Here is a 72,089-nt window from a genome sequence, read left to right on the forward strand (position 1 = left end):
TTTTTGCTGGCAGAGAGTTGCCGGAGGCCATCACAGCCAAAAACGGAGCTCACGAGGGCTGCCCATGGCTCTCCCGAGCTCCGTTTTCACTGGCAGAGGGTTGCCGGAGGCCATTGCAGCAGAAAATGGCGCTCGTGGGCTCATTTTCTCTGGTTGAACTCCATTTTTGCTGGCAGAGGGTTGCAGGAGGCCATCACAGCCGAAAACAGAGCTCACGAGGGCTGCCCATGGCTCTCCCGAGCTCCGTTTTCACTGGCAGAGGGTTGCCGGAGGCCATTGCAGCAGAAAATGGCGCTCGTGGGCTCATTTTCTCTGGTTGAACTCCATTTTTGCTGGCAGAGAGTTGCCGGAGGCCTGTTGTATCTTGCCCGCTTTCACCGCAGCCGGGGCCTCAGCTTCCGAACGCTGAGGAATGTCCTAGTATGCCTCCCGGCCCCAGCCCTGGCTCCATGCCCAGACAGGCTGAGGAGGAAGAAGTACCTCCAGCCCCCAGCTCTGGCTCCATGCCCAGGCAAACGGAGCAACTAGACTCCTCCCCCTCCCCCACAGCATGTGAGCCTGAGGAAGGTCAATTACCAACAGCTGCAGACTGGAGTGACCCTCACTTCAGAAGAATTGATAGGTGGCGGCGACAGAAGGAAGGGAGGGGCAGGCCTGGATAAGTGCTGAGTCATGGAGCCACACCCCACGGCCTATATAAAGGATCTGCTTTCTGGCATTCTTTGAGTCAGGCAAAGTCTAACATATCTTGCTGAAGTCACTTTCTGGTCTCCTGCCTGCCTTGAGAACTTTGCTAGGACTTTGGCAGAGCTGCAGAGGCACGCCTGATTCGGATTTCCCTGACCTGGTCGTCAGCGGAGGAGTGGGACACGACAAGGCCATCGCAGCTGAAAATGGAGCTTGTGAGCTCATTTTTGCAGGTAGAGTGCTCAGGCTACCACAGGCGCCCCTGACATGAGTGACATTGAGCTGGCCACGCCCCCTGGCCACACCTCCCCAGGTGCCCTGAGGTCAAACACAACCCTGAGGCGCCCCTCAACGAAATCAAGTTTGACACCCCTGCTCTACACAATCTTGGTATCCTTGGCGCTTATTCACCTACCCAAGTCCTGTATGATTTAATGTGGGCCACCTGCCGTTCTTGTAATCATGTTTTATCTCACCGAATGGAGCGTGGCGTATTCTCCCCCACCCCCGTCCAGCGTCCCACACCTGTAAGTTAAAACTTTTGATCGCAAATAAAATCGGCCGAGAGAAGCCTCCGTTTTGCATTCCTCGGGAGCTGGTGTTCAATAAGTACTAAGTTTTGATCGATTGATCCCGTGTCATATTTGACTAAAGAGATGGGAAAGTTGCTAGTGTGGCTTTGTGCGATCTGGAAGAAGAATGCACTATTGATTTTTAGAAGTTGGATGAGCTGTCAGTATATAGTGCATTGTTGATTTTGACTTTTATAGCCAACATGTTTCCTTTAATTGGATCATTTGTAAAAGAAAGGGGGGCACCTGTTCGCCACTGACAATGATTGATCACAATCATTTCGTGTTTGTCAATATTTGATAAACCTGCGCTTGCCCAACAACATGGACGAAAACAGCATTGTTATGCATTTTATTTGCTCGCTGGCCGCCCTTCCCCTTCCACATGACCCCCCTGATTGCTATCCTCTTTGATTTCCCAAGCTTGGAACATGGTAAATAGTGGATTGTTAGTTGCTGCTCAATAAACAGCAAGGCCGTTGCATTTGGGTGTGAGTTGACATGCTGCTGTTGTGGTTGGCTCCTCCTCCTCCTCCTTCTCAAAAAATAAAACAGAATAACAGAGTTGGAAGGGATCTTGAAGGTCTTCCAATCCAACCCCTTGCTTAGGCAGGAAACCCTACACCACTTCAGACAAATGGTTATCCAACATCTTCTTAAAAACTTCCAGTGTTGGAGCATTCACAACTTCTGCAGGCAAGTTGTTCCACTGGTTAATTGTTCTAACTGTCAGGAAATTTCTCCTTAGTTCTAGGTTGCTTCTCTCCTTGATTCGTTTCCACCCATTGCTTCTTGTCCTGCCTTCAGGTGCTTTGGAGAATAGCTTGACTCCCACTTCTTTGTGGCAACCCCTGAGATATTGGAACACTGCTATCATGTCTCCCCTAGTCCTTCTTTTCATTAAACTAGACATACCCAGTTCCTGCAACCGTTCTTCATATGTTTTAGCCTCCAGTCCCCTAATCATCTTTGTTGCTCTTCTCTGCACTCTTTCTAGAGTCTCCACATATTTTTTACATTGTGGTGACCAAAACTGGTTGCAGTACTCCAAGTGTAGGCTTACCAAGGCCATTATAAATAATCCTCCTCCTCCTCCTCCTCCTCCTCCTCCTCCTCCTCCTCCTCCTCCTTTTTAGAGAGAAATTTAGGAGAAATTTCCTGATCACGAGAACAATTAACCAGTGGAATGACTTGCCTCCAGAAGTTGTGGGTGCTCCATCACTGGAGGTTTTCAAGAAGAGCCTGGACAACCATTTGTCTGATATGGCATAGAGTTTCCTGCCTGAGCAGGAAGTTGGACTAGAAGACCTCCAAGGTCCCTTCCTTCTCTGTTATTCTGTTAGATAGAGGGCAAAACCCAACTTACTAATGGCTTTCTGAAAGTCACACAGCTCTAATTCACCTTTAGGCTGAAATCTCCCCCTCTTTCACCTTCAAATACAGATTAGGTATCAGATCAGGCACAGATTAGGTGAAGCTTGGCTCAATAGCAATGACGGCGAGAAGGATCTTGGAATCCTAGTGGACAATCACTTAAATAACAGCCAGCAGTGTGTGGCAGCAGTCAAAAAAAGCCAACACAACTGGCTTGCGCTTATGAGAGTTGCAGTGTCCCCAGGGTGATGTGATCCCTTTTTGAGACCTTCTGACAAGCCAAGTCAATGAGGAAGCCGGAATCACTCAACAACCATGTGACTAACTTAAGAACTGCAGCGATTCACTTAACAACTGTGGCAAGAACGGTCGTAAAATGAGACCAAACTCATGGAAGGACGGTCTTGCTTAACAATTAACATTTGAGGCTCGGTTGAAGTTGTTCATCTGGATTTCCCGGCTTAGGGACGGGTTACTTACAGGACCGCCTACTGCTACCGATTGCCTCCCACCGACCCATGTGCTCTCACAAAGAGGGACTTCTCAGGGTGCCATCCGCCAAGCAATGTTGGCTGGCGGCCCCAGGGGAAGGGCCTTCTCCGTGGGGGCTCCCCCCCTCTGGAATGAACTTCCCCCAGGACTCCGTCAACTGCCTGACCTTTGGACCTTCCACCGCGAGTTGAAGACATATCTATTTATTTGCGCAGGACTGGCATAGAAATTTTTAGTAGTTTTTAATATTTGTATTTAAATTTTATGGGGTTTTATGGTTTTAAATGGATTTTAATTTGGCCTTATATTTAATAAGTTTTTTAATTACTGTTTTATTGTGCACTTTTTACTGTTTTATCTGGCTGTGAACCGCCCTGAGTCCTTCGGGAGAAGGGTGGTATAAAAATTTAATAATAATAATAATAATAATAATAATAATAATAATAATAATAATAATAATAATAATAACAACAACAACAACAACAACAACAACAACAACAACAACAACAACAGTAGTAGTAGTAGTAGTAGTAGTAACATACGGGCCACGTACAAAATCATTTGCTTGATGCCAATGGCAATTCTTGCCCCCAAAGTCTTTTGCCTGGAAATCAAGGCATGCTCTTTTATTTTATTTTGCTTTTAAGAGGGAGGGGAAAAAAACCATGAAATTTGCTTTGATGCTTGGCTCACAGATGGCTGATAATGCCATCTGATACACTGAACCAGAGGTGGTTTCAGCCGGTTCGGACCGGTTCGACCAAACCAGTAGAGGAAATTGTGAGTGGGCCTGCCCCCGCCCACCCGCCCCAGCTATATGCCATCCTATTTAGGCACCCGGCCTCAAAATCATGCCTAAATAGGATGGCATATAGCCGGGGCGGGTGGGCGGGTGGATTGGTCTATCCATGATTTCCTCAACCGGTTTGCCTGAACTGGTCTGAACCAGCTGAATACCATCTCCAATACACTGAACCAGAGGTGGTATTCAGCTGGTTCAGACCGGTTCGGGCAAACCAGTATATTCTGCCCCCCTCAACTACCCCCCAGAAGACACACGAGCTGACTGTATTTGCCAGCAATTTATTCTTGCTACAGATATCAGCTCTGGCAACGAACCTGCGATTTCCTGCCAAGTCCTCCTTATCTCTTCAATGCTACTGCAGTCTGTTGCTGGAGCAACCCAGAGTTCAGAAGTAAACAGAAGTCTGAAAAGCCAATTCCTGTCTCGCAATAAAGCAGCCAAAGTTTCCAAAAATCAGTTTTTGTCCATCATGGTGCCCAAAGGCAGCTTGTGGGGTGTGGCTCCGTGACTCAGCACTCCCTGGGCCGGCCCCTTCCTTCCTTTTGCTGCACATGCTTCTCAGCTGGCTCTTGGAGCTCTGCCAGGGAGGAGGAGGAGGGGTTGGCGTAAAGAGGCCGTGTCAGCTCCTCCTCCTCCACCTGGCCTGCCTCTGGAATCAGGAGCGGAACCAGAGAGGAAGATTCTGCAGAAGGAAGCTGTCGTGTCCCACTCCTCCGCTGACGGCCGGGTCAGGGAAATCCGAATCAGGCTTGCCTCTGCAGTTCTGCCCAAAGTCCTAGCAAAGTCCTCAGAGCAGGCAGGAGACCAGAAAGTGACTTCAGCAAGATAAGTTCGACTTTGCCTGACTCAGAGACTGCCAGAAAGCAGATCCTTTATATAGGCCATGGGGTGTGGCTCCATGACTCAGCACTCATTAAGGCCTGCCCCTCCCTTCCTTCTGTTGCCTCCGCCTATCCAATCTTCTGATGCAAGGGTCACTCCAATCAGTTGTTGGAAGTAAACTTTCCTCAGGCTCACATGCTGTGGAGGAGGGGGAGGGGTCTAGCTGCTCCATTTGCCTGGGCATGGAGCCAGGGCTGGGGCCGGGGGATGCTCCCTCCTCTGCAGCCTGCTTGGGCATGGAGCCAGGGCTAGGACCGGGAGGTGCCCCCTCCTCTGTAGCTTGTCTGGGCATGGAGCCAGGACTGGGGCCAGGAGGCATACATTCCTCCGTGTTCGGGAGCAGATAAGCAGACCCCGGCTGCGGTGAGAGCGGACAAGACACAACAGAAGCCGTCGGCTCTTCCCCCTCACTCTCCGAGTCACTCTCTGCCAGGAAGCCTGGCTCGGGGCCTGCAGGCACAACACAGTAGAGGAAATCATTATTGGGCTCATCCACCCACTCACCCGCCCTGGCTATATGCCATTCTATTTAGGCACCCGGCCTCAAAATCATGCCTCAATAGGATGGCATATAGCCAGGGCGGGTGGGCGGGTGGATTGGCCCACCCATGATTTCCTCTACCAGTTTGCCCGAACTGGTCTGAACCGACTGAATACCATCTTTGATACACTGGACCAGAGGTGGTTTCAGCCGGTTCAGACCGGTTCGAGCAAACCAGTAGAGGAAATTGTGAGTGGACCTGCCCCCGCCCATCCGCCCCATCCTATTTAGGCACGTTTTTGAGGCCGGGTACATACGCAGAAGACACATATGTGAAGTGTGCATGCGCATGCGCACCAAACCAGTGGTAACCAAATATGAAACCCACCGCTGCACTGAACCCTTTGACATTTTTTAATCCCGAAAACAGATGCGTTTGAACAGCAAGCTGATTTTCCCTTCTCTCCGCCTTTTTTTTCTTCTCTTCTTCTTTCTACTTCTGTTAATTTGCTTTGCCAGTGGCAATCAGTGCCAGTTATGCTGAGATGTTGCTATGTATACCTGTGGGAAAATTTATAAAACAAATGACCTTCTCATTTACCTGTAAGGTAACACTGAATTGTCAGCCGTTCTGCTAAAAGGATTTGCGAACACAATTTTGAGAGATGCGGATTTAAAGTCCTGAAATAGCCAGCAATTCATACGATAAACAGCTGAATGCCGTCAGAAATTATCTTTCCGTGTTAGCCAATTGTTTTAGATATTTCCATCCCAATAGTAAGAGTTCACACTCTTTGGGTATTTTTAGTTCTTGCAAAGTGTGTGGGTTATAAATGCCAAAATTCCCAGATTCCGGAGAAGGGATAATGGAAGAATAAAGGCTAACCCTAAACCTCCCCATCCTTGTGGTCTATGACAATTTGCCACAGACAACTCACCACGGACAACTTGCCATGACCAATTCGCTGCAGGATAAGGATTAGACTAATATTAAAGAAACAGTGGAATAGAATCACTGAAGAAAGGAATGCAAAAGGGGGGAAGAAGATAAAGGAAAAGCGAATGGCAAAAATTACAATACTGTCTTTATACTTTTTAAATAATTAAATAAAATGGTTAAATTGTTCTGCAGTGAGTTGGATGTGGCATGTTGTCCCATTCCGCATCATTGAGTTTTGCAGGAAACTACCTGTTGTGCCTCGCCCGCCCCCCTCTCCGCAGCTGGGCCCCTCCCATCTCCTGTTATCTGAGCCAGAGACTGATAGTGAAGAAGAATGGCCTGGCATGCCTCCAACCCCCAGCCCTGGCACCATGCCCAGACAGACTGAGCAAATAAACCTCCCCCCCCCCACAGCGTGTGATCAAGAAGCCAGCCACGAGCTAGAATTGCCAGCAGCTGACAACACGTGGACAGATTCCCCGCTTCCGGAGAACGGAGAGGCAACGTCAGCAAAAGGAAGGGAGGGGCAGGCCTGGATAAGTGCTGAGTCATGGAGCCACACCCCATGGCCTATATAAAGGATCTGATTTCTGGCATTCCTTGAGTCAGGCAAAGTCTAATCTGGTTGCTGAAGTCACACCTTGGATTCCTGCCTGCCCTGAGAACTCTGACAGGAATTTGGCAAAGCTGCAGAGGCTTCATGGCCACGCTTGATTCAGACTTCCCAGACCTGGCCGTCAGAGGAGGAGTGGGACATGACACTATCTTTGCCTCAGATAGAAGGTCCCAACAGAGAGTGATGAGGACAATGGAGAAGATTATAGGAAACGAGCTTCCCATTATTTAGGATAACGCTTATAAGCACTATCTGCTTAGAGGGTGTGTCACCAATCACATTCGCCAACAGAGCAATTTCGCGGGTTGTAGAGATCACTCCCTTCTGGCCACTGTGGGTAATCCTGGGAGATGGCCTTGAGAAAGATATGTCTGGAATGTGCTCCTGTCTTTGGCTGCAGTACTGCTTTATCGGTTTCCCATCCACTTTGCCTATGGCAACTTGAGAGCAGGCCAGGGATGAGTTGACATTGTGTGAGAGGAAGAGAGTGAAGACAGCTCCTCCCTAATAGTTCACAGAGTATATTGTAGATGCAGATAATGGAGTGTTCAGTCTGGCAAGATTCAGTCTGTAGGCCTGAAACAACAGTTTCTAAGAGTTATCATGTATCATTTCTTGGTTTTGGGCCTAACACATGGTGACTGAAGAATTCTGGGAATTGAAGTTAAAGTGAAGTTTGAAGTGTGCAAAATAGTCAGCTCTTCTCTCAGAGGTACTTACCAGCCTGATATCCACTCCTGGCTTGTTGTGAAAAATCATCCAGAAGGGCGGGAAGAGAAATGAATGAAAGGTGGTGAAAGATAACATAAAAAAGAGAAAGCTATTTTTTGAAAGCCAAACCTAAATCCTAACTAATGTTATTGCAGGAGACATTTCATCTGTCATAGCAAAGTAGTCTTAACGCCAGCAAACATGCATAGCAGTGAATCCTGTTCTGCTACTAACATTAGCCCATTTACAATTTACTGATAGAAGAGAATATTTGTAGCTCAGGGTTGAACTGTGGGGTCTGAACTTGGTGGTTTTCTTGCAGATGTTTCATTACCCAACTAGTAATCTTTGGTGCTAGAAGAGAGTGGGGAGGAGGAGGAGGAGGAGGAGGAGGAAAAAGAGGAAGAGGAGCAGGAAGAGGAGGAGGAGGAGGAGGGGGGGAAGATGACTGTGGAGTCCTTGGGGGTCCTTGAGCTTGGTTGTTTTCTTGCAGATGTGTTATTACCCAACTATGTAACACCATCAATGTTAAAAGGGAGTGGGGTGCGTGGAGTGGAGAAGAAGTGGGGAGGGGAGGACTGTGAGGTTCTTAGTGCTCTCTAAGTTTGATTGTTTTCTTGCAGATATTTTATTACCCAAATTACTCGTCAGTTGTTAGCTTGTTTGTCTGCCTTGGTAGTTCCCTGATTGGGGTATTGTTTGCTTCTTGATTGTTGGTCTAGTGTTAATCTTGGCATTAATTTCTGCTCATCATCATCATCATCGAAAGGTCGGCAGCTCAGCGGTTCGAATCCCTAGTGCTGCCATGTAACGGGGTGAGCTCCCATGACTCGTCCCAGCTTCTGCCAACCTAGCAGTTTCGAAAGCACGTAAAAATGCAAGTAGAAAAAATAGGGACCACCTTTGGTGGGAAGGTAACAGTGTTCCGTGCGCCTTTGGCGTTGAGTCATGCCGGCCACATGACCACGGAGACGTCTTCGGACAGCGCTGGCTCTTCGGCTTTGAAATGGAGATGAGCACTGCCCCCTAGAGTCGGCAACGACTAGCACGTATATGCGAGGGGAACCTTTACCTTTACCTTTTTAGCTGTTGATTGCTGGTGAGGAGGTGTTTGTTTCCTGTTTGGCTTTTTGATTGTCTGTTCTGAATAGTATGAAGATGTTGTTTATCTCTATGTTTCCGTTGATGGCCAATTTGTCTGAGTGCCAGGCTCAGAATGCCAGCTTGCAGGGTCCAGGAGAAAAACCTTTTCTGCTCTAACTCCTGCCTACTGGAACATGGGATCCCTTGAGACAAAATCACCCCCACCCTCCAGGTTCTCCTGAAAAGGTTTCAAGATCAGGTTGGCAATTGGCCGGGGTACCCAATGGGTTTTTTTTCAAGTTAGAGATGGTTAGTGAACGAGAAAGAAGATCTGAACTCCACCTTGTTGTATTCTTGTTCCTAACTTATCTCTTCTCATGCACCCTCCAAGCTGGAATTCTGAGCGTGGCGCTTGGACAAATTGGCCATCAACGGGAACATAGAGATAAACAACATCTACATACTATTCAAAAAGCCAAAAAGGAAAAAAAACACCTCCGCACCAGCAATCCACAGCCAGAGGAGCAGAAATTAACATAAAAATTAACAGTAGACCAGGGGTCTGCAACCTTAAACACTCAAAGAGCCACAAAACTTGGGTGGACATGGCCAACTCCATATCATTCACTCACAGCCAGTCACATGACCCCCTAGCCATGCCTACCCAGCCGATCATTTAGGCAGAGAACCGGTTCTTAAAAAACACTGGGACCCACAAAACCCTTTTCTCTCACTCTCTCTCCCTCCCCCTCTCTCTCTGTATCACTCTATGTCTCTTTCTCTCCCCCCCTATCTATCTCTCTCACTCTCTATCTTCCCCTCTCTCCCCTCTCTCTCTATCTCCCCCTTCTCTCTCCCCCCACTCTCCCTCTGTGTATCTATGTCTCTTTCTCTCCCCCCCTATCTATCTCTCTCACTCTCTATCTTCCCCTCTCTCCCCTCTCTCTCTATCTCCCCCTTCTCTCTCCCCCCACTCTCCCTCTGTGTATCTATGTCTCTCTTTCCCCCTCTATCTTCCCCTTCTCTCTCCCCCCCTCTCTCTGTATCTATGTCTCTCTCTCCCCCTCTCTCTTTCAAATCTCCAAGGCCAGGTGAGGAGTGACTGAGAGGGGAAGCCAGCCAGTAATGGGACAGGGAGCCACAGCAGAGGACCCAAAGAGCCGCATGTGGCTCTGGAGCTGCGGGTTGCTTACATCGGCACTAGACCAATGATAAAGAAGTAAGCAATACCCCAATCAAGGAAGGGACTTGTTAATTTTAATATTTAATATTTTCCATTTGCATTTTGTCATGTTGTAAATCATCTGGATTCATCTTACAGGGAGATGGGTGGCATATAGAATAGAATAGAATAGAATAGAATTTTTATTGGCCAAGCGTGATTGGACACACAAGGAATTTGCCTTGGTGCATATGCTCACAGTGTACATAAAAGAAAAGATACGTTCATCAAGGTACAACATTTACAACACAATTGATGGTCAATATATCAATATAAATCATAAGGATTGCCAGCAACAAGTTATAGTCATACAGTCATAAATGGAAAGAGATTGGTGATGGGAACTATGAGAAGATTAATAGTAGTGCAGATTCAATAAATAGTTTGACAGTGTTGATGGAATTATTTGTTTAGCAGAGTGATGGCCTTCGGGAAAAAACTGTTCTTGTGTCTAGTTGTTCTGGTGTGCAGTGCTCTATAGCGTCGTTTTGAGGGTAGGAGTTGAAACAGTTTATGTCCAGGGTGTGAGGGGTCTGTAAATATTTTCACGGCCCTCTTCTTGATTTGTGCAGTATACAGGTACTCAATGGAAGTCAGGTTGGTAGCAATTGTTTTTTCTGCAGTTCTAATTATCCTCTGAAGTCTGTGTCTTTCTTGTTGGGTTGCAGAACCGAACCAGACAGTTATAGAGGTGCAGATGACAGACTCAATAATTCCTCTGTAGAACTGGATCAGGAGCTCCTTGGGCAGTTTGAGCTTACTTATATAAATTAAATAAAAAAATAAAATATCCAGTTGTTTGCTTTTGACTCCGTGAGAACTAACTTCTCTATACTGAGCCACAAAAAAGAGAATCTATCAAGAAAGCTCAGCCAACCATATCAACAGCAGAGAAATTAATTGCTTCCAATCTCAATCAAGAACTTCAAAGGCCACTTCTGGCATTGCTGCCCACGATACCAGGAAAGTATATCAACTGTACCCAAAATTTGGTTTCAGCAATGCAGTTTTCAGACCTGGAAAAATTTGAGCCCACCCCAAATCAAAGTAAAACCTGTAGAGGAAGAGCAAGCAGAATTGAGGGGCGGAGTTAAATATGTCATCAGCTTAAAATCCTTACGTTGCTGCAAACACCCACCCTGTAAAAGACCTTGGAGTTTTCATATCAAATGATCTAAGTGCCAAAGCCCATTGCAACTACATAGCAAAAAAGGCTCTAAGAGTTGTAAACCTAATTTTGCGTAGCTTCTTTTCCAAAAACACTACACTACTAACCAGAGCATACAAAACATTTGCTAGACCTATTCTTGAATACAGCTCACCTGTCTGGAACCCATACCACATCTCTGACATTAATACAATTGAACGCGTCCAGAAATATTTTATAAGAAGAGTTCTCCATTCCTCTGAAAACAACAAAATACCTTATACCTCCAGACTTATAATCCTGGGATTAGAAAACTTAGAACTCCGCCGACTCCGACATGACCTGTGTTCAACACACAGAATCATCTATTGCAATGTCCTTCCTGTTAAAGACTACTTCAGCTTCAATCGCAATAATACAAGAGCAAACAATAGATTCAAACTTAATGTTAACCGCTTCAATCTTGATTGCAGAAAATACGACTTTTGTAACAGAGTTGTTAACACTTGGAACACACTACCTGACTCTGTGGTCTCTTCTCAAACTCCCAAAACTTTTAATCAAAAACTTTTACCATTGACCTCACCCCATTCCTAAGAGGACTATAAGGGGTGTGCATAAGTGCACAAAAGTGCCTACCGTTCCTGTTCTATTGTTTTCTTTCATTATATGTGCTTGTATATAATGTTGTGACAAAATAAATAAATAAAAATAAAAATAACAACCCTAGTCCAGCTATCCTTGAATTCGGATGACCCTCATCTAGTGCCAATTTGGTACTGATCATTAGCTGGCTGGCTTAATGGCAGGCACAAAGGATCAGAACCATAGGTTAAGTTACATCACAGATTTATTCAAGCCAACAAAGATGGTTAGGGGACTGGAGGCTAAAACATATAAAGAATAGCTGCTGGTTTGTCTAGTTTAATGAAAAGAAGGACCAGGGGAGACATGATAGCAGTGTTCCAATATCTCAGGGGCTGCCCCAGAGAAGAGGGAATTGAGGTATTCTCCAAAGCACCTGAGGGTAGAACAAGAAGCAATGGGTGTAAACTAATCAAGGAGAGAAGCAACTTAGAACTAAGGAGAAATTTCCTGACAGTTAGAACAATCGATAAGTGGAACAACTTGCCTGCAGAAGTTGTGAATGCTCCAACCCTGGAAGTTTTTAAGAAAATGTTGGATAGCCATTTGTCTGAAATGGTGTAGGGTTTCCTGCCTGGGCAGGGGGTTGGACTAGAAGGCCTCCAAGGTCCCTTCCAACTATGATATGATATGATATGATATGATATATGATATGATATGATATTATATTATATTAATTATATTATATTATTATTATATTATATTATATTATATTATATTATATTATATTATATTATATTATATTAATTATATTATATTATATTATATTATATTATATTATATTATATTATATTATATTATATTATATTATATTATATTATATTATATTATATTATATTATATTATATTATATTATATTATATTATATTATATTTAGTGCCCGTTCAAAGTTGCAACAACCTAAAGTTTGGGCTCAGTCGTGGTTGTTAAGTCGAGCGCTACCTGTATGATAAATGGTGATAATTATTATTTTTTTCTCAGTGCTTTTGTAACGTGGAACAGGGATCTCGTTACGGCGAGGTTGTGAATCAGGGACGTACTAAATTGGCTCCAGATAAGGGTCCCTAAAATTCACCAGCCTCTGGTGGCTCAGACTGGTAAGACAGTCTGTTATTAACAGCAGCTGCTTGCAATTACTGCAGGTTCGAGTCCCACCAGGCCCAAGGTTGACTCAGTCTTCCATCCTTTATAAGGTAGGTAAAATGAGGACCCAGATTGTTGGGGGCAATAAAAGTTGACTTTGTATATAATATACAAATGGATGAAGACTATTGCTTGACATAGTGTAAGCCGCCCTGAGTCTTCGGAGAAGGGTGGGATATAAATGCAAATTAAAAAAAAAGATTAGTGTCAGTGTTCCAAATGTTGTGACTGAGGCTTCCTGAGTCATTAAAACACATGCGTAGTCCCAAAAACCTCTTTTACTGCAACAGGTGTGAATTACGTTCATTCACAGCTGAGTCCCAATTAGTTGCAAAAAGTCTTTCGGGATAAGTCCTTCAGGATAATAACTAACCTTTATCTCCCTTGACACGCTGCCAAAGACCTACTTGGCAAAGCCATACGGAGTCCAGAATCAAACAGAGATGCCTACTGGGAACAGAATTAACAATGTTGCTTTTCTGCAAAGGGCCCACATGCCTTTGCTTCTCTTTTAAGCCTTATGGGAGGGGCCAATCATCTCCAGGCCTTACTCCTGAGTCGTCCCTTTATTTTTAGCTGTTCTTGCCTTCTGGCAGCTCTGCACAAGCGCGCATTAGGAACAGGCTCCTCCTGTTCCTTTGCGTCTCTGATATCTGACTCTGGAGGCTCCGGAGTCTGTGCATAACTCCCAGAAGGCCCTGGCCCCATCTCTGCCTCCAATGCAGAGCCCTCGTCCAAGCCTTCCCCAGACTCCAGGACTGGCCCATGTTCCTCTCCAGCCTCCGCCTTGTTCAACTCCACTCCCAGCTCTGCAGGCTGCTGGCGGACCACAACAGACCACCACAACGGACCACCAAGTAATAGCCCCATAGTAATCAAAACTCCAAGGCAGACAGGTTCCTCAAAGAACAGTGTTATTGGAGATATCATATTGGCACAAACTGGTAAAAACTGACTCTGAAAGCTCCCATGGTTTTCACCTAATTTAAAAATCAAAGTTTCCTCCTTGTCCCAAACAATCAGTCACATTGTCCAATCAAGTTTGTCTGGTTACTTCACCCCTTCTTCTTCCAGCCATCCCTTAGAATGTCCTTGGTTCCCACAGAAAACTGTTTTGTTTTGGCTACAACCCCCCCCCCGCCCCCATCTAACTATGTTCTCCCTTATTATCCTTTCTTCGCATTGTGACAACCTTGAAGCCACCAAAATGGCCCCAGCCAGGCTCACTTCAGAGTTGACAATTAGCTGAAGAAGGATCATTTGTGGCAACACAAGGACTCTAAACTGATGACACATTTAACTCCCCCATCCAGCTCTTCCTGATCTTTTCCAAAACCAGCACAGAGCAGAAAGGCGACTCGGTTAAAACAAACTTCTTTCAATGCGCGTAACATCCACATACTCGACCCTTATGTGTAATTTTATTTTATTTTATTTTTTTCACACAAGTCTCCTACTTTATCGATCACAAATAACCTTCCTCCAAAGCTTCCCATAATGTCTGGATTGATCTGTTTGACTTCCCCCACCCTCTCCTTTCCTCGCCGCTATAATTTTTTATATCTCATTTTACCTCTGTAATTAAGACAGGTCTAGTAGGCATTTAAATTAGCCCGGCTTTCATCTCTATCGCACATTCATTTCAAAACTTTTATGAATATTTAATAGAGGTTTTATAATTCATGGTGATGTGATGAACAGCCTTTTGGCCGTTAAGTCAATTGACAGAAAGGGAGGCGTGCAGCCGGGAGGCGGGAGGAAGACGCAAAACTCTCTTCAGGCAGAAATAATAATGATTCTATTTCTGCTCTTAGATTGGTGATTACATAGTCACCTGTTTCCACATTAAACTTTGATGATAAATTACTCAGCAAGTATAATATCAGAAGTTTTACTGGCCAGAACAAATTGCCAGTAATTGCTCGTGTGATCAAGGGAAGCTTCACTTACAGCCTTTTGTGTCCTCCCTGCGTTAAAAGATTAGTTGCAACTTTGCAAGACGGCTGGGTCGCCCCGCAATCCTGCCTCCTGCACTTTCTTTTGTTTAATTTTTTTTTTAAAGAGTCTCAGCCGACTTTAGGGGATGCTATAATGAAAGGTTTATTCTTGCCCAAAAAAATGTTTTCCCATACAATCTTCTCTTTCTCCTTCACCTCCTTCTCCTCCTGTTTCTCCTTCTCCTCTTCCTCCTGTTTCTTCTCCCCTTCCTCGTCCTCCTCTTCCTCCTCTCCCTCTCCCTCTTCCTCTCCTCCTCCTACTGTTTCCTCTCCTTCTGTTCCTCCTGTTTCTTCTCCCCCTCCTCTACCTCCTCTCCTTCCTTTCTCCTCTCCCTACATATATACCAGTGGTTCTCAACCTGTGGGTCGCGACCCTGTTGGGGGTCAAATGACGATTTGCCAGGGGTCGCCTAAGATCATTGGAAATATGGGAAGTATACTTGCGAGTCGAAGAATCGCGCTCCAATGGTTGACTCCACAAGTCAGCTGCAGGCTCTTCAAATTGCTAGCCGAATTCGGCTTCAGGCGCGATGAATTAAAAAAGAGAGAAATCTTTGCTCTGATGTCTCCCTCTCAAGCCAGCTGCAATCCCTCCCAATCGCTAGCCTAATCTGGCTTCAGGCGCCATAAACTTAATAGGGGAGGAGTCTCCACTTTAATGCCTCTGTCCTCAAGGCAATCGCAAGCAGTTCAGCTCGCTAGCCAATATGGCTTCAGGCGCGATAAATTAAAAAAAACCAGTTTGCCGCTTTTTCCCCCCTTCGGTTGGAGTCGCCACATCGTGGGGAATTGTATTAAAGGGGTCTCAGCACTATAAAGGTTGAGAACCACTGATATATACAACCATAAATAACATAACATAACAACAGAGTTGGAAGGGATCTTGGAGGTCTTATAGTCCCAACCCCTGCCCAGGCAGGAAACTCTACAGCATTTCAGACAAATGGCTATCCAACATTTTCTTAAAAATTTCCAGTGTTGGAGCATCCACAACTTCTGCAGGAAAGTTGTTCCATTTATTGATTGTTCTAACTGTCAGGAAATTTCTCCTTAGTTCTAAGTTGCTTCTCTCCTTGATTAGTTTCCACCCATTGCTTCTTGTCCTGCCTTCAGGTGCTTTGGAGAATAGATTGACTCCCTCTTCTTTGGGGCAGCCCCTGAGATATTGGAAGACTGCTATCATATCTCCCCTAATCCTTCTTTTCACTAAACTAGACATACCCAGTTCCTGCAACTGTTCTTCATATGTTTTAGCCTCCAGTCCCCTAATTATCTTTGTTGCTCTTCTCTGCACTCTTTCTAGAGTCTCAACATCTTTTTTACATCGTAGTGACCAAAACTGAATGTAATATTCCAAGTGTGGCCTTACCAAGTCATTATAAAGTGATAGTAACACTTCACTTGATCTTGATTCTATCCCTCTGTTTATGCTCTCCTCCTCCTCCTCCTCCCCCCTCCCCTTCCACTGAGTGGCAGAGTTAAATGCTTCATCATCTTATAGTCCTTAAAAGGTAAAGGTTTTCCTCGCACGTATGTGCTAGTCATTCCCAACTCTAGGGGGTGGTACTCATCTCCGTTTCAAAGCTGAAGAGCCAGCGCTGTCCAAAGACGTCTCCATGGTTATGTGGCCGGCATGACTAAATGCCAAAAGCGCACGGAACGCTGTTACCTTCCCACCAAAGGTGGTCCCTGTTTTTTCTACTTGCATTTTTTACGTGCTTTCAAACTGCTAGGTTGGCAGAAGCTGGAACAAGTAACGGGAGCTCACCCCATTATGCGGCACTAGGGATTTGAACCGCTGAACTGCCGACCTTTCAATCGACATGGTGGCTCAGCATCTTAGCCACTGAGCCACCACGTCCCTATAAGACTCCTTGTGTTGCCACAAATAATACAATGGCTCTCCTTATCCCTCTCCCCTCCTCCTCCTCCTCCCCCCGCTGACCAGCATGATAAATTATAATCCAGGTTCTTCAATGAAGAAGCCTGTGGTGGATTGATCTGGGATGATATGAAAACACAGAACTGGTATTCAACAACTTTCCCCAACACGTGTTGCTATTCCTATTTCTTATTCATTTATTCATTACATTTCTTTGCCACCCATGTTGTTGTGAGGTGATTCTTGCTATCTGAATTGGTGAGCTTAGCTAGAAATTCTTACTGATATGCCAGTACCTGGAAAATGCCACATTGGGGAAGATTGCATACTATCACAATATGGCTAATGAGGACCGATACGCTGTAGAATTTTCATATTTTCATCCATAACATCTGGAAGTTGGGACAGAGATTTCATGCAATACGGTTGAACAACTGGAGTACACTTACATTCAGTTGTGCATGCAAAGCATATTTCTAACACAAAAATATTGTGGTTGAATTGTCTTGCTCCTTTCCCATAAGGGCTTACAAATAACACAGAACATAAATAACTTAGAACATAGAATAATCGAGTTGGAAGGGACTTTGGAGGTCTTCTAGTCCAACCTCCTGCTCACATAGGAGACCCTGTACCAACAGTCCAATCTTGAAAACCTGCCGTGATGGAGCACCCACAACACCTGGAAATAAAGCATTCCATAATTGCTGGTTCTCACAGTCAAGGAATTTCTCATTTCTAGAATTTTCCTTGGGTCCCTTGAGCTGAATCTCTGTGCCTATATTTCTGCTGAATTTTGACCTTTTAGGGGTCTGGACCCTAAATGAGTCATGGTGGCGCAGTGTAGGCTACTTCTGCCGACTGTTGGTTGCCTGCAATTTGGCAGTTCAAATCTCACCAGGCTCAAGGTTGACTCAGCCTTCCATCCTTCCAAGGTTGGTAAAATGAGGACCCAGATTGTTGGGAGCAGGGGTGAAATCCAACAGGTTGTGACAGGTTCTGGAGGACTGGTAGCGGAAATTTTGAGTAGTTCGGAGAACCGGCAAATACCACCTCTAGCTGGTCCCAGAGTGGGGTGGGAATGGAGATTTTGCAGTATCCTTCCCTTCCATGCCCACAAGCCACGTCCACCAAGCCACACCACACCCATCAAGCCACGCCCACAGAACCGGTATTAAAGAAAATTGGATTTCACCACTGGTTAGGGGTGATATGACAACAATCTTCCTGTTGTGACTCCAGACCCTGAACCTGGCCCCATGCCCGAAAGTGACTCTGAAAGTGAGGGAGAAGAGCCGGTAAGGCTTACCTTGGGAGCACTGATTCCTGTGGCTCGGCTCCAGGAGCCAGAAACAGACCAGTCGGAGGACGTAATGAGGCCGTCATCCCCTGATTCCTCCCTTCCCCAGGCTACGCCTTCAGACCCAGCTGATAATAATAATCAAGCTTGGCTTGACCCGTGCTTCAGAAGATTAGAGATGCGGCGTCATCAAAAGGAAGGGTGAGGCAGGAGCCCCACCCCACAGGATATATAAGGAGCTTTGGGACTGGTCTCACTCCACGGGAAGCAAAGGTTTAGCTGAACCATTTCAAAAAGAGTTGAAAGTCTTGCTACGTGAGTCATTTGTTTGAACTTTGGCAGGCAACTGCGATTTCTCTGCCAGGACTGATAAGAGCCGTGAATCCACTGGCTGAAGGCCAGCTCGTGGGTCTGAAGTGGGGAAGGAGATAGAACACTTCCAATATACAAGGGGCTGCCACAAATATGAAGGGGCCAACCCATTCTTCAAAGCACCCGAAGGCAGGACAAGAAGCAACAGATGGAAACTCATCAAGGAGAGAAGCAACCTAGAACTAAGGAGGAATTTCCTGACAACGAGAACAATTAATCAATGGGACGACTTGCCTCCAGAAGTTGTGATGGAGGTTTTCAAGAAGAGGTTGGACAGCTATTTGTCTGGAAAGATGTAGCATCTCCTTCTTGAGCAGGGGTTTGGATTAGAAGTTCTCCAAGCTCCCTCCCAACGCTGTTATTCTGTATTCTCACAAAAGAAGAGGATGCAAGAACTCCTGCCCAGAAAACCCAAACTGCCTTTCCATCGTTGGTATGTAAGAGGCACAAGATTCTCCCTTGGCTGGCAACTGTCCAGTTGTTTTCCCTCTTCTGACCGCTGACTAGAATGTCTAATAGGCAGAAATGTTCTGCAAACTGAGCCCGCCTGGATTTCAGCAGATTTAGTTCTTGAATAATTTAAATAATTTGATTCCCACAACGTGGAATTGATTCAAATAAGCAACTGTTTATAGCAGAGGGAAGGGGGTGGATGTGAAGAAATCCATTCAAAATCTCTTTCTCTTTCTCTCCCCCTCTCCCCCTGTCCTCCTCTCTCTCCTTCTCTCTCCTCTTTCCCTCTCCCCCTCTCTCATTCTCCATCCCTCCCTTTCTCTCCCTCCATACCTGTCTACCTCCCTTTCTCCCCCTTTCTCTCGCCCTCTCCCATTCTTCCTCCCTCCATTCCTCCGCTATCTCCCTCCCTCCCTTTTACTTGCCCTCTCTCCCTCCCTTCCTCCATCTCCCTCTCTCTCCCCGTCCCCTTCTTCTACTTTCCGTCTCTCCCTCCCTCTTGCTCTTCTTCTCCCTTCCCCCCTCTCCCCCCCCTCTCCCATTGTCCCTCTCTCTCCTATCTCTCTCCCCCATAGAGCCAGGATGGGGAGATGGGGGGGCTGGCCCACCCGCAATTTCCACTATCTGTTCGCCTGAACCAATCCGAACCAGCTGAATACCACCTCTGTATTACTTCTTGTCTTGCCCTCAGGTACTTTGGAAAATAAATTGACCTGTTCTTCACAACCTCTCAAGAACTGGAAGATATTTATCATGTTTCCCTTAATTCTTTTCCTCAATGCTCTAGACATACCTAGTTCCCTCAACCATTCATTATACACTTTAGCCTCTAGACCCCTCATCATTTTTGTTGCTCTTCTCTGCACTTGGTCTACGGTCTCATCACCTTTTTTGCATCATTTGTATTAACACCATGGTGAGGGGACTCCATAAACTGGAGACCACAACTGAAGAAAGTCCTGTTTACTGGGGCCATTCTCCATGAACCGCACAATGATGGAGCACCTACAATAACTCCTGTCTCTGGTGATCAGCCTACAGGCCACAACACCAAAGCTCAGGAGCAAAAGACTAGGACCACACCCACACAGGATGCTAGGAACCAGCCGACCAATTTGCAAACACCCACTCCATCTACCAATCAGGATGCAACCACAGAGCCAACCAACCCTCTCACAGCAACACTCCCCACCTCCCCACCAGTATTTATAGAAAGACAGCAGCTCCGACCACGCTTTGCTCACAGAAGCACAAAGCCGAAAGCACCAGCCTGAAGATGATGAGTGAGACCTCATCAAAACGTCGCCAAGATACTCTCAACCTTACACAGGAAAAGAACCAAATATGCCAAGACCTATACACACACACACACACACACAAAGTGTTTTAGAAGCACGAAGCTGTAAACACCAGCCTGAAGATGACGAATGAGACTTTGTCGAAACGTCGCCAAGACACTTCCAATTTTACATGGGAGAAAACCCGAATAACCAAAGACTTACATATATATATATATGTAGACACACACACACATAGAAATACACACATACACACACACACACACACACACAAGTCTGGTACCATTAACAAATATGTTAACTCTGTGTGACAGCTGATTAATTTTGGTTTAAGGTTATGAATACAAAACAAAGTGCGCTCCTCAGTAACGTGAATTTTAATGATGTCACAGCCCTAGTAAAAGATGAGGAAGATAATTTAATTTGCTTTCTCAGAAAGGTCAGTACTCCTGAGTTGAAATTTCCCCTTAGGGTATCACTGCCCCTTTCCAATTCCTTTCTGCAAGCAGTTATATTTAAAGCCAATCCTACCCATTCTTTTACTTATTATCAAGCGAAGGTAGATGGGCCGAGAAACAGGACGAAACTAGGAGGCAGAAAAAAGGATGACTTTGTTTGCATTGTAAACCTACTTAAAGAAACAAAATTAACAGATTAACAGAGTTGGAAGGGACCTTGTAGGTCATCTAGTCCAATCCCACTGCCCCAGCAGGAGACCCTACACCATTTCTGGCAGATGGCAGTCCAGTTCTTCTTGAAAGCTTCCAGGGATGAAGCTCCCACTTCAAACTACTGGGTTTCCATCTGATATATAACTTGCTCTGCAGGAGCTAAAATGGCTGTTCCTTTGTGGTGTGGGATTATGTATTTTATTTATTTATTTGTATAGAACCTTTATTTATTTATTTTTGTTCAAAAAAGTTTTATTTTGACATTCTTATCCAATAACATATGGATATGTTATTGGATAAGAACCTTTATTTTTTACAGCAAAGGGCTGTAAAAGGTGGCTCAGGGGCTAGGACGTTGAGTTTGTCGATCGAAAGGTCAGCAGCTCAGCGGTTCGAATCCCTAGTGCTGCGGTGTAATGGGGTGAGCTCCCATTACTTGTCCCAGCTTCTGCCAATTTAGCAGTTTTGAAAGCATGTAAAAATGCAAGTAGAAAAAATAGGGACCACCTTTGGTGGGAAGGGAACAGCGTTCCGTGTGCCTTTGGCGTTGAGTCATGCCGGCCACATGACCGAATTTTGAGCCTCATTGATGTTGTTAGTTACAAAGTCGTGTCCAACCCATCGTGACCTCATGGACAACATTCCTCCAGATCTTCCTGTCGTCTACCATCCCCCAAAGACCATTTAAGCTCACGCCGACTGCTTCAGTGACTCCATCCAGCCACTTCGTTCTCTGCCGTACCCTTCTTCTTTTGCCCTCAATCTTTCCCAGCATTAGGCTCTTCTCCAGTGAGTCCTTCCTTCTCATTAGGTGGCCAAAGTATTTGAGTTTCAGCTTCAGGATCTGGCCTACTAAAGAGCAGTCAGGATTGATCTTCTGTAGGACTGATTGGTTGGATCACCTTGCAGTCTAAGGGACTTGCAGGAATCTTCTCCAGCACCAGAGTTCAAAGGCTACAATTCTTTGACGCTCGGACTTTCTTATGGTCCAACTTTCACAGCCATCCATTGCAACTGGGAAAACCAGAGCCTTGGCTATATGCACTTCAAGCCTAGTAGCATAATGAGTTCTATTGTGTACAGAAGAGTGCAAGACTTTTCTCGCAAAGTACTTCTGAACCCGCTCGATTGTACTGATGTCAGATATATGGTGGGGATTCCAGACAGTTGAACAATACTCTGAGATTGGTCTTCTGGTAATTAGCCTAAGGCAACCAGCTAACTTTCATGCTAAAAGCAGGACTAGAATTCACCATTATCTGGTACTGGCCCAAAGTCACCCAGCCAGCTTTCCTGGCTAAGTAGGAACTACACTATAGAGCAGTGGTAGTCAACCCGGTCCCTACCACCCACTAGTGGGCGTTCCAGTTTTCATGGTGGGCGGTAGGGGTTTTGTCTGATACCGAAGCACTTTCCTTTTTTTTAATTTAATTTCCTTTTTAAAAAATTTTCATAGCATTATTTAGAAACATTGTCATTAGGTTTTCATAAAATTCCCCGTGACAATTTAAATTTCTGAAAATATACTTTTTGTATCGCCCGCACATAAGTTTAGTTCATGTTATGTAAATGAAACTAAACGGCGCTATAGTGCGACCGCAAACAAAAGAGCCTCGTCCCAGAATAGCTCGCACATCTCCTCCCACACCACCCAGCTGTAACAGACAAGCAGAGCTAGTAGCCGGCGCCCCCCCCCAACCCCAGTCCACGATGTGCGAGAGGCATGGGCAGACGACGATACACTTTATAAATCACCATTACTGTGGAACCGCTGGGCGGTTAGAAAATTTTACTACTAACAGAGATACAAAAGTGGGTGGTAGGTATAAAAAGATTGACTAGTATGGTTTCCAGGCCTGACACCCTGCTGTAAAGTCACCACACTATAGAAAAGAGGTTGAGATTCTAGAAAGAGTGCAGAGAAGAGTAACAAATATGATGAGGGGACTGAAGGCTAAAACATACAATGAATGGTTGCAGGAACTGGGCATGGCTAGTCTAGTGAAGGGAGACATGATAGCAGTGTTCCCGTATTTGAGGGACTGCCACAGAGAGGAGGGGGTCAAGCCATTTTTTAAAGCACCTGTTGCCAAACTGAAAAAAAACACCTTTGACACATCCCTAGCAATATTTGGTCCCACGTTGTTTAGGGAGTGATGTAGTCACCTTAAATCAGCTTTAGGCGCAAACATGAAAGAGTCTTGTTGTGGATTATTTATTGCATAGATCTTGATGTATTTCTGAAACTCTTTCAGACAATGGATGGGAATAAATATATTTGGTTCGTATCACAATGGCCATCAGCCCTGGAAGCCATCTTTTGCATTGGATCTTCAGGCCTGCCACATTTAGCGCTGTGGGAAACTGAGAGGAGGGGTTGTATGGAGCAAGGGAAATAGATAGTCAAAATAACATTCCTTTCTCTTAGAATCAAGGACATCTTGCCCTGAACCTGGAGGAGTGTGACTGGGAGGCATCTCCAGTTGGGATAGTGCAATGATTGGACCATGTGATGGACATGTGGGTGCTGGGCAGAGACTTGGACTTCTCTATGGGTCGGGAAAACCTGGAAGCTTTCAGATTCGGGTTTTCCCAGATGTGCCAATGTGACATCTCTAATAAAATGAAACTCTGAGGAACTTCTAGTGTCAGAGTCTTCTTTCGTTGGGGGTGTTACTTGAAACCCTGACAATGGCTGGGTATACTCACAGCATGTCGAACTAAGCCAGGTGAAGACCTAGCCCAGGCATATTTATTGAGATAGCATGCTAGCAAATGCTAACAGTAACTACGGTGTGTCATGGAGTCAGCCAGATGTTTAAACTGGATTTCGCATTTTTGTCCACCTTATTGAGTTCTTCCCAAGAAAGTTGGGATGGGCAGATATTGGTATTAAATCTTTGTGGCAAGATGTAAGCTGTTCCAAATAAAGCTGCCTTTTGCAATTGATTGAAGGGAATATTGTCAATGCCAATGGTGTTCAAATGGTGCTCCAATTGTTTTGTGGTTGCACCAGGGGCCTCTGGTGGCTCAACAGGCTAATGCAGCCTGTTATTAACAGCAGCTGCTTGCAATTACTGCAGGTTCAAGTCCCACCAGGCCCAAGGTTGACTCAGCCTTCCATCCTTTATAAGGTAGGTAAAATGAGGACCCAGATTGTTGGGGGGCAATAAATTGACTTTGTATATAATATACAAATGGATGAAGACTATTGCTTGACATAGTGTAAGCCGCCCTGAGTCTTCGGAGAAGGGCGGGATATAAATGCAAATAGAAAAAAAGAAGAAGCTTATCTATCACTGGATGTCTTTAAGAAGAGTCTAGATAGTCATTTATCTAAATTGGTATAGGTTCTCCTGCTTAAGCAGGGGGCTGGACTAGAAGACCTCCAAGGTCCCGTCCAGCTTATTCTATTCTCTATATTTTCTATATTGTTTATAGCTTTGCTTTCTTCTGCCACAGTCGTTCTATCACTATTTGAGGATCTTTGTGCTTTGTGATTTTCTCCAGTTGGTTCTCTTCTATATCACTATCTCCAATTATTATTATGTATTATATTATTGTAACTATTATAGAGACCCTGAAAATTGCTAAAAATGTAGCCCACAAGACCAAATGCACAGCTGCAAAAGAATCATAAAAAAAACTCCCAGCATAAGGAGCATGTGGGTTTTATCACACATCTGGGGCCCGAGGCTCTGATACAATATTTGGTCTTCAATGCCTTCCAGAAGACCAGCAGCATAGGAGCCAACCAAATCTTAAGGTGTCTCAATGTTTTAAATTGTCTTCCTACTTTCCTTTCCTTTCCTTTCCTTTCCTTTCCTTTCCTTTCCTTTCCTTTCCTTTCCTTTCCTTTCCTTTCTTTTCCTTTTCCTTTTCCTTTTCCTTTCCTTTCCCCTTCTGTTTCCTTTTCTTCCCCTCCTTTCCTTTCCTTTCCTTTCCTTTCCTCCTTTAACTTTCTTCTCTTCTCTTCTCTTCTCTTCTCTTCTCTTCTCTTCTCTTCTCTTCTCTTCTCTTCTCTTCTCTTCCCTTCCCTCCCCTTCCCCTTCCCCTTCCCCTTCCCCTTCCCCTTCCCCTTCCCCTTCCCCTTCCATTCCTCTCTTTTCCTCTTCCCCTTCCTCCTCCTCCTCTTCCTCCTTCCCTTTCTCACTTTCCTTTTCTCCTTTAGCTTTCTTCCCTTCCCTTCCCTTCTCTTCCCTTCCCTTCCTCCTCCTCCTCCTCCTCTTCCTCCTTCCCTTTCTCCTCCTCCCCTTCCTTCCTTCCTTCCTTCCTTCCTTCCTTCCTTCCTTCCTTCCTTCCTTCCTTCCCTGATGATGTTACCTGCTTTGGTAGTGAAACATCTGCAAGAACCCAAACATGCTGAGAGACGCCTCAGAACTCCACAGTCATCATCATTGTCACCATTTTTCTCCTCCTCCCCCCCACATTCATTCCATGTTTTTGTGGGCATTTCTGTGCAACATAAACTATAAGCCAACATGCAGAACAGGCATATACTTTGATGCAAACATATAAGCAGTGAATGGGCTCACACCCCTTGCTGAAGTGCACATGCTCAATCTTTTCAAAACTACCGACATATGAATAAGGTGCACTTCTAGCAAATCCAGATGGCAAAGGTATATATATATATATATATATATATATATATATATATATATATATATATATGTATGTATGTATGTATGTATGTATGTATATATATATCTGGCCATGGGTGGCTCAGGCTGTAAGACAGCCTGTTATTAAACACAGCTGCTTGCAATTACTGCAGGCTCGAGTCCCACCAGGCCGAAGGTTGACTCAGCCTTCCATCCTTTATAAGGTAGGTAAAATGAGGACCCAGATTGTTGGGGGGGCAATAAGTTGACTTTGTATATAAATATACAGATAGGATGAGACTATTGCCTTACACACTGTAAGCCGCCCTGAGTCTTCGGAGAAGGGCGGGATATAAATGTAAATAATATATATATAGATACATACATACATACATACATACATACATATATATATATTATTCCCAGCAGTTTCCCAATTCTGGTGCTCTTTGGGAGAAGGTGACAGTCCCCGAAGTCTCCCTGTTCAGAAATATAGACCTGCCCTTGCGTGCTAAGATTGTGGGGTCTTTATTTAGCACCTGCGTGCTAAATTTGCTTCCCCGCCATCTGTGAAATCGTTCAGGCAATTCTCCACTCATCCCAAATTTGCTTTCAGAAGGGAAACAAAGGAGAGAAACGCACAGGTTGCTCTGGACAAGATAATCGTAGCCTCCTGAATGGGGAAAAACACAGAGGTGGCTTTTCAGTCTGGCTGCTTACCGCCTGCCGAGTAAGAAATGAAAGGCTGACAGGCAAGGTGGAAGCCCGCAGCATCGTTACCTCTGTCCCTAAAAGCAAAGGAAGAGAAGTGAGGGGAAGGAGAGGAGAAGGAGCAAAGTGGAGGAGATGCAAATCTGAAACGAGAAGGGATTTAATTGAATCAGTTTTAATTCTTAGCAATTACCCAAAACCCGCCTAGTGAAATGCCAACTCTCAGCAGGAGACTGGCAAATAAATAATAATAATAATAATAAAAAACTTGCCTAGCTAACTTTTGAGTTCCCTGAGGACTTGTTTGGATGCAGGAAGGGCTGCAGCAGGAGTGAAATCTACTCACCTTTCCTAGCGGTTCGGAAGTGCATGCTCTACGTGTGCGTGTGCAATTTTGGTCTCTCTGCGTATGTGCAAAGCCTTCTGCGCAGGCTCAGAGGGTCAAAAACACGTATGATGTCCGGGTGGGTGGAGCTTCATGCTGCTGCCGCTACCGGTTTGCCCGAACCGGTGCAAACCGGTAGCATTTCACCTCTGGGTTGCAGTGATGAAACACACAAAGAAGGGGAGAATTCTGCTTGCACGGTGTGTCCAGGATGAAAGAATAGAAGAAGCTTCTGCAGAAAAGAGAGAGAGAGAGAGAGAGGAGGGGGAAGACGAGATAAACAGATTTAACAGGTTAACAGAGTTGGAAGGGACCTTGTGGGTCATCTAGTCCAACCCACTGCCCAAGCAGGAGACCCTACACCATTTCTGACAGATGACAGTCCAGTCTCTTCTTGAAAGCTTCCAGTGATGAAGCTCCCACAACTTCTGAAGGCAACTTCTGTTCCACTGGTTGATTGCTGTCACTGTCAAAGAAATTCTCCTTATTTCTAGGTTGAATTTCTCCTTGGTCAGTTTCCATCCATTATTCCTTGTCTGGCCTTCAGGTGCTTTGGAAAATAGCTTGACAACCCCACCCCACCCTTCTCTCTGTATTAGTATTAGTATTTATTGAATTTTTATACCGCCCTTCTCCCGAAAGACTCAGGGCGGTTCACAGCCAAGATAAAAACAATAATAATGTGCAGATAAAACAATAATTAAAAAACTTATGAGATGTATGGCCAAATTAAAACATTTAAAACCTTCCAAACCCCATAAAATTTGTATTAAAATATTAAAACTATTTAAAATTCCTAGGCCAGTCCTGCGCGAATAAACAGATACGTCTTCAGCTCACAGAGAAAGGTCCGAAGGTCAGGCAGTTGACGAAGTCCAGGGGGAAGTTCGTTCCAGAGGGTGGGAGCCTCCACAGAGAAGGCCCTTCCCCTGGGGGCCGCCAGCCGACACTGTTTGGCAGACGGCACCCTGAGGAGTCCCTCTCTGTGCGAGCGTACGGGTCGGTGGGAGGCATTCGGTAGCACCAGGTGGTCCCGTAAGTACCCTGGCCCTAAGCCATGGAGTGCTTTAAAGGTAGTAACCAAAACCTTAAAGTGCACCCGAAAGACCACAGTGCAGCCTGCGCAGGAGTGGTGTTACATGGGAGCCACGTGCGGCTCCCTCTATCACCCGCGCAGCTGCATTCTGAACCAACTGGAGCCTCCGGGTGCTCTTCAAGGGGAGCCCCATGTAGAGAGCATTGCAGTAATCCAAGCGAGAGGTAACAAGAGCATGAGTGACCGTGCATAGGGCATCCCGGTCTAGAAAGGGGCGCAACTGGTGGATCAGGCGGACCTGATAAAAAGCTCTCCTGGAGACGGTCGTCAAGTGATCTTCAAATGACAACCGTCCATCCAGGAGAACGCCCAAGTTGCGCACCCTTTCCACCGGGGCCAATGATTCGCCCCCAACAGTCAGCTGCGGCTGCAGCTGACTGAATCGGGGTGCCGGCATCCACACCACTCGATCTTGGGGGGATTGAGCTTGAGCCTGTTTCTCCCCATCCAGACCCGTGGCAGGGTCTGTGGCAGCCCCTCAAATATTGGAAGATGCTATCATGTCTCCCCTGGCCCTTCTCTTCACTAGACTAGCCAGGCCCAGTTCCTGCAACTGTTCTTCATATGTTTTAGCCTCCAGTCCCCTAATCATCTTGGTTGCTCTTCTCTGCACTCTTTCTAGTGTCTCAACATCTTTTTTTTATAATGTGGTGACCAGGATCGGATGCAGTACTCTAGGTCTGGTATTATTAAGGCTTTATAGAGTGCTTTTAGTACCTCCCTTGATCTTGATCTGTTAATGCAATTTAGGATTGCATTGGCTTTTTTGGCGTTAGCTCTGAAAGGTTCAGAGGCTTGCAAAAAAAAAAAGAGAGAGAGAGAGAGCTTAGGGAGTTTGCTGTGTCTATCTGTGGTCTCTGGAGTTCCATTTAGCACAAGGAGCTGCCATGCTGTGGACCGATATCATTAATCCTGGTAGGGATAGTTGGATCAGGGAAAATGCAGCCTCTTCCAGGGTCGTAGGATTTAATGTGTTTTTCTTTATGCCATTTTTATTAAAAAAAGGTTGAGACAATTTCCCTTCTCGGTTGTTGGGTGGTTTGCCTGAGATACGGAGCTTCCTAAATCATTATTATATTATTGTTGGGCTGGTTTAATGTCAACAGTCTGACTAGCAACCTCAAAAGAAGTAGACTCTCCGAGGAATGCAGTGAGCCATGTGCAGATCTGTACATTGGGGAAACAAAACAACCACTTCATAAACGCATGGCGCAATGTAAGTGAACAAACCCATCAGTACTAGATTCAGTAGTCCATCTGCATTAAAAAGACACAGGTCACTCTTTTGAAGGCAGCAAAGTCCACATTTTGGACAGAGAGCACCGGCTGGTTTGACAGAAGAGTTAAAGAGGCCAACTGTTATTGATTGTTTCCTGATTGCTTAATTGTAGCCTGTGACTATCATTAAGTGTTATATCATTAAGTGTTAAATTTGTACCCTATGTGGGTACCCTAAGTGTTGTACCTTGATGAAGGTGTCTTTTATGTACACTGAGAGCATATGCACCAAGACAAATTCCTTGTGTGTCCAATCACACTTGGCCAATAAAAAATTATATTCTTAATTCTATTCTATGTCAAAATTGAACCACCCTCTCTCAACAGAGGGGAAGGGATACAACATCATCTATCTCCAATCTACAACATGGTCCTTTCAACAGTTCCAAGAAGGCTCCACACCTATTTGCACCACTCATGTAACCCTGATGAGACAGACAAACCTCCAGGTGACCTTAATGACCTGCTAAAAGAATGCGAATGACCAGCTGTCTGCAAGGAATATAAATCCTTCCATTCCCCTTCATCCTGTCAGAGCTGAAGAAGCTTCTTTGATGAGAAGCAAAATGTCTTCAAAGAAAAACCAGAAAGTCCACTTGCCTTTTGAAAAAAGTACCTTTGGGATAACCATCACCTGCATGACTGAGAATCTTCATAGACATTCCTGAAAGCAAAACTTTATTGGATACATCATTTTGGTACTGAAGAATCAAAACCAGATCTCTAGTTTTCTCGCACAATGTTTGCATGGTTAAACAATAGCTTCCCTTTCTTCCCACCCATGGATGTTCACGTGGCCCGATTATGAATCATCCTTTTGTTTTGAGAATAGTTCATTTCTTTGTCGGACACCTGTGACAATGACCTTGGTGGGTTCTTGGTTCTCACGGTCTTTGGAGCGTCTGCATTCCATTTCATCCTTCCATCCCACACCCCAGTTCTTTGGCAAGTTGAATAGAGATAAGACTCAAAAGATTCAAATGGGGTTCAATCTTGACACTTGCACATTTAGGGAAGGAAGACCCTCTACTCCATTTTTGGAGCAAAATATTACTTTTACTAAGTCAAGTAGTTACAGCAAACGCAAAGCTGGATCTGAATATTCCTGCACAAAGCCAGCAGTTTTCAAGTGGTTACAGCATTAGCAAAGCTAGACCTGAATATTCCTACACAAAGTGAGGTGTTTTCCCATATCTCTAGCCCTCTCACCCTTCAACACTTCTTCAATATTTGTTTTCAATGTTTTGGAAACTGCTTTGATGATCAGCACCTTTGGTGGAGTTTCACAGTCTGTTCTTACAACTCCGTCCTTGATCAGCTGGTTTGTTCCGATATGATAGCTCACACAAATGGTTGCAGGAATTGGATATAGACAGTCTACAGAAAAGAAGGACTGGGGGTGACATGATAGCAATCTTCCAGTATTTGAGGGGCTGCCGCAAAGAAGAGAGGAGGTCTACTTATTTTCCAAAGCATCAGAAGCAGAACAAGAAGCAAAGGATGGAGATTCACCAAGGAGACAAGCAACCTGGAACTAAGGATAAGCTTCCTAACAGCGAGAACAATTAACCAATGGAACAACTTGCCACCAGAAGCAGCAGATGCTCCATCACTGAAGGTTTTCAAGAAGAGACTGGACAGCCATTTGTCTGAAATGGTAGAGGGTCTCCTACTTAACCAGGATGTTGGACTAAAAGACCTCCAAACTCCTTTCCAGATATTTTACGAATTGAATATTGCTTCAAATTTACAACTGATCCCAAAGAACCAAAACTAACTTGCCTCCAGAAGTTGTAAATGCTCCAATACTGGAAGTTTTAAAGAAGAAGTTGGACAACCGTTTATCTGAAATGGTAGAGGGTCTCCTGCCTGAGCACAGGGGGTGGGGGTTGGACTAGAAGACCTCCAAGGTCCCTTCCAATTCTGTTATTCTGTTATGTTCTGTGATGGGGAGGAGGGAGGGAGGGAGGGAGAGAGAGAAAGAGAGAATCAAAAAATAATGTTCTGAATTAGTCCCACAGACAAAGAAATCCTTTTAAACCATAAGCATATTGTGCTAATTATTCTTGTGTAGAAAAGAAGATTAAAAAATTAGAACGCTTGAACGGATCCAGAATGTTCCAGCGTCTGAAGAAAATGAGCAAATGTGTTTCAGAATAGAAAGTAGTTTACGCCTTTGTTTCTTTCATTCGGCGTTCCCCACTCGGTTCGTTCCCTTTCTTATACCAAGGATAAGGATGGCCGGCTGGGATAAACTCCGAAGAAACCAAGATTATTTCAAGCTGGACAAGGCAGCCACTGAACTGGAAGGAGAGTGTTATTGTCCTAAAAATTGTACAACCCGGAGGATGCCTTGCATAAAACCCAGATCAAGAGATGGTGTGCCACTTCTCATCCTGATGGTTGAGTATGTTTGTCAAGTACTCTGAAGATATTCGAGTGTTGTGCCTCGTCATCCCTCCTCTCCTGAGCCGGGCCCCTCCCGTCTCCACCCAGGCCTGTTATCAGACTCCGAGTCTGATAATGAAGATGAACGGCCTGCCATGCCTCCAGCCCCCGGCCCTGGCCCCATGCCCGGAGAGGATGTCAGGAGCAAACAGACAAGTCCGATAAACTTCACTCCTAAAGCGTGTGAGCAGGAAGCCAGCCACGTGCTGGAATTACTGACAGCAGATTCAGCTGAAGAGAATTCAAAGTGGGAGGATCCTCGCTTCCGGAGATCTGAGAGGCGACGCCAGCAGAAGGAAGGGAGGGGCAGGCCTGGATAAATGCTGAGTCATGGAGCCACACCCCACAGCCTATATAAAGGACCTGCTTTTGGCATTCCAACCTTGAGTCAAGCAAAGTCTCATCTAGTTTGCTGATATTGGACTATCGCTGCAGTCACAACTTGGACTCCTGCCTGCCCTGATAAACCTCGAAGGAATTTGGCAAGCTGCAGGGGCTTCGTTGCCACGCTTGATACGGACTTCCTTGACCTGGTCATTGGAGGGGGAGCAGGACACGACACTCGAGCTTCATGGAGTGGATCAATTCCATCTTTCCTGTTCTCTCCTCCTACAGCCCTAGTATGTGCCGTCCTTTGTGCTCTCAGAGCTGGGTGGGTCCTGGCAGATGACACATTTCCCAATAAGGTGATATCATCAGTGCTAGTGGATAAGTGGGTTTGCTCCTTGTTTATACACAGTAGCTTGTTATTGAATATAAACAGAGAAGAAACCCCACTCTCTTCTGGCACCGATGAAGTTATCTAGTTTTGTCATGAAATATCTGTGAGGAAACCATCAAGTTCAGCATGCACCAAGAATGCCACAGCTCAATGCTGAGCTACCAATATTATCTTCTATTGGTAGCTCCACCGACCCACCCACCCACCCATCCATCCATCCATCCATCCATCCATCCACCTGCCTACACACCTTCCTACCTCTCTACCTACCTACAACTGTCTCCCTCTCTAATCTATATGTGTCTGTCTGTCTGTCTGTCTGTCTGTCTGTCTGTCTGTCTGTCTGTCTGTCTGTCTGTCTATCTATCTATCTATCTATCTATCTATCTATCTATCTATCTATCTATCTACCTCTCTACTCACTTACCTACCTCTACCTCTCTCTCTTTCCTATCTGTCTATCCATCCATCATCTCTCTCTCTCTCTCCATCCACCCATCCACCCATCCACCTACCTACACACCTTCCTATCTCTCTACCTACCTACAACTGTCTCCCTCTCTAATCTATCTATCTATCTATCTATCTATCTATCTATCTATCTATCTATCTATCTATCTATCTACCTACCTACCTACCTACCTACCTACCTACCTACCTACCTACCTCTCTACTCACTTACCTACCTCTACCTCTCTCTCTTTCCTATCTGTCTGTCCATCCATAATCTCTCTCTCTCTCCATCCATCCATCCATCCATCCATCCATCCATATCTATCTCTATTTATCTGTCTGTCTGTCTATCCATCCATCCGTCCATCCGTCCCTCCATCCCTATCTATCTATCTATCTATCTATCTATCTATCTATCTATCTACCTACCTACCTACCTACCTACCTACCTACCTACCTCTCTACTCACTTACCTACCTCTACCTCTCTCTCTTTCCTATCTGTCTGTCCATCCATCATCTCTCTCTCTCTCTCCATCCATCCATCCATCCATCCATCCATCCATCCATATTTATCTCTATTTATCTGTCTGTCTGTCTGTCTATCCATCCATCCGTCCATCCGTCCCTCCATCCCTATCTATCTATCTATCTATCTATCTATCTATCTATCTATCTATCTATCTATCTATCTATCTACCCCTTCCTCTCTTCCTTCCTCTCTTCTTTCTTTCTTTCCTTCCTTCCTTCCTTCCTTCCTTCCTTCCTTCTTTCTTTCTTTCTTTCTTTCTTTCTCGACTAAAGAGGAGAGATTGGTAAAGTTTTCTTAGTCTTAGAGAATTCGTATTACAGGTAGTCCTTGATTTTCAAACATTCTTTTAGTGGCAGTACAAACTTACAATGGCACTGAAAAAAAGTAACCTATGGCTTGTTTTCACACTTATGACTGTTATAGCCCCATGTCATGATGCTCAAAATCCAGAAACTGTCTCATATTTATGACAGTTGCTGTCATAAGCAACTGATAAGCAAAGCCAAAGGGGAAGCCACATTCACATAACAACCAGGTCACGAACGGAACAACTTTACAATGGTGGCAAGAAAGGGCATACAATGAGACAAAACTCACTTAACAACTGTCTTTCTTAGCAACAGAAAAGTTGGGCTCAGTTGTGGTCGTAAGTCAAGGACAACCTGAGCTATTCCTGTTGCAAGGAAGTAAACAAGAGACATTTCAAATTGTTAACTCCGTTCAGCAGCATGCACAATGTGATTATTCAGCCCAGTTCCTTAATCCATATCAGAACATCTATTTAATTCAAATATTTATTCTATTTGCCTTCAAACCAAAATTTAGAACTGACGCTGCATAGCATAATGGGGTGATTCAGGCCAGGAGAGACACAAATCCTGTACTATTGTGGTTGTTTATTATTATTTTCGATTTGTTTCAGTTATGGAAGGGGAAAAATGAATGTGACTAACTTTTTATTATGATTTGCCCCAAATAGAAACTCACGTATCCTTACTGCAGTTATGAAAGCCTGTCTAGATCTCATTTATGGATCAAATTGTCTCTTTTTAAGGTCCTCATTGTGGAATCCATTGTCAAAGAAGATGTGATGGAAGCTTATTCCATGTGGCTTTTGACTAGATATAGTGATGTGTCCATGTAGAGACCAAGTTGTGGACATCTTTAGACATTTATACATTCATTCATGTGAACCTGGCAATCTTTCTCTCTGGCTCAATTAAACCCCTATAACTACTTTGTTGTAGTGGTTACATCTTGAGTCTAGAAACCGTGAGTTTAAGATCCATCTCATTCATGAAACCCAGATGGCTGACTTTGAACCAATCACCAGGAGACAGAGAGTTCTAATCCCGCTTTAGGCATGAAAGCTGGCTGGGTGACTTTGGACCACCAGGAGACAGTGAGTTCTAGCCCCGCCTTAGGCATGAAAGCTGGCTGGGTGACTTTGGACCAATCACCAGGAGACAGAGAATTCTAGTCCTACCTTAGGCATAAAACCTGGCTGGGTGACTTTGGGCTAGTCATGGTCTCTTAGCCCAACCCATCTCACAGCATTGTTGTTGAGAAAATAAGAGGAGGAAGGAGTGTTGGATATCTTCACTGTTTTGAGTTATTTGTATAAATAATAAAGGCAAGATAAAAATAATTGACTGGCTGGCTGGCTAACTGAATGAATGAATGAGTGAATGAATGAAATGGATGGATGAATGAATGAATACAAACCTACATGTATAACCCACAGCTTCCTACTCTATTTGGTGAATTTAGTATCTAAGCACGTTTCCACAATTTTCCTGGCTTAGCTCCAATGTTGGATCTTAACAGAATAAAAGAGTTGCAAGGGACCTTGGAGGTCTTCTATTCCAACCCCCTGCTCAAGCTGAAGATCTATCAGTATCTTTTTGATGGTCACCTTGTTTACAGATATATCGAACACAGATCTGAGTGCCACTAAAAATCAGGGGTGAAATGGCCAACGGAGGCATAGAGATTTAAGTAAGAGAAAGAACAGTGGTGAAATATCGGCAGTCTTGACTTGCAACAGTTCATTTATTGACCATTCAAAGTTACAACAACACTGAGAAAAGGGACTTATGGCCATTTTGTTCACACTTATGACCGTTGCAGCCTCCCCAGGGTCGAGCGATCAATGTTCAGATGCTTGGCAACTGATTCATATTTATGACGATTGTGCTGTCTTGGGGTCAGTTTTTGCAACCTTCTGAGAAGCAAACTCAACGGGGACGCCAAATTCACTTAACAACAGGATTACTGCTTTAAGAACTGTAGTGATTCCCTTAACAACTGTGGCAAGCAAGACAAGTTGTAAAAACGGAGCGAAACTCACTCACAAATGTCTCGCTGAGCAACATAAATCTGGGGCTCAATTCCTGTTGTATGTCGAGGACTAATTGTTTCAGATGACGGATTGACGCCTTCCAGGGCCCTTTCATTTCTGGTTTTGTCGTTTATGTTTTATCTGGGTTTGAAAACACACACACACACACACACACACACACACACACCAAATGCCTCTTTCTGAATGTACTTGACGTCACCCATTCCAATCTGCCGCAGAGAGCCCAAACTGTCAAAGTTAATTTTTTTCAAGCTCTCCTCGGGGAATCCAGCCCATGAGAGAAACAGAGAGAGAGAGATGTATGTTTTTCATTAGGTTTTGCGTTCTGATCTGGGCATAATTAATCCTAATGTTTCAATCTTTGCATAATAGGCTTATTTGAGAGAAGACACTAGCCCGCACAGCCTCACCAAGCAAATCTCCAGGGAAGCTAAAATGTTCGTTCATGTGGCAAGGATAGAGAATGATGAGCAGTTTTACTTACTTTCATTTTTTGCTTATGGGGCACCTAGAAGAGGAGATAGAAGAGGATTTTTGTCTGATGCTGTTTTGTTCGGGTTGCATGAATGGTTGCAGGAATTGGGGATGGCCAGTCTAGAGAAAGGAAAAGAGTAGAGTAGAGTAGAGTAGAGTAGAGTAGAGTAGAGTAGAGTAGAATAGAATAGAATAGAATAGAATAGAATAGAATAGAATAGAATAGAATAGAATAGAATAGAATAGAATAGAATAAGGAGTAGAATAGAATAGAATAGAATAGAATAGAATAGAATAGAATAGAATGGAATGGAATGGAATGGAATGGAATGGAATGGAATGGAATGGAATAGAATAGAATAGAATAGAATAGAATAAGGAGTAGAATAGAATAGAATAGAATGGAATGGAATGGAATAGAATAGAATAGAATAGAATAGAATAGAATAGAATAGAATAGAATAGAATAAGGAGTAGAATATAATAGAATAGAATAGAATAGAATAGAATAGAATAGAATGGAATGGAATGGAATGGAATAGAATGGAATAGAATAGAATAGAATAAGGAGTAGAATAGAATGGAATGGAATGGAATGGAATAGAATAGAATAGAATAGAATAGAATAGAATAGAATAGAATAGAATAGAATAGAATAGAATAAGGAATAGAATAGAATAGAATAGAATAGAATAGAATGGAATGGAATGGAATGGAATGGAATAGAATAGAATAGAATAGAATAGAATAGAATAGAATTCTTTATTGGCCAAGTGTGATTGGACACACAAGGAATTTGTCTTTGGTGCATACGCTCTCAGTGTACATAATCGTCAAGAATCATAAGGTACTTAATGATAGTCACAGGGTACAAATAAGCAATCAAATCAAACCAGGAAACAATCAATTCAAATATAAATTGTAAAGAAGGACCAGAGGTGACAGGATAGCAGTGTTTCAATATTTGAGGGGCTGCCACAAAAAAGAAGGGGGTCAACTTATTCTCCAAAGCACCAGAAGGCAAGGCAAGAAACCATGGATGGAAACTAATCAAGGAGAGACGCAGCCTGGAATTAAGGAGAAACTTCCTAACAGTGAGGACAATTAACCAGTGGAACAGCTTGCCACCAGAAGTTGTGGGTGCTCCATCACAGGAGGTTTTTAAGAAGAGACTGGACAGTCACTTTTCTGAAATGGTATAGCTAGGTCTGAAATCTACTGTGCTCGCCAGATAAAAAATAAGGTGTAGGTTTGCCTCCAGCCCATCCCTCTCCCCGTGATCAGTTTCTAGCCAACCTGAGCTCACCAAGAGGTTCTGACAACTCTGAGATGTTTGGTGGCAATCCGCATATTTCCTGGCTGTGGAATGAATGAATGCTGATACAAACAGGATATAACTGCTCTGGTCCTTCTCACCTGTCATTCTCTCTCCCCTCCCCACCCCGTTTCCTATCACATTCACACAAAGCTTTATTGTGACAGTGAGAACAATCAACCGATGGAACAGAAGTTGCCTTTGGAAGTTGTGGGAGCTTCATCACTGGAGGCTTACAAGAAGAGACTGAACTGCCATCTGTCACAAAAGATGTAGGGTCTCCTGCTTAAGAGGAGGGGTTGGACTAGATGACCTACAAGGTCTCTTCCAACTCTGTTGTGCTGTTCCGTTCCATTCCGTTCTGTTCTTTTCCATTCCATTTTTCTGTTCTGTTCCGTTCCGTTCCATTACATTACATTTTTTCTTTTCTGTTCTGTTCTGTTCTGTTCTGTTCTGTTCTGTTCTGTTCTGTTCTGCTCTGCTCTGCTCTGCTCTGTTCTTGCCCTTTCATCCTTCCCCTTTCTCCTTTTGATGGCTGGATGCTCGTGAGGCACCAAGCTGAACCAAGTCAAGCTGAAATGAAGGTTATATGGTAGAAAGCGAGTCTTCTCTCCCATTGCCCCTTCCCTATAGATGATTCTCTTCCCAGAAGTGAGACAGGCCCCCGACTCTCTTAACCTTCCCAAAAGAAATTAAACCACAGCACTGCTGCTTTTCATGGGGAGCCAAAGAGGCACATTGCCGTGGGTCTGTTTCATCCCCTGAAAGCCCTCTCCTCTCCTTTTCATTAATTTTATTAGTATTCAGCCACTCTTGCATCATCCTAAATTTTTAACTTTTATATATACAGGTAGTTTTCAACTTATGACCATGATGGGGACAGAGAACTTCTGTTGCTAAGCAAGAGGGTTGTTAAGTATGTCATCAAGAAAAAAAGAAAGAAAGAAAGAAAGACAGGAAGGAAGGAAGGAAGGAAGGAAGGAAGGAAGAAAGAAAAGGAAGGAAGTAAAGAAGAAGGAAGAAAGGAAGGAAGGAAGGAAGGAAGGAAAGGTAGGAAGGAAGGAAGGAAGGAAGGAAGGAAGGAAGGAAGGAAGGAAGGAAGGAAGGAAGAAAGAAAGAAAGAAAGAAAGAAAGAAAGAAAGAAAGAAAGAAAGAAAGAAAGAAAGAAAGAAAGAAAGAAAAAGTTTCCAAATTTTGCTTGCTCATCACCTTGGCTGAAAGTAGTTTGTTCTTTTATCTTTTTTTTCTCTCTCCTTCCTGGATTTCTTTTCCAGACTTTTGGCCATTTCATTGCCCCCTCTGGACCCATTTCAAATTTTCTGGAAGGGAAATGTTTGAAGGCTTCTCAAGGTACCACAAGATTGTCCTTGGGTTTCATGGAAGCTGAACTCCAAGGGGGATTTGAAGGTTGTCCTTTGGCTGAAATATCTGCAAACTTTTGAAGTAAGGAATACTTTTCAGGGAAATGTTATTAGGCATACCCATAATCCACTTCACTTGGTGAGATCTTATCTATCTATCTATCTATCTATCTATCTATCTATCTATCTATCTATCTATCTATCTATCTATCCATCTTCAACCTCTCTATATCTGTCTAGCTAGCTATCCTCTCTCATCTATCTATCTATCTATCTCCCCCAATCAATCTATCTATCAACTATCTATCTATCTATCATCCATCCATATCTATCTATCTATCTATCTATCTATCTATCTATCTATCTATCTATCTATCTATCTATCTATCTATCTATCTATCTATCTATCTATCTATCTATCTATCTATCTATCTATCTATCTATCTATCATCCATCCATATCTATCTATCTATCTATCTATCTATCTATCTATCTATCTATCTATCTATCTATCTATCTATCTTCAACCTTTCTATATCTGTCTAGCTAGCTATCCTCTCTCATCTCTCTCTCTCCCCACCATCTATCTATCTATCTATCTATCTATCTATCTATCTATCTATCTATCTATCTATCTATCTATCTATTATCTATCTATCATCTATCTATCTATCTATCTATCTATCTATCTATCTATCTATCATCCATCCATATCTATCTATCTATCTATCTATCTATCTATCTATCTATCTATCTATCTATCTATCTATCTATCTATCTATGTATCTATCTATCTATCTTCAACCTTTCTATATCTGTCTAGCTAGCTATCCTCTCTCATTTCTCTCTCTCCCCCCCCCTCATCCATCCATCCATCTATCTATCATCTATCTATCTATCTATCTATCTATCTATCTATCTATCTATCTATCTGTCATCCATCTATCTATCTTACTGTAAACAGCTATGCAGATGACTTTGAGGAAACTGGGCAGAGACGATGATCATTCTTTAAACCAGGAAATAGCAAAAGGATAACGAAGAATCTCAGGGTGATTCCTCCATTATTCATTACAGTTAAAAAGGGAAATCAGAAAAAAAATCAGACTGACTTTCAAGATTCTATTGTCACAGCCTAGGTCAATAAAATATAGTTCCAGTCATATTTATGGAATTTATTTCCTGGGTTGACTTACTTTTTTTTTTTTTTATTGGTCTCATTCGAAACAATGACAAATTCACATATAGACGAGAGGTCGAATGACTAACCTTGTGGTGCAACCAAAACAATCTGGAACTGAACATGCTCGAAACCGTAGAAATGGTGGTAGACTTTAGGAGAAACCCTTCCATACTTCCACCTCTCACAATACTAGACAACACAGTATCCACAGTAGAAACCTTTAAATTTCTGGGTTCTATCATATCGCAAGATCTAAAATGGACAGCTAACATCAAAAACATCATCAAAAAAGCACAGCAAAGACTGTTCTTTCTGCGCCAACACAGAAAGCTCAAACTGCCCAAGGAGCTGCTGATTCAGTTCTACAGAGGAATTATTGAGTCTGTCATTTGCACCTCTATAACTGTCTGGTTCGGTTCTGCAACCCAACAAGAAAAACACAGACTTCAGAGGATAATTAGAACTGCAGAAAAAATAATTGCTACCAACTTGCCTTCCATTGAGGACCTGTATACTGCACGAATCAAGAAGCGGGCCGTGAAAATATTTACAGATCCCTCACATCTAGGACATAAACTGTTTCAACTCCTACCCTCAAAATGATGCTATAGAGCACTGCACACCAGAACAACTAGACACAAGAACAGTTTTTTCCTGAAGGCCATCACTCTGCTAAACAAAGAATTCCATCAACACTGTCAAACTATGACTAAATCTGCACTACTATTAATCTTCTCATCGTTCCCATCATCAATCTCTTTCCACTTATGACTGTATGACTGTAACTTTGTTGCTGGCAATCCTTATGATTTATATTGATATATTGACTGACCATCAATTGTGTTGTAAATGTTGTACCTTGATGAACGTATCTTTTCTTTTATGTACACTGAGAGCATATGCACCAAAGACAAATTCCTTGTGTGTCCAATCACACTTGGCCAATAAAAAATTCTATTCTATTCTATTCTATTCTATTCTATTCTATTCTATTCTATTCTATTCTATTCTATTCTATTCTTACTTTGAAGGGCTAATACCTTCCTATTTCAGAGAAAGTGCACCAAAATATCTTATTTTCAGTTTCTAAGAACTTCCAGGAATGTGGTAATGATGTGGGAAATTATCCAGAGTTGAATTATTGAGTCGAGTTATTACTGAAATGAGGAGGAATTACACAAGGTAGCTATAGTAAGACTTCCAGATCTTTGATACACCTGTTAGCAAACCCGCTTAGTCAAAAACAGATCAATACTGATGCTGCCGAAACTGAAATCAGAGAAAACACAAACATGGTTTACGAAAGAGGAGCGTAGAATGTGGGTTCTGGTTTGCTCACTTGTGTTTCTCTCTTGAGAATTGGGACATCAGGATAACATGACGGCTTGGCGACTTGAAAGATCCATTTGAGATCAGAAGACCTTACAGTATATACCCAGTGAGTTGGATATTCTTCTCTTCCTTCCTCTCTTTTCTGATCATGGAGGCTTTGTCACTGATCTTATACCTGAAGATTAGGCATTAAACAAGGCTAAATTGGTCTAAGCTGGACCTTAAAATAACAAGATGGGAAGAAGGTAGAATATAGAACACAGTATAATAGACTTAGAAGGGACATTGGAAGTCTTCTAGTCAAACCCCCTACTTGAGTAGGACACTTATACCATTTCAGGATGGATGGATGATAGATAGATAGATAGATAGATAGATAGATAGATAGATAGATAGATAGATAGATAGATAGATAGATAGGAATGGATGGCTAGATGGATGGATCATATATATATATATATATATATATATATATATATATATATATATATATATATATATATATATATATATATATATATATATATATTTGTTTTCTGAGGTTTTCACGGGTGTTTGTATATAGGTCTTTGGTTGTTTGGGTTTTCTCCCGTGTAAAATTGGAAGTGTCTTGGCAACGTTTCGACGAAGTCTCATTCGTCATCTTCAGGCTTCAGCTTCGTGCTTCTGGGAGCAATGTGTGATCGCAGCTGTTTCTTCCTTTTAACTGCTAGTGGGGGTTTGAACTGATTGGGTGGGAGCTTGGCTGTGCTCTGATTGGATGGGGGGTTTTCTGTGCTCTGATTGGCTGGGGGTGTGTCCTGTGTTGGTGGGGGCTTGGTTGTGCTCAGTCTAGTCTGTGCTGCAGGGGGATTTGAGCTGGTGAGCTGCATAGCTGTTGTTTGGCTTTGTGGTCGTGCAGCAGACTGACACCCACTATGAAGATGTAGCACGACCACAAAGCCAAACAACAGCTATGCAGCTCACCAGCTCAAATCCCCCTGCAGCACAGACTAGACTGAGCACAACCAAGCCCCACCAACACAGGACACACCCCAGCCAATCAGAGCACAGAAACCCCCATCCAATCAGAGCACAGCCAAGCTCCCACCCAATCAGTTCAAACCCCACTAGCAGTTAAAGGAAGAAACAGCTGCGATCACACATTGCTCCCAGAAGCACGGTTGAAGCCTGAAGATGACGAATGAGACTTCGAAACGCCGCCAAGACACTTCCAATTTTACACGGGAGAAACACCGAACACACATAGACATATATATATATATATATATATATATATATATATATATATATATATATATATATATATATATATATATATATATATATATATATATTTGTTTTCTGAGGTTTTCATGGTGTTTGTATGTAGATCTTTGGTTATTCGGGTTTTCTCCCGCGTAAAATTGGAAGTGTCTTGGCGACGTTTCGACGAAGTCTCATTCGTCATCTTCAGGCTTCAGCTTCGTGCTTCTGGGAGCAATGTGTGATCGCAGCTGTTTCTTCCTTTTAACTGCTAGTGGGGGTTTGAATTGATTGGGTGGGAGCTTGGCTGTGCTCTGATTGGATGGGGGTTTTTTGTGCTCTGATTGGCTGGGGTGTGTCCTGTGTTGGTGGGGGCTTGGTTGTGCTCAGTTTAGTCTGTGTTGCAGGGGGTTTTGAGCTGGTGAGCTGCATTGCTGTTGTTTGGCTTTGTGGTCGTGCTACACCCACTATGAAGATGTAGCACGACCACAAAGCCAAACAACAGCAATGCAGCTCACCAGCTCAAATCCCCTGCAGCACAGACTAGACTGAGCACAACCAAGCCCCACCAACACAGGACACACCCCAGCCAATCAGAGCACAGAAACCCCCATCCAATCAGAGCACAGCCAAGCTCCCACCCAATCAGTTCAAACCCCACTAGCAGTTAAAGGAAGAAACAGCTGCGATCACACATTGCTCCCAGAAGCAAGCTGAAGCCTGAAGATGACGAATGAGACTTCGAAACGCCGCCAAGACACTTCCAAATATATATATATATATATATATATATATATATATATATATATATATATATATATATATATATATATTTGTTTTCTGAGGTTTTCATGGTGTTTGTATGTAGATCTTTGGTTATTGGGTTTTCTCCCGCGTAAAATTGGAAGTGTCTTGGCGACGTTCGACGAAGTCTCATTCGTCATCTTCAGGCTTCAGCTTCGTGCTTCTGGGAGCAATGTGTGATCGCAGCTGTTTCTTCCTTTTAACTGCTAGTGGGGTTTGAATTGATTGGGTGGGAGCTTGGCTGTGCTCTGATTGGATGGGGTTTTTGTGCTCTGATTGGCTGGGGTGTGTCCTGTGTTGGTGGGGCTTGCTTGTGCTCAGTTTAGTCTGTGTTGCAGGGGATTTGAGCTGGTGAGCTGCATAGCTGTTGTTTGGCTTTGTGGTCGTGCTACATCTTCATAGTGGGTGTCAGTCTGCTGCATGTATGGATTGGAGGGTTTGAAATGGCTAATGTTGCAGCTGCGGTCTGGCTTCTGGTCCTTGGTCGTGCTTCATGATCAGTGTGGGTTTGGGTCTGCTTTCTGGGTGGATGTGCGGTGGTGACATCCTGTGTGGACCTTGTGAGTGTGGGTCTGGTGTCATTCCTCGTGTTAGGGACTCGTTTGTCAATAAGGCGGGTTTCCAAATGGCTGGTAGGCGGAGGTGTCATCTCGTTTGTTCATGCTGTGTGGGCGTTTTTCTATCTCAATGGCTTCTCTGATTATTCTGTTGTTAAAGTGTTCAGTTTTGGCGATAGTTCTGGTCTTTTTAAAGTCAATATCATGTCCTGTGACTTTAAAGTGTTGGACCAGGGAAGAAGTTGGTTCCTCTTTTTTGAATGAGTTCTTGTGTTCTTCAATCGTGCACTTATTCTTCTGTTGGTTTGTCCAATGTATGTGGTGGGGCAGGCGGTGCATGGGATTTCATATACTCCTTGATTTTCTAACTCAATTTTGTCTTTGGGGTTTCTTAGGATGGTGGATATTTTTCTGTTTGTGCAGAATGCTGTCTTGATGTTGTGTTTGTGGAGGATCTTGCTGATTCTGTCTGTGGTGCCTTTTATATATGGGAGGAGGGCTGTGCCGTTTTCTTGTTCTCTGTCTTGGATTTTAGTGGGGGTTCTTTTGGATTAGCTTGGTAATCTTATTTGTTTTGGAATCCATTGGATGTTAGTACGTTAGTGAGAGTGTCTAGTTCGGTTTTAGGTGTTGTTCATCAGCTAAGCATTTTGTTCTGGAGATGAGTGTCTTGGCTACGGAGTTGATCTGTGCTGGGTGGTGGTGTGAGAGTGCGTGCAGATAGCGGTTTGTGTGTGTTTTCTTCTGGTAGATGGTGTGTCCTAGGGAGCCATTGGGTTTCTGTAGACTAAGACATCCAGGAAGGAAGTTGGTTATTAACTTCTGTTTCCATGGTGAACTGTATTTTGGGGTGTAGGCTATTGAGGTGTGTGAGGAAGTTGTCAAGTTTTTCTTTCCCGTGTGGCCAGATTATGAAGGTGTCGTCTACATATCTGAGCCAGAGTTTGGGTTTGTGATCAGATTTTTCTAGAGCTTGGGTTTCAAAGTGTTCCATGTAGAGATTGGCAATGACAGGTGAGAGGGGTGATCCCATGGGTGCTCCTTCTACTTGTTTGTATTTTTGACCATTATAGATGAAGTATGTGTTGGATAGGCAGTGGTTGGTCAGATCTAGGATGTGCTTGGGGGGGTTATATTTGTTTTGGATGGCTGTCAAGGCTTCTTTGATTGGCACTTGGGTGAAGAGGGATATGACATCAAAGCTCACGAGTAGGTCGCTGGGCTGTAAGTTTTGTTTTTTTATGATCTCTATGAACTGGAATGAGTTTTTTACGTGTGAGGTGATGGATTCTGCATAGGGCTGTAGTTGTTTGGCGAGAAATTTGGCTAGGTTTTGTAGAGGTGAGCCTATGGAGCTGACTATGGGTCTGAGTGGGGTTCCTTCTTTGTGTATCTTGGGGAGGCCATAGAGCTTAGGGCATCTGGATGATTTCTCTCTGGGAATGATTCTTTGTTGGATTTCTTTGCTGATGGGGGAGGCTTTTATTTTGGATCTAGTGGTTTTTTCTAGGTAGGTGGTGGGGTCTGTGTTTAGGGGCTTGTATGCAGGGTCTTGGAGTAGGTTGGTTAATTTGGTTTGGTAGTCAGATGTGTTCATAACCACCGTGGCGTTGCCCTTGTCTGCTGGTAGGATTATTATGCTGGTATCTTTTTTCAGGTTAAGTAGTGCTGTCTGTTCCTCTTTGGGTAAGTTGCTTTTGGGTGGCTTGCTGGTGCAGAGGATGTTGGAGATCTCGAGTCTGATTTTGTTAGCATCATCGGGGTTGATTTTGGTCAGGCTCCCTAGGACACACTATCTACCAGAAGAAAACACACACAAACCGCTATCTGCACGCACTCTCACACCACCACCCAGCACAGATCAACTCCGTAGCCAAGACACTCATCTCCAGAACAAAATGCTTAGCTGATGAACAACACCTAAAACCCGAACTAGACACTCTCACTAACGTACTAACATCCAATGGATTCCAAACAAATAAGATTACCAAGCTAATCCAAAAAGAACCCCCCACTAAAATCCAAGACAGAGAACAAGAAAACGGCACAGCCCTCCTCCCATATATAAAAGGCACCACAGACAGAATCAGCAAGATCCTCCACAAACACAACATCAAGACAGCATTCTGCACAAACAGAAAAATATCCACCATCCTAAGAAACCCCAAAGACAAAATTGAGTTAGAAAATCAAGGAGTATATGAAATCCCATGCACCGCCTGCCCCACCACATACATTGGACAAACCAACAGAAGAATAAGTGCACGATTGAAGAACACAAGAACTCATTCAAAAAGAGGAACCAACTTCTTCCCTGGTCCAACACTTTAAAGTCACAGGACACGATATTGACTTTAAAAAGACCAGAACTATCGCCAAAACTGAACACTTTAACAACAGAATAATCAGAGAAGCCATTGAGATAGAAAAACGCCCACACAGCATGAACAAACGAGATGACACCTCCCGCCTACCAGCCATTTGAAACCCGCCTTATTGACAAACGAGTCCCTAACACGAGGAATGACACCAGACCCACACTCACAAGGTCCACACAGGATGTCACCACCGCACATCCACCCAGAAAGCAGACCCAAACCCACACTGATCATGAAACACGACCAAGGACCAGAAGCCAGACCGCAGCTGCAACATTAGCCATTTCAAACCCCTCCAATCCATACATGCAGCAGTCTGACACCCACTATGAAGATGTAGCACGACCACAAAGCCAAACAACAGCTATGCAGCTCACCAGCTCAAATCCCCCTGCAACACAGACTAAACTGAGCACAAGCAAGCCCCCACCAACACAGGACACACCCCCAGCCAATCAGAGCACAAAAAAACCCCCATCCAATCAGAGCACAGCCAAGCTCCCACCCAATCAATTCAAACCCCCACTAGCAGTTAAAAGGAAGAAACAGCTGCGATCACACATTGCTCCCAGAAGCACGAAGCTGAAGCCTGAAGATGACGAATGAGACTTCATCAAACGTCACCAAAACACTTCCAATTTTACGGGAGAAAACCCGAATAACCAAAGATCTACATATATATATATATATATATATATATATATATATATATATATATATATATATATATATATATATATATATATATATATATATATATATATATATATATATATATATATATATATATATATATATATATATATATATATATATATATATATATATATATGTATGTATGTATGTATGTATGTATGTATGTATGTATATATATATATGTATGTATATATATATGTCTCATTCATCATCTTCAGGCTGGTGTTTACAGCTTTGTGCTTCTAGGAGCAATGTGTGATCGCAGCTCCTAGAAGCACGAAGCTGTAAACACCAGCCTGAAGATGACGAATGAGACTTCATCGAAACGTCACCAAAACACTTCCAATTTTACGCGGGAGAAAACCCGAATAACCAAAGACCTACATACAAACACCTGCGAAAACTTCAGAAGATAGATAGATAGATAGATAGATAGATAGATAGATAGATAGATAGATAGGGAGAGGGAGAGAGAGAGAGAGAGTGGGGGGGGCAGGCAGGCAGAGAAAGAGAGACAGAGAGAGGCAGAGACAGAAGAGAGACAGAGACAGAGAGACACACAGAGACAACAGACAGACACACACACAGAGAGGGAGAGATGATAGATAGATAATAGATGATAGAGATAGATAGATAGATAGATAGATAGATAGATAGATAGATAGATAGATAGATAGATAGATAGATAGATAGATGGATGGATAGATGGATGATACATAGAGAGAGGAGAGTGGAGGAAGAGGGAGAGGGAAAGGTGGATGGATAGATGAACGAATGGTTGAATGAATAAATGAATGAATGAATAAGCTGTCTTATTGATAAGGCAATTTTGCAGATGACACAAAGGTTTGTTACATCATCGTCTTGTTCCAAGACATTCTAAAGGCAGATCCTTTTGCTTTATGAGTTCTATCTTGAAAATTGAGAATCAATTTACACTTTTTTCATCATTGGGAAGAGGCAGGGGTGGGACGGGAGGATGGTGAAAATACTGACTAGGAAGTGGCCTCTGAGAGATGAAAGGAGGGTGAAGGCAATAAGGAAGATCATGAAAAGAAGAAGAAAACCTTCCCCCCCCCCACATTCCTTGCAATCGGTTATAAATGAAAAAAGACGAGCAGAATGTTTTTAATGAAACCAATAAAAATGCAAAGGAAGATTTAATGTTGAAAGTAACGATAAATCAAAAGTGACAGCCTCAAATGCAATATTACACCAGCAGGTTGGGGAAATAAATTCATCCTCAGGACAGATGGGTCTGCTGTAAAAAAGAGGAAAGAGGAAGAGGAGGAGAAGAGAAGGAAGAATAGGGGGGGGAGGAGGAGGAGGAGGAGGAGGAGGAGGAGGAGGAGGAGGAGGAGGAGGAGGAGGAAAAGAGGAAAAAATGAGAAAAAAGAGAAGGAGGAGAAGGAGCAGGAGCAGGAGAAGGAGAAGGAGAGGAAGAGGAAGAAAAATGTGGATTTTCTTTACTGGTTTGATTTTTATGGAAACAAATAAGTACCAATATGACTGGTCTTGATGCTCCAAAATTATTCTAACACTCCAAGGCATTCAAATTTAAAACAGAAAAGTTAAAAACTAAGAGAGAGAGTTTGCGTCCTTCTTAATAATAGATGCACAGCATTGGCTTTTTTCTTTCTTTCTTTCTTTCTTTCTTTCTTTCTTTCTTTCTTTCTTTCTTCCTTCCTTCCTTCCTTCCTTCCTTCTTTTCTTTCTTTCTTTTTTCTTTCTTTCTTTGTTTTCCATCTCTCCATCAAATGACTCTTAGCTGGCTAGAGGTCAGGGGAAAAAAAACATGAATGGGGAAACCTTAGATGAGAAAATGTTTGAGAGCTTGTGTTACACAAAACAATGAGTTGAGATCCTATGTCTTGGAGTCATAGAGGTGTTGAAGGTTGACCTTTGAGATGGTTTGACCATTCCTGCTTTGGAGAAGACCTCTAAAGACCTTTCCAACCCTACTATTCGAATTTGAGGAATTCCAGAAGCGTGTATGGAATCAGTGAAATAAGTTGGCCTAAGAGGCTTTAGACTCAAAATGAGGGTTTGAAATTTTCTCATCCCAAAATGGAAGATGTTTCTGACATGTTTTGAAAAGACAGACTGTTATAGTGAAATCATAAGTTAATTATCCGGAAAAGATACAGAGATATCTAATTTGCTTTTTTGAACTGAATCCAAAACGCAAGGAAGAAAAATAAAATTATTTATTCATTCGCTCATTCATTCAATCATTCATTCATTCATTCATTCATTCCCACCTTTATAATTTTATGAGAAGGGACAAAGATGCCATCTATGTAAGGGGAAGATTCCAAATCCCATTGCTACTGGTTCGCTCGTGCACGTGTTTGAGCTTGCGTGTGCACCTGGAGCTTCTGTGCATGCACAGAAGCATCTGGATGGGTGGGTGGAGCTTCCTGCCACTGCCTCTACCAATTTGCCCAATCCTGTGTGAACCGATAGCAACCCACCACTGATCTATGACAAAATTGAACAGCCCTCTCTCAACAGAGGGAGAGGGATACGACATCCTCTATCTCCAGTCTACAAAACAGTCTTTTCAGCAGTTCCAAGAAGGCTCCACAGTCATTTACACCACTCAGGTGACCCTGAGGACACAGAGAAACCTCCAAGTGGCCTCAACGGCTCCCTAAAAGAATGGAAATGACCAGCTGTCTGCAAGGAACATAAATCCTTCCATTCCCCACCACCCAGTCAGAGCTGAAGAAGCGTCTTGGATGAGAAGTGACACGTCTTCAGAGAAAAAACAGGAAAGTCCAGTTGACTCCTGAAAAAGCACTTTCGGGGCTGTCAAGAAATGGCACAGCAGCTGTCCTCACGAAGTCAGAGACAATGACACAAAGTTGTAGTTTATATAAATATATTTTACATTCAAATTTACAGCTGTCATCATCCAGGAAAAAAAGATAGTCAGGAACATAGAAACAATCATGAGGTAAATCAAACCATATACAGATAGTCAGGAATATGGGAATATCATGAGGTAAATCAAACAATATACAGATAGTCAGGAATACAGGAACATCATGAGGTAAATCAAACAATATACAGAACACAAACAAAAGAAAAAGGCGGGAAAAAAGGGAAACACCCCCTTTATACTTATAGCAACCAATCATAGCCTTGATTACCTCATGCATGAGTCAGCACTCTCTAACTAAGCAACTACAACTGTGTGTTCTGGCCTATTGTACACTTTACTGTTGTAACTACTAAATTCAATATCCTAATACACAGCTTCTGGAGGCAATTGATTTCACTGATTAATTGTTCTAATTCTCAGGAAGCTTCTCCTGAATTCCAGGTTACTTCTTTCCTTAATTAGTTTCCATCCGTTGCTTCTTGTCGCATCTTCAAGTGTTTTGGAAAATAGGTCGACCCCCTCATCTTTGTAGGAGCCCCTCAAATATCGGAAGACTGCTGTCATGTCACTTGAAATGGTATAGGGTTTCCTGCCTGAGCAGGGGGTTGGACTAGAAGACCTCCAAGGTCCTTTCCAGCTCAGTTATTCGAGTCCTTCTTGTCATTAAACTAGACATACCCAATTCCTGCAGCTGTTCTTTGTCTGATTTAGCTGCAAGTCAAGAGCGTTGCTTTCTAGCTTTATTGGTGGAGAGAAAAGAAGAAGAAGAAAAAAATGACGAAAACTGAAGCGAATAAACTTTGCAGAGGAGTTTGCATTTCCGTTTAGCATGCCGTAATGTGCAGCCGTCAACAGTAGCTTATCTTATAATAGATCTTGCCGTAGATAGGGGAACGGAAAGTGGCGAAAGAATGAAAACACATTATGAGAAGGAAAAACGTCTATGGGAACAATATGTCTCAGAGTCTAATTGCTCTGTGTTTTATAGAACTTGATCATTAGGGTATCCTACTTATGGTACCACCGAGATGTAATAGCGAAATAAAGCAACAGCCTATTAAGCAGAAAGTTTAAATATAGCTACGGGGACTGATATTTCACGACAATTTGACAGATGTCTTGGAGTGATCGCTACTTCCTTCGTCACTAATTACAAAATCATTTGTCTTAAGGAAAGGACAAAAGAGAAGTAATTATGAAAAACACGATTCTTGGGGGGATTAAAAAAAAAAGAGAGAGAGAGAGATAACATTGGTTTAAAGCACTGAAATGATCATAACCATTTACAATCATTATTAGTTTGGTTGGGCCAATGACAGCTCTGCGTTCAAAGCTGGGTGAAGAAGAATTTCCCGAGCCAAAGAAATACGGGGGAAAAAGAAAAGAAAAGTATGGAAAAATACACACCACATTTCTAATGATGCTAAACTCATCCGACAGCTCTGGGGGTTTCTTTGATGTACAGTTCATTAAAATGTCCAACCGACAATGAATTTGAATGAAAACACACAAATGTTTTAATTATACATTCCTTTTTAATTACACTAATGACTTGTTATGTGTTTATGTTGCTTTAGAGTTTAATTTCTACTCTTAGATTAGGTGGTTGACTTAAGGATTGTGCTTTTTCAAGAAAATATCAATGTTTGATCATGAGTTAATCCCGAAATATTAAAGCAGTGTGATTTTTTTTTTTTTTTGAGGAATACTAATGGAAGTGATTTTTCCGTTGCTGAGTTTTCTGTTCAGATGCTTAAGAGCAAAAGATACTCATGAATAATCTTATGGGATGAGGCAAATATTGAGAAAGAGTGAGAGAGACAGAGACAGAAAAACAAAAAGAAAACAGAATTATAATTAGTGGGACTATATAGAATATTTCCTGGAGACCAATGTGAATGCAATAAGAGGATAAGAGTAAAAAATCAATACAGTATAAAGAAAATGTATGTACTAAAAATGTTTTTAGCAATCAGAAATTTCTGAAGATGACTTTATAACAGAGTTATTGTACCGATAAAGGAGAATATTTGTAGCTGAGGCTTGAATTGTGGGTTCCTTTGGTGCTCTCTGAGCTTGGTTGTTTTCTTGCAGATGTTTCATTACCCAACTAGGTAATGCCATCCATGCTAAATGGGAGTGGAGTTTGCTCTCATTTTATAGATCAGTTATATTGACAGAGGTCTTGTTGGTTCCTAGACTACACTGTTGTTTAACATTAGCTTGTTTGTCTGTGTTGATAGTTCCTTGATTATGGTATTGTTTATGTAATGTATTACTGTAAGTTTTGGCGGGAGTTTTAGGCGGGAAATATCTCGTTTCTGATTGGATGCAGCCTCAGGCTGAAGTGTATATAAGGAGAGGTTTTTCTCCAGAGTTTTGCTGGGTCACACTATATTAAAGAGCTGTTGTCACTAACCTGGTCTCCTGCCTCGTCAATACCCAAACTTAACATTGGCGACGAAGGTGGGATCTTGAGGCAGAGCACCAGAACAGAGCTGAACTCACTACGAGAATCAAACCCAGCAAGGTGACGGCGAATGCAGCGATGACCGGCTACACGCCACCCACTCCGTTTGACCCTGCCCAGGAGACATGGGGAATATATATGACCCGTTTCGAAAGTTTCCTGGAGGCAAACGAGCTACAGGGAGTCTCCGACAACCGCAAACGGGCTTACTTCATAAGCCACTGTGGGTCAGCAGTCATCGCCGTCGCAGAAGCTCTAGCGGAGCCAACACCGCTACACTCCGTATCATGGCAGACCCTTCAGACCCTCCTGAAGAATCACTACGCACCAGCCCCGTCCAAATACGTTCGACGGTACGAGTTTGGGGAGCGCAGGCAACAAGAAGGCGAGGCTATCAGCGACTACATGGCAGCCCTGAGACAAGCCTCCAAGCATTGCGAGTACCGCGATCTGGACGAAGAGCTGCTGGAACAACTTATACGGGGGGTCAGAGACATCCGTTTGAGGAGACGGTTGCTAGCCAAGAGCAACCTGACATTGGCAAACGCTCTGGACGAAGCCAGAGCCCATGAGATGTCCAACCATGCAGCAGACACCTTACAAAAGCGACTCACGCCGATGGCGGGCGCAAAGCCGAGCACAGTCCACCACGAAGAAACCTATCGTGAGTCAACCAGCGAAGAGGAGGAAGAAGTCCACTACACCGGAAAATCGACAAGGAAGACCCGGAGGAATGCGGAAGTTGCGGGCGACATCAGCGCCAAAGATGTAAGTTCAGGGCGCCATTTGCGGCGGTGTGAAAGGAAGGGCACCTGGCTCAAGTCTGCCGAGCACCCCAACCTTCCGCCGAAAATTCAAATCGCCAATCAGAGCGGCTCTGAGTCAGAGATGCAAACCCCACATTCCGCGAAATTTCAAACCAGCCAATCAGAGCGCGAGATCGGCGAGGCGACCAGCGATTAGCCAGGAAAGAAAGAGCGAAGTCAAACCGAATGACTGTTACCATAGACCACGCAGCTACCCGCATCAAGAAAAGATCTTCACAAACCCGACAATTGAAGGCGTACCGTGCCGACTGGAAGTAGACACAGGATCAGCTATCACAATCATGTCCTGGGACACTTTTGTGAAAGCCTTGCCGCACATCGCAAAGCGCAAGCTACAGAAACAACGGCCCGGGTGCAGGATTACCAGGGCAACCGCATCCCTGTTCGAGGGACAACGACCGTCGAGGTCAAGTACGGGACATACGAAAAGACCCTGCCCATCACGTTAGTCGAGGAACCTTGCCAAGCTTGCTGGGGCTAGACTGGTTCCGGGCGTTGGGAATGGGGTGACTGGCGTCCACCGGAGCGGATGCAACCTGCAAAACGCCCTACTGGAGGAATTCGCAGACGATTCGAGGACCGTTTAGGCAAGTACAAGGGACCCCTATCTCCTTCAATTTAGACCCCAAATAGCTCCCATTAGGTTAAAGGCAAGGAGGGTTCCTTTGCACTCAAACCTAAAATCGACAAAGAGTTAGATAAATTAGTCAGCCAGGGATACTAGTGCCAGTTGACCATGCCAAATGGGAGACGCCAATCGTCACCCTATAAAACCAGACGGGTCCATAAGGATTTGCGCTGATTACAAGGCTACCTTGAACAAAGCATTGCAAAAGAGCGCCTACCCAGTTCCAGTAGTGCAACACTTATTGCACTCACTAGGGCACGGACAAGTTTTCGCCAAATTAGACTTGGCACAAGCGTACCAACAGCTACCCGTAGATGCTAGCACAGCTGAGGCCCAGACCATTGTAACGCACCGGGGTGCCTTTAAGTGCACCCGTTACAGTTCGGGTGAGTGTGGCCCCGGGGCTATTCCAAAATTTGATGGAGCGGCTCCTACAAGGGTTACCGGGAGTCGTACCCTATTTTGATGATGTGTTGGTATCAGGGGAAGATTTAAGAGAACTGGGAAAGCGATTAAGGAAAGTTTTGGCCATTTTTAGGTCGGCAGGATTAAAAGTCAAAGCAAGCAAGTGTCAGATAGGGGTCGAAACTGTTGAATTTTGGGCTATAGAATAGACAAAAAGGATTCACCCACTGAGAGCAAAGTCAAGGCGATAAAGAGCCCCAGCACCCAAAAACAAGACAGAACTCCAGGCTTTCCTGGGTCTGGTAAACTTTACGCCGTGTTTTTAAAAGACAAGGCAACCGTTGCTGAACCGCTGCATAAATTGCTTGGAAAAACACTGCTTGGTCGTGGGGGAAGTCAGAGAATAGGGCATTTGAGGCAGTAAAAAGTTTGCTATCAAGCGATAGCCTGTTAATACAATACAACAACAGACTGCCGTTAGTATTGGTTTGTGATCGTCCCCTATGGAGTAGGAGCGGTACTTAGCCACAGACTCCCAAACGGCACTGAAGCCCCTATAGCGTTCTATTCACGAACGATGTCCCGGCTGAGAGGAATTACAGCCAGCTAGATAGGGAGGCTCTACTTAATAGTGTCAGGGTGAAAAATTTCACGAATACGTTTTTGGGCGAGATTTCGAAATTGTCACTGATCACAGACCGCTATTGGGGTTACTGGCTGGCGACCGCCCAACGCCAGTAGCACTCTCACCTAGACTGACCAGATGGACTATTTTTTTGACCGCATACTCCTACAAGCTGCAGCATCGGCCTGGAAAGGAGCTGGGGCATGCGGACGCATTGAGCAGATGCCCATTGCCAGGGGAAATCGAGGACCCCACCCCGGGCACACCCGTTCTACTCATTGACTCTTTGGACTCGGGGCCAGTCACATCGCAGGAAGTGGCTCGGGCCTCCTACCGGGACGTTGTTTTAAGGACTGTAATCAGTTGGGTTCAAAGGGATGGCCGCTGCCGGGCGAACGTTTCAAGGAATTTGTAAAGAAAAAAGGGGAATTGTCCGTACAAGGGGGGTGCCTGCTCTGGGGGGATAGGGTGGTAGTCCCAGAGAAACTGAGGAAAAAAGTTCTGGAACTCCTGCATGAGGGTCACCCAGGAATTGTGAGGATGAAGGGTTTGGCTAGGAGCTATGTCTGGTGGCCCCTAATGGACAGGGAAATCAGTGACAGGGTTGGCCGATGCCAAGTATGTCAGGAATCCAGACCACTACCACCTACGGCCCCAGTTTTAGAGTGGGAGAAACCCCAAGGCCCTTGGTCCCGCATACACATTGATTTTGCCGGCCCCTTCCACGGCCAAACATTTCTAATTGTGGTGGATGCATTCTCCAAATGGCTGGAGATCATCCTAATGAAATCCACAACCGCGGGAGCTGTCATCTCAGCACTAAAACACCTTTTCGCCACGCACGGGCTACCGGACACCCTCGTGTCCGATAACGGCCCACAGTTCACCGCAGCATTATTTGAAGGGTACCTGGCTGAAGAGGGCATCCGACATGCCCTCTCAGCGCCGTTCCACCCTGCGTCGAACGGCCTTGCTGAACGTTTTGTCCGGAGTGCGAAAGAAGCGCTATCACGAAGCGGCCCCGGCGATTGGCAGGCACAAATCGACGCATTCCTAACCGTCCAACACAGGACCCCCTGTGTGGCCACCGGCCGCAGCCCAGCCGAGCTATTAATGGGGCGGAAGCTACGGTGCCCGCTAGACCGGCTACACCCGAACTACGTACAGGACGGGTTCAAAACAAAACCAGATAGAATCCGAGAGTTAAACATAGGAGACTCGGTGTGGGCACATAATTACAGCGACGGCCCTAACTGGAAGAGGGGATAGTCATAGACAAACGGGCCCCAAATCTTATCTAGTGGAACTAGACGATGGCAGAATCTGAGGCGCCACATAGATCAATTAAGAAACAGATTGAGCGATAAGGCAGAATTAGGCGAGAACAGCCCTGACTATGATTTAATTAACCCCACAGCTGACCGCGCCAAGAACAAACAGAAAGCGTAAGCAAAGAACCAAACAGAGACTTATCTGAGTCAGGCGAGGTCCAGCGACACCCTCCGGTCCCTCTAGAGGACAGCAGGTCCGAGCCGGCGAATAATCCAGGGCCGGATGGCCGGGAGGAGGAGCTCAGAGGAACGAAAAGTCCCTCCGGCAAGCTCGACTCAACTCCAGAAAGTGAACTGCGCAGGTCCGGGAGAGTCAGGAGACGCCCCACGTACCTGCAGGACTACGTAGAGAAGTAATATGCAAATATTGGCAAAGTGCCTTCTGGGAGGGGAGGAGTGTAATGTATTACTGTAAGTTTTGGCGGGAGTTTTAGGCGGGAAATATCTCGTTTCTGATTGGATGCAGCCTCAGGCTGAAGTGTATATAAGGAGAGGTTTTTCTCCAGAGTTTTGCTGGGTCACACTATATTAAAGAGCTGTTGTCACTAACCTGGTCTCCTGCCTCGTCAATACCCAAACTTAACAGTTTACTTCTTGATTGTTGGTCTAATATTACTCTTTGTGTTAATCTTTGCTTATTTGGGTGTTGATTGCTGGTGATTGTTTTGGTCTTTTTGTTTCCTTTTTGGCTTTTTGATTGTCTTTTTGGAATGGCATGTAGACGTTGTTTATCTCTATAGAAACAGTGCAGGGAGTCCTGCATTAGAGCAACAGTTAAGAAGTAAAAAATATTAAAATCAAGGAACTACCAACTCGGATAAGCAAGCAAACTTGAAACCAACAGCCTAATCAAAAAACCATAAGTTCAATTATGTTCCCTAGTTTGGTGCTGAAAAGTCTGGAAGAAAACAACCAAGCTCAGAGAGCACCAAGGACCCATCACTTCAATCCTGAGCTACAAATACTCTCTTCCATCAGCTTAGCTTATGCTGATTATTGAGTCATATGTGATGTGTTGGCACCCAGATCCTTCACAAATCTCAAACCTGGTCCTGGAAGGAAAATATCATCTCACTCACCACTGGCATTTTGACCAATATCCAGATATCAAAATTATTCAAATATCATGTCAGAGTTTCTTGCAAAAATCAAACCCAGAAGCACACACAGATATACTGATTCAGCGGGATTCATTAACTTCTTTATATACAAGAATACATGAATTAAGTTTACAACACCAACAGCAGATTCACATTTTCATTTCAGATCAGATCAGACAGCATGCAAAAACACTGGTTTCAGTTTCTGTTTTTTCTGCACAGAATCAGAAGCTGCAGACTAAGACACATCCTGGCTCCAGTCTGCCTCAGCTCCCAATTGGCTGACTTAGTGCTATGCCTATTCATTGGCTGACCTTGTAATAATAATAATAATAATAATAATAATAATAATAATAATAATAATAATAATAACAACAACAACAACAACAACAACAACAACAACAACAACAACAACAACAACAACAACAAAGTTGGAAAGGACCTTGGAGGCCTTCTGATCTAACCCCCTGCCCAGGCAGGAAACCCTACATCACTTCAGACAAATGGTTGTCTAATCTCTTCTTTAAAACTTCCAGTGTTGGAGCATTCACAACTTCTGGAGGCAAGTTGTTCCACTCATTAATTGTTCTGACTGTCAGGAAATTTCTCCTTAGTTCTAAGTTGCTTTTCTCCTTGATCAGTTTCCACCCATTGCTTCTTGTCCTGTTCTACCCTCAGGAGCTTTGGAGAATAGTTTGACTCCTTCTTCTTTATGGCAGCCCCTGAGATATTGGAACACTGCTATCATGTCTCCCCTAGTCCTTTTTTTCATTAAATTAGACATACCCAGTTCCTGCAACCATTCTTCATATGTTTCAGCCTCCAGTCCCCTACTCATCTTTGTTGCTCTTCTCTGCACTCTTTCTAGAGTCTCAACATTTTTTTGTTACCATGTCTTCCCAGTCATGTATATTCTAACATGTCAGGGTTACAATACAATACAACACAATACAATACAATACAATACAATACAATATAATTCTTTATTGGCCAAGTGTGATTGGACACACAAGGAATTTGTCTTTGTTGCATATGCTCTCAGTGTACATAAAAAGAAAAGATACACTGGTTAAGAATCATAAGGTTACACTTAAAGATAGTCATAGGGTAAAACTAAGCAATTGAATCATACTAGGAAACAATCAATATAAATCATAAGGAAACAGCAACAACTTACAGTCATACAGTCATAATTGGGAGGAGATGGGTGATAGGAACGGTGAGAAGACTAATAGTAATAGTAATGCAGACTCAATAATTTCTCTGTAGAACTGTATCAGCAGCTCCAAGTAATATACCAATAACAAACAGAGACAAGCAGGTTCCTCAAACAAGAGGTTTATTGGACATAACTTATTGGCACATACTGGTGAAAACCGACTCTAAAGGTTCCTGAAGTTTTCACCTAATTAAAAGTAAAATTTAAAAGTTTTCCCCCTTTCCCAGTCAGTCAATCAAGGGCTATCCAGTTGCTTGGAAACTTCACTGTGGAAATGTCCTTGGTTCCCCGGGAAAACAATTCTGTTTTGACTACAAAACCCCAGCAATCTTTATTCCCCCCATCCCTATCCCTCAGCATTATTGTAGCAACACAGAAGCCACCAAGACGGCCTCAGTCAGGCCAGCTTCAGAATTAACATCAGGTTCAGAGAGTCCATCTTCCCAGCATTCCATCTGAACTATTTGGACCTTATCTGGACTGGTCCTTGATCCAACATTTATACCCCTTCTCCAGACTGAGATGAAAAGTAGCTATAAAATTATCTACACATCGATGATATCACATTTGTAATGGCTTGCCTCCAGAAGTGAGGGTTTACCTCCATTACCAAAGATTTTTAAGAACAGATTGAACAGCCATTAGTCTAGACCAGAGGTCTGCAACCTTAAACACTCAAAGAGCCATTTGGACCCGTTTCCCACAGAGAAGAAAACACCAGGAGCCACAAAAACCTTCCCGTGCCTGACTATTTCTTGAGCAGCCACAAAACTAGCATATGTAGTTGAATTAAACATTCTGTTTTCTTCTGAAACTTTTCTTGGCGGTTGTGAATCATATTTTGAGTGACCGGGAGCCGCAACAGAGGGGTGAAAGAGCCACATGTGGCTCTAGAGCCGCAGGTTGCTGATCCTTGGTCTAGAATTGTATTAGGTAAAGGTAAAGGTTCCCCTCGCACATACATGCTAGTCGTTCCCACCTCTAGGGGGCGGTGCTCATCTCCGTTTCAAAGCCGAAGAGCCAGCGCTGTCCGAAGACGTCTCCGTGGTCATGTGGCCGGCATGACTCAACAGCAAAGGCGCATGGAACGCTGTTACCTTCCCACCAAAGGTGGTCCCTATTTTTTCTACTTGCATTTTTACGTGCTTTCGAAACTGCTAGGTTGGCAGAAGCTGGGACAAGTAACGGGAGCTCACCCTGTTACACAGCAGCACTAGGGATTCGAACCGCTGAGCTGCTGATCTTTCGATCGACAAGCTCAACATCCTAGCCCCTGAGCCACCGCATCCCTTAGAATTGTATTAGGGAGTTGAATTGTAAGACTCTAAGGTCCCTTCCAACTCTGTTATTCTAGATAATTTTTCTGAGTGGTTTCAATGGGTTATGAGCAATATGGGGATATGGCTGAACCATGAAGCATCCCATAGCATAACTATCATGGTACTTAACAGCTGGCACCAAACATCATTTCTAGCTACAAAAGAAAAATGCCCACTCTTTTGGAATGTATGAACCTATGGCAAAATGCATGTTCTTTGATTTTCATTGCAAGGTTGTGTTGTTGTTGTTGATGATGATGATGTTGTTGTTGTTTTTGCATTCTATTTTTGATGAGTTACGTTACTTTGTGCAGGAGGAGTGAAAACTAACCCTATTGACATCTTCCAGTGAAAACCATAGTTTTCCATTTTTTTTTTGCTGTCAACTTTCCACAAAGATAGAGTAAGATAAATAGAGCAATATCCATAGTTTACAGTCTATAAAACCTACAAACTTTTTTTTGTAAAAGGAAGGGGGGGAAAACAGATGTCTTACATGTAAATGCATACACCAGCTACCTTATTTATCAACCTATACTATGCAAAATGAGTTTCCACAAGGACATTTCATAAACCTATATTTACTTGTGGAAAATACTTGACTCTGTGTGTGTCGGTATGTGTGTGTGTGTGTTAGGAGGGTGCAGGAATGCAAGTAATTTTTGAACGAAACAATAAATACTTGGCAAACATTGGGCGGGATGAAAATGACAAAGTTGCTAAGGAACATAGACAATAGAACATTGAATAATAGGATTGGAAGGGACCTGGGAGGTCTTCTAGTCCAATCCCCTGCTCAAGCAGGAGACCCTTAGTAGGAAATGAGACTGATTCCATCAAACACGCACTGATTTTTGATACCCGTGGAAAAACATGTGTAAGGCCTCCCAAAAAGTCATCTTACACAACGTTTTCGTACTTAAAGTTTTTTTTTTTTTAATAAAAAAGTTTTATTTTTACAATCTTATCAAATAATTCATCCAATGTACAGTTATATACAATTAGTCGGGCCTGCCCAGTCACCACCCCCCTTTTTAACCTTCTTCCCTCTTCTACCTTCTTTTACTTTCCAAACCTTCCTCTCCTTCTCTTATCTACCTCCTCTCCTCCCTCCACCCTACACTCTTCTCCCTCTTCTACCCCTCTTCCTTCCTCTTCTCCTCTTTCCTACCTCCTACTCTCTCTTTTTTCCCTCCCCACCGTTCTAAAATGGCAACTGGTCAGACCCGACCCTACATTAATTATATTTATACATCTTCAATAATCCCTGTACATTAACCATCACTCCATCACTAACCTCAACCCCCCAATTCCCTTCCCCTTTACCCCCCACCCCCCACCCCGACTTCCCAGAACAAAATGCAGGGTATCAAAACTAACAATCATAATCTAAAATAATTCCTAAATTATAATCTCTAGTCTCTCCACGCTTATTCACACTCTCAATTCCCCTCTCCTTCAAAAATATATCTAATACAAATTATTTCCTAAATTTACTCATATGCTATTTGATATTTTTTTATCTGATACTTATTTTGAATATAATCAATCCACATTTTCCATTCTAAAATATATTTTTCTTGTGTATAGTCTTTCAAGTAAGCAGAAATTTTTGCCATTTCTGCCAGATTTGATACTTTAAGAGTCCATTCTTCAATTGTAGGTAATTCTTCTTTCTTCCAATATTGAGCAATCAAAAGTCTTGCGGCTGTTATTAAGTTCAGAATCAATTTAGTCTCTATAGCTGTACAATCCATAATTATTCCTAGTAAAAAGAACTGCGGGGTAAACTTAATCTTCTTTTTCAAAATATTCTGCATGATCCACCATACTTTAATCTTTATTCTCTTTCAGACCACGAATTCTTAGAGCAAATTCCATATTTCTGTATTGTATCAAAACTATTTCATCCTCTGTCTTTTCCATTTTACTTTGAAATTCAGCCATTTTATTTTCTAATTTTAAATTACATTGCTTAATTACTTCAACCTCCTCTTCTAATAAAATCACATTCGTTGCCAAACTTTGTACTGCCATTACAAATCCTTCTTTAACTTCTTTATTTCCCACTTGAATTTCTGATATCTGCTCTTTCATTTCAGACATCTCATCAGTTATAACTTTAAATTTTTCTTCTATAAAGCCTTTTAAGTTCTCTTGTAACGCCTCTAAATTCAATGTTCTAGTCTCTGCTGTATGAACGTTTTCGTACTTAAAGTTTTGAGAAAAGTTGGAGAGGCAAAAACCAAAAAACAGTAGTGAAACTAGAAGGCATGAGACTCCTTAAACATAGAAAATGGTATTTTTTTAAAAAATAAAACAAAACAAAACAAAACCACCTTGAAATCACAGTTTCTGCTCTTTGCAATTGTCTCTCAAACTTTCTGATGACTTTTTGAGGAATTGGGTCTTATGTAGACAACTGAAGTTGTCTCTGGGCCTCTGGTGGCTCAACAGACTAAGTCTGTCTGTTATTAACACAGCTGCTTGCAATTACTGCAAGTTCAAGTCCCACCAGGCCCAAGGTTGACTCAGCCTTCCATCCTTTATAAGGTAGGTAAAATGAGGACCCAGATTGTTGGGGGCAATAAAAGTTGACTTTGTATATAATATACAAATGGATGAGACTATTGCTTAACACAATGTAAGCTGCCCTGAGTCTTTGGAGAAGGGCGGGATATAAATTCAAAAAAAAAAAAAAGTGAAATGGGATGAAAGCAGGGCTGGGATTGAAAAGTTTTAGCAACAAGTTCTCTGCCCGGTTGCTGGGTGGGCATGGCCCTGGGGACATGGCCTACTCAGCCTCCTGCACCACAGCATGGGGGGAAAAACATTTTTGCCCTCCCCAGGCTCAGGAGGCTTTTCCTGAATCACCACAAAGGCGAAAACGGCCTCCCCCAGGCTCTGGAGGCCCTCTGGAGGCTGAAAACGGGCCCATTTCCGAACTTCTGGTATTTCCGGTAGGCCCATTTTTTGCCCTCCCCAGGCTCCGGGAGTTTTCCTCAAGCCTCCAGGAGGGCAAAAATGGCCTCTCCCGTGCTCTGGAGGCCAGAAATGGGCCCATTTCCAGACTTCCGGTACTTCCAGTAGGCCCATATTTTGCCCTCCCCAGGCCCATATTTTGCCCTCTCCTCGAGCCTCCAGGAGGGCAAAAACAGTCTCCCCTGGGCTCCAGAGGCCCTCTGGAGGCTGGAAACGGGCCCATTTCCAGACTTCTGGTACTTCCTGTAGGCCCATTTTTCGCCCTTCCAGAGCCTCCTTGCAGGTCCTGCACTTACCTGGCATCCAAAACGGACCGTGTGGAGACTCCTGGGAGGGGAAGAGCAAGGTGGGCGAGGTCAGCCAGTCCTTGCAATTACCGGTTTGGCAAACCAGATGTAAAATTAGCATCCAGGTCCCCCCGAACCGGACCTAACCGGCTGAATCCCACCCCTGGATGAAACATATCACCATATTTTCTGTCATCAAACTTGGTAGACAATTGCGTTGCCTTCTTTAGCAGATTATTGTAGAGTTCTTGGTTCTCTCTGAGCTTGGTTGTTTTCTTGAAGATGTTTCATTACCGAACTAGATACCATGATTAATGCTAGTGATGATGACTCATAAATGATCCATAAACACATGGCACAACATAGGAGAACGAACCCATCGGGACTTAGATTCAGCAGTCCCTCTGCATTTAAAAGATAAAATCTATTCTTTTGAAGACAGCAAAGTCCACAATTTGGACAGAGAGGATCACAGACTTGAAAGAGGAGTCGAAGAGGCCATCTATGTCAAAATTGAACAACTTTAACTCTAACCCTAATCCGGCTGTACATCATAACCTATAGGGAAATATATTTGATACACCTATCAAATAAATACGGGGCAAATATCTGGGTTTTTAGATCACCACCTTTCAATTCAATTCAGCTAACATCAAAAACGTCATCAAAAAAGGACAACAAAGAATGTTCTTTCTGCGCCAACTCAGTAAACTCAAACTGCCCAAGGAGCTGCTGATCCAGTTCTACAGAGGAATTATTGAGTCTGTCATCTGCACCTCTAGAACTGTCTGGTTCGGTTCTGCAACCCAACAAGAAAAACACAGACTTCAGAGGATAATTAGAACTGCAGAAAAAACAATAGCTATCAACCTGCCTTCCATTGAGGACCTGTATACTGCACTAGTCAAAAAGAGGGCTGTGAAAATATTTACAGACCCCCTGCGTCCTGGACATACTGTTTCAACTCCTATCCTCAAAACGACGCTATAGAGCACTGCACACCAGAACAACTAGACACAAGAACAGTTTCTTCCCGAACACCATCACTCAGCTAAACAAATAATTCCCTCAACACTGTCAAACTGTTGACTAAATCTGCACTACTATTAATCTTCTCATCGTTCCCATCACCCATCTCCTTCCACTTATGACTGTATGAGTGTAACTTTGTTGCTTGTATCTTTCTGATTTTTACTGATATTGTTTCCTGATTGCTTATGACTATCATTAAGTGTTGTACCTTATGAATCTTGATGAACGTATCTTTTCTTTTATGTACACTGAGAGCTTATGCACCAAGACAAATTCCTTGTGTGTCCAATCACACTTGGCCAATAAAAAATTCTATTCTATTCTATTCTATTCTATTCTATTCTATTCTATTCTATTCTATTCTATTCTATTCTATTCTATTCTATCTTTACTGTTCTGTACGTGTATTCTTTTTTCTTCTTTCTGTTTCACCTTCCTTTTTTTCCCCCATCTGACATTTTGGCTGTTTGTTTACCATGTCAAGAGGTATATTTCCTTCTAAACAAGTTGAAGGGCAATTTGCGCATTTGTTTGTTCAATAACTTAATGGAACGTGAAAGTGTTGAAGAAGGCAAAAAGGAAAAAAAAAGCATTTCAATAAAACCAACAAAATTATGAGCAGACAGAAGTCAATGCTTTCCTGATCTCAACATAGCTATGGAGAAATGCAGTCCTAATTAATTCAAGGGATTAGAAAGAGGGATTAGAGGCGGTACCAGTCAGTTAAAGGTAAAGGTAAAGGTTCCCCTCGCACATACGTGCTAGTCGTTGCCGAGTCTAGGGGGCGATGCTGTTCTCCGTTTCAAAGCCAAAGAGCCAGTGCTGTCCGAAGACGTCTCCGTGGTCATGTGGCCGGCATGACTCAACGTTATTAATTATTATTAATTTGAAACATTATTAATTTGATTAATAATAAACGTCAAAGGCGCACAGAACGCTGTTCCCTTCCCACCAGAGGTGGTCCCTATTTTTTCTACTTGCATTTTTACGTGCTTTCGAAACTGCTAGGTTGGCAGAAGCTGGGACAAGTAACGGGAGCTCACCCCGTTACACAGCAGCACTAGGGATTCGAACTGCTGAACTGCCAACCTTTCGATCGACAAGCTCAACGTCCTAGCCCCTGAGCCACCGTGTCCCTATATTGTAACCAGTCAGTTACAATTATACAAATTCAACAACAAACAATACAAACAAAATAGTATAAGGTCTAGGATCATCATCATCATCAATTGTCAGTCCTTTGAGGTAGGCCATGTGAAGGTGTAAAAAGCAATGGGGATTCCTAAAAGGTTATTGAAAGATAATGCTGAATTTACAACCATAATTAGAAATTAGAAATAGATCATCTTTTTCTTACCTACCTCTTATGTTTATATACCTCTCTAGGTCAGGAATGTTCATTTTTGCTTCTTTGTCAGTGACTCTCTCTCTCTCTCTCTCTCCCTCTCTCTCCCTCCCTCCGTCCCTTCCTCCGTCTCCCTTTCTCCTCCCCCCCCCTCTCTCTCCATACTAACTCTTCATTTTCATTCCAAATTTATTTTTTCCCCAGTAAAACAGGCTCTGATGAATGCTCTGCATCGGACGCAGATATAGAGCCAGGACCGTCCAACATTTTTTAGCTAACAGAGAGGCAGCTTCCTTTGGAGGCTGCTATGAGCGAGGAGGAAGAACAGCCGGGGCCTGTTCCAGATGCATGTATGGGCAGAGCTGTTAGAAGAGGTGAACAATGGAGGACATTGCTCTCCCCTTGAAGAGCACCCGGAGGCTCCAGTTAGTCCAGAACGCGGCCGCGCGGGTGATAGAGGGAGCACCGCGTTGCTCCCATATAACACCTATCCTGCGCGGCCTGCACTGGCTACCGGTAGTCTTCCGGGTACAATTCAAGGTTTTGGTTACCATCTTTAAAGCGCTCCATGGCTTAGGACCGGGATACCTTCAAGACCGCCTTCTGCCACCGATTGCCTCCCAACGACCTGTGCGCTCCCACAGAGTGGCCCTCCTCAGGGTGCCATCAACCAAACAATGCAGGTTGGCGACCCCCAGGGGGAGGGCCTTCTCTGTGGCGGCACCAGCCCTGTGGAATGAGCTTCCTCCTGGATTACGACAACTCCCTGACCTCCGGACCTTCAGACGTGAACTGAAGACTCTATTATTTCAGCGCGCGGGACTAGCCTAAGAATAAAAATGTTTTAAACAAATTTTAATGGGGTTTTATTGGTTCTTATTGTTTTAGTGATCAGGCCTTGATAATATTTAGTTTTAATCTGGGTTTTAAAAGTCTATTTATTATATTGTTTTATATTGTTTTAATATGCCTGTGAACCGCCCTGAGTCCTATGGGAGATGGTGCGGTATATAAGTTTAATAAATAAATAAATAAATAAACAAGGGGTCAACTCGGGAAGCAAAACACACATGGATGCTGAATGGCCCCTCCCTGGCTGGGGAATAAATAGAAGAAAACGGGACTGGTGGTCGTAGGAGAGAACAGTTCATATTTCTGAAGATTTTGCTCAATGTGTTTCGTGCCACAGAGACTGCTTGCCAGAACTTAATTTGCAGTCTTTCATCTGGGAGCTCAGGGCCTTGCAATTATCCGCAAGGAACTGATATGGTCTGTTACATCAGTTAATTCCTTGAAGGACTCTTGCCTGGACTTTTTGGTGGGTGAATGCCATTAATTCACAAGAGGTAAAGAGGCCCTTGGACAAGGGGTAGATGGGGAACTCATCAAATTTGCAGATGACACCAAGCTGGCAGGAATAGCCAACACTCCAGAAGATAGGCTCAGGTTACAGAAAGATCTTGACAGACTTGAACATTGGGCGCTATCTAACAAAATGCCACACTTGGAATACTGCATTCAGTTTTGGTCGCCGCGATGTAAAAAAGATGTTGAGACTATAGAAAGAGTGCAGAGAAGAGCAACAAAGATGATGAGGGGGCTGGAGGCTAAAACAGAACGGTTGCAGGAACTGGGTATGTCTAGTTTAATGAAAAGAAGGACTAGGGGAGACATGATAGCAGTGTTCCAATATCTCAGGGGTTGCCACAAAGAAGAGGGAGTCAAGCTATTCTCCAAAGCACCTGAGGGTAGAACAAGAAGCAATGGGTGGAAACTGATCAAGGAGAGAAGCAACTTAGAACTAAGGAGAAATTTCCTGACAGTTAGAACAATTAATAAGTGGAACGACTTGCCTGCAGAAGTTGTGAATGCTCCAACACGAAATTTTTAAGAAATTGTTGGATAACCATCTGTCTGAGATGGTGTAGGGTTTCCTGCCTGGGCAGTGGGTTAGAGTAGAAGGCCTCCAAGGTCCCTTCCAACTCTGTTGTTGTTGTTGTTGTTATTATTATTATTATTATTATTATTATTATTATTATTATTATTATTATTATTATTATTATTATTATTAAATAAAGAGGGGATTTTCATGACAAGGAGCCTGTTTCTTGCTTCTGCTAAGGCTGGGTCAGAACACCTTCCTTCCTCACTATTTTTTAAAGTATATCTCTAGCCATGTTTTCCCTTCTCTGTTTGCCATTTGCACTGTGGAAAAAGTGCAGAGAAGAGCAACTAAGGTGATTTAAAGGCCTGGAAACTAAAACACACGAAGAACAGTTGCAGGATTTGGGTTTGTTTAGTATAACTAGAAAAAAGAAGGAACTAGGAGCAACATAGTAGTATTATTCCAATATTTGAGAGGTTATCACAAAGAAGAGGGGGTCAACTTATTCTCCAAAGCACCAGAAGCCAGGACAAGAAACAATGGATGGAAACTAATCAAGGAGAGAAGCAGCCTGGAATTAAGAAGAAAATTCCTAACAGTGAGAACAATCTAGAAGTTGTGGATGCTTCATCATTGGAGGTTTTTAAGAAAGGACTGGACAGTCATTTTCTGAAATGCTATAGTCTGAAATGCTGGTTGAGCAGGGGGCTGGACTAGAAGATCTCCAAGGTCCCTTCCAGATTCTATTCTATTCTATTCTATTCTATTCTATTCTATTCTATTCTATTCTATTCTATTCCAGTCCAGTCCAGTCCAGTCCAGTCCAGTCCAGTCCAGTCCATTCTCTCTTCTCTTCTCTTCTCTTCTCTTCTCTTCTCTTCTCTTCTCTTCTCTTCTCTTCTCTTCCAGTCCAGTCCAGTCCAGTCCAGTCCAGTCCAGTCCAGTCCAGTCCATTCTCTATTCTATTCCATTCCATTCCATTCCATTCCATGCATGGTAGAATCTGTGGGGCCAGGTGAAACCTCTGGGTGAGAGATTATTTCCCTGTAGAAGCGCATCATTGACTTCAAAAATCTGTGGATTTGAGCAGATTTCAGAAGCTCAGGGCTGCAGAGAGAGAAGCTGCCAGTGTTTCAAATAGGTAGGTGCTATATGTAGTGGAAAAATAATATAAATTGGATCCTTAATCTCTCAGTTGATTGTACTAAATACCAGATTAGGTTGATTGTTATGTTGAATTACCCTTGTTATGTGATTATAGAACAGCTTAGGGATTCATATAATAACACAGTGACAGGTTTTAGAAAGAGTTGATATTATACTCTGAACAATGGATAGTCCTGCTATGCGCATAGAAATGCGCCTTCCTGCTTTTTTCAGCGTGACTTTCACGTTAAGTGAACCACTGGAGTTGTTCAATGAATCAGGCCATCGTTAAACGAAGCCGGTTCTTCCCATGCCCCATTGACTTTGAGAAGAGTACTATGACCTCAGGATGTTGGAACTGTTATAAATGCATGCCAGTTGACAAGTGTCCTAATTTGATCCCATGCATGTAGGGATGTTGTGATGATCATAAGTGAGAGGACCGGTCGTACCAGGGGTGAAATCTACTTACCTTCCTTACTGGCTTGAAAGTTGACATGCAAAAACTTCTGCGCATGCGCAGAAGGTAAAAAACACATTACTTACTGGCTAAAACTAGGAGGTAATGATACCAAGGTGGCGGGTGTCCCCGATGGTTTGGCGATCCGGTAGTGATCATCCGGTACGGCCCACGATCGCCACCGGATTGCGAGATCCGGTCAGAGCCAAATATCACCCCTGGGTCCTACATTACATTTTTCAGTGCCAGGAAGTTCAGTGTAACTTCCAACGGTCACTAAATGAATGGTTGCCAAGTCCAGGACTACCTGTAAGAGATTAAGGGTAGAAATACTCCGGCTAGTTTCAAATTCAAGTCTTTATTGTCGGTGCACAACATAGGTACAATGAGATTGCTTGAGCTCCCTCAGCACCCCCCCCCCAAGCACAATACAACTCACAGTGAAGACAGAAAGTCCCTAACCCAATAAATCGTATTAACAAAAGACCCAGTCCTATTGCACCAGTGTGAACAAGTTACACATTGCGCCGGCCCTGCAAGTCCATCATACTATGTAGTGATGCTGTTATTTCTCATTCAGGAGTCTGACAGCCCACGGATAAAAAACTGTTCTTCAGCCTGTTTGTGTGGCTGGCTATACTTATATATCTCCACCCCAATGGTAGGAGGGTAAAGAAGTGGTGACCAGGGTAAGAGTCGTCCCTGAGAATTTTCCTCACTCTGCCAAGGCTGCGATCCCTAGCGATCTTGTCTAGTGGCATCAGGGGGCAGCCCACGATGTTTTGTGCTGTGCTCGTCACCCTCTGTAATGTTTTTCTATCTGCGGCTGTCAGACCTGCATGCCATACTACTGCAATAAGTGAGAACGCTTTCTATTGTGGGCCGGTAAAAGGAGGTCATCAGTTGTTGTTCCACCCTGTTTTTATGCAAGACCCTAAGGAAATTGAGGGACGCGGTGGCTCAGGGGCTAAGACAACTGAGCTTGTCGATCGAAAGGTCGGCACTTCGGTGGTTCGAATCCCTAGTGCTGCCGCGTAACGGGGTGAGCTTCCATTACTAATTCCAGCTTCTGCCAACCTAGCAGTTTCGAAAGCACATAAAAATGCAAGTAGAAAAAATAGGGACCGCCTTTGGTGGGAAGGTAACAGCGTTTCGTGCGCCTTTGGTGTTGAGTCATACCGGCCACATGACCACGGAGACGTCTTCGGACAGCGCTGGCTCTTCAGCTGGGAAACAGAGATGAGTACCGTCCCCTAGAGTTGGCAACGACTAGCACGTAAGTGCGAGGGGAACCTTTACCTTTACTTTAAGGAAATTGAGTCTCTGTTGGGCCTTCCTGGCCACATGGATCATGTTGTTTTTACAATTTTGAGGTCAGTTGGCTACTGGATCTTCAGAAGTCTTGGCAGCTTCCTTGGTCCCCAATAACTTATGACAATCACCCAATCCCTTCTTCTGCCTATGAGGACTGAGCAACCCATTAAAGCTACTCATAACAGTGTTCCAATATTTGAGGAGCTGCCACAAAGATAAGTGGGTCAACCTATTTTCCAAAGCACCAGAAGGCAAGAGAAGAAACAATGGATGGAAATGAATCAAGGAGAGAAGCAACCAAGAACTACAGGGAAATTTCCTAATGGTGAGAACAATTAATCAGTAGAATGCCTTGCCTTCAGAAGTTGTGCATGCTCCATTGCTAGAGAAGTAACTGGACAGCCATCTGTCTGAAATGGTATATGGTCTCCTGTTTGAGCAAGGGGTTGGACTAGATGACCTCCAAGATCCTTTCCAACCAGGGGTGAAATGCTCCCAGATTGGACTGGATCGTGTGATCTGGTAGCGATTGTGGCCAGTAGTTCCCTGATCTGATAGCAATGGCGGAGCAAAGCTCCACCCACCCATCGTGGTGTCATTACTTCCTGGTTTTAACCAGGAAGTAATGTGTTTTTACCTTCTGCACATACGCAGAAGATTTTGCGCATGCGCAGAAGGTCTGCGCGCGCATGTGACATGCGCGCATGGCACATGCATTTCCAAATCAGTAAGGAAGGTAAGTAGATTTCACCCCTGCTTCCAATTCTATGTTCTATGAAGGAACAAGGGCAGAGAAGATAGGCACTCCGTATCTAAGTTGCAAGCAGAATTAACAGAATAACAGAGTTGGAAGGGACCTTGTAGGTCATCTAGTCCAGGGGTCTCCAACCTTGGTCCCTTTAAGACTTGTGGACTTCAACTCCCAGAGTTCCTCAGCCAGCAATGTAAAAAAGCTCTAGAAAGAGTGCATAGAAGAGCAACAAAGATGATTAGGGGACTGGAGACTAAAACATATGAAGAACGGTTGCAGGAACTGGGTGTGTCTAGTTTAATGAAAAGAAGGACTAGGGGAGACTTGATAGCAGTGTTCCAATATCTCAGGGGCTTCCACAAAGAAGAGGGAGTCAAACTATTCTCCAAAGCACCTGAGGGCAGGAACAAGAAGCAATGGGTGGAAACTAATCAAGGAAAGAAGCAACTTAGAACTAAGGAGAAATTTCCTGACAGTTAGAACAATCAATAAGTGGAACAACTTGCCTGCAGAAGTTGTGAATGCTCCAACACTGGAAATTTTTAAGAAAATGTTGGATAGCCATTTGTCTGAAATGGTGTAGGGTTTCCTGCCTGGGCAGGGGGTTGGACTAGAAGACCTCCAAGGTCCCTTCCAACTCTGTTATTATGTTATGTTAAGAAAGATCGTAAAATGGAGCAAAGCTTGCTTAACAAATGTCCCGCTTTTAGCCACAGAAATGTTGGGCTGCCTTGAGGTTGTAAGTGGAGGTCTGCCCATATTTTTTCTGGTTGTATTATTCTTATTTTTTAAAAAAAAAAAAATCACTGCAAAAATATGATTTTCTGGCAAAACGTCTTGGCTCTCTGTGCCCAAATTACAGAAATAAATTAGCATTTGCTTCCCTGGCAGTGATGACTGAGGCTGGAGGCATTTGGGCTTTGATCTTCGGATTTGGGGACAAGATTGCTGAGGGATGTGGGGGGGGGGGAAACCCTGAAAAATGATGAATAGGAAGGAAGGCTGTTGCATTAAACGGCAAGGCCTGGTGGTTTTATTTATCTTCCTAAAACAGCAAACAATTCCTTATCCTTCACATTCTGGTGCCTCCTGCAAATTGCCCAATTCTGTAAAGATTTCTTTTTTGCATTTGTCACCGAGACACGCTAGACAGACAATTAGATGATGAAAAACTTTAATTCAGCTCCTTGGACCAGACGCTGCCACCAACATTTATATAAACTAACAACATCCCCTCGCTCGCTGCATCGGAAAGGGTGACTTGCAAATGAATCTACGTACGCATCCTTCCGAAAACACTCGCCTAACCCTCTGCCGTGCGCTTGTTTGTTAGCACCGAAAAGGTGACGGGATATCAAGAAATCTTTCC

Source organism: Ahaetulla prasina, chromosome 2 (genome assembly GCF_028640845.1).
Source record: "Ahaetulla prasina isolate Xishuangbanna chromosome 2, ASM2864084v1, whole genome shotgun sequence".
Lineage (NCBI taxonomy): Eukaryota > Metazoa > Chordata > Lepidosauria > Squamata > Colubridae > Ahaetulla > Ahaetulla prasina.